At 39.7% G+C, this 55,524-nt stretch overlaps 3 protein-coding genes and 1 long non-coding RNA gene across 4 annotated transcripts; all 4 read left to right on the top strand.

The window, feature by feature from the left end:
- Nucleotides 1–18,890: 18,890 nt before the first annotated feature.
- On the top strand, nucleotides 18,891–22,247 carry LOC118803757 (C-type lectin domain family 4 member M-like). Its single transcript, XM_036564245.1, has 5 exons — nucleotides 18,891–19,047; nucleotides 19,133–19,231; nucleotides 19,325–19,716; nucleotides 19,813–19,919; nucleotides 22,091–22,247. The coding sequence occupies exons 1-5, from the start codon at nucleotides 18,891–18,893 to the stop codon at nucleotides 22,245–22,247; spliced, it is 912 nt and encodes a 303-aa protein (XP_036420138.1).
- A 16,871-nt stretch (nucleotides 22,248–39,118) lies between these two features.
- LOC118803775 lies at nucleotides 39,119–40,002 on the top strand. Its single transcript, XR_005006925.1, has 3 exons — nucleotides 39,119–39,153; nucleotides 39,228–39,334; nucleotides 39,484–40,002. It is a non-coding gene; the product is annotated as an uncharacterized LOC118803775 (long non-coding RNA).
- A 1,111-nt stretch (nucleotides 40,003–41,113) lies between these two features.
- LOC118803758 (C-type lectin domain family 6 member A-like) lies at nucleotides 41,114–48,311 on the top strand. The gene is made up of 5 exons (XM_036564246.1): nucleotides 41,114–41,342; nucleotides 47,203–47,301; nucleotides 47,402–47,572; nucleotides 47,662–47,804; nucleotides 48,294–48,311. Exons 1-5 carry the CDS (start codon nucleotides 41,165–41,167, stop codon nucleotides 48,309–48,311), a joined length of 609 nt encoding a protein of 202 aa, XP_036420139.1. The 5' UTR covers nucleotides 41,114–41,164.
- Nucleotides 48,312–50,028: 1,717 nt separating this feature from the next.
- On the top strand, nucleotides 50,029–55,518 carry LOC118803759 (CD209 antigen-like protein E; the record flags this gene model as incomplete). Its single annotated transcript, XM_036564247.1, has 6 exons — nucleotides 50,029–50,240; nucleotides 54,308–54,406; nucleotides 54,507–54,677; nucleotides 54,767–54,909; nucleotides 54,999–55,105; nucleotides 55,387–55,518. Coding segments are annotated over exons 1-6 (830 nt in total), but the record flags the coding sequence as incomplete, so codon positions are not given.
- Nucleotides 55,519–55,524: the final 6 nt, after the last annotated feature.

A 55,524-nucleotide genomic window follows, 5' to 3' on the forward strand; every position in this document is an offset into this window, starting at 1 on the left:
TTTGGAAATCTTTAGTGAGGGATTAAACAGAGGATAGACACCCTTTGAGTTTGTGTGGTCTACCGCTTCTTGGCCGAGTTGTTGTTGTTTATAAATGCTTCCATTTCACAATAGTAACACTTACAGTTGACAGGGGCAGATCTGGCATGACAGAAGTCTCACAAACTGACTCATAGAAGAGGTTTAAAGTAACTGAGCTCATCAGTACGACCCATTCCACTGCCAGTGTTTGTCTATCGAGACTGTGAGGCTATGTGCTTAACTTGATCCACCTGTTAGCAATGGGTGTGGCTGAAACACCACAATAATTAGGAGGGTTGTCCCAATACTTTTGTCCAAATAGTGTAGTTCCATTCAGCTATCAATAGCTTCTTACATGACTTTGTTTGACCAGTCAAAAAGCATCTTATCTTATGTGACTCTGTAGTACCATAGTCATTAACTGCAGCGATCTTGGTGGTAGAACCACAGTTTTCAAAGTGCTGCCGGACAGTTTACTTTCTCAGTTTACTTTCGTTTAAATCAGGGCTGTAACTAACCCACTTCTTTCTTTTACTTTCGTTGCTTGGGAAAGCACTAATACTAAACTTTGACTTGACGTGATTTAACGCTGCTAAAGCTTGTTAGGATGTACAGAAAGAGATGAGTTCACTGTAGGACAGTACAGTTACGCCACTTATCTCGTCACTCACACTTTGTCACAAGAGAACAGATCGCTGGTCACTCAAACAGGGAATGTATAACTCCACGTTTCAGACATTGCTAAAGTATATTTAGTGACCCTTTTTTTACTCATCGCCTCCTCCCTCTCTAATCATGTTGAAAAACTCAGAAGTGCGCCCTCTCCTGGCGACAGCAGAGTAGTGTCGCTTTCCTTGCAGTAGAAAACATCACCAGGGCTTTCGCCAGAACGTGGAAGTGTGAGAATGGTGAAAACCATTACATTGAAAATTTATCGAGGAAAAGTTATATCTTGATAATTATCATTTTATCGCCCAGCCCTACTTTAGCTGATACATTAATAATTTTATTAGTGACCACTGAGCATGAATTGGGTTCACATCTTGAGCTAAGTCTGTTTTCCAGTGCCTTCTCTACCTGAGTAGTTTTTTGTATTTGAATTTGAGTGACACTGTAGCCAATTTTTAAACTTTGTTCTTCAACAGAGGGTTCATTCTAACGAACTAATAACATGTAGTGTCTTCTATGAAGAACGCCAAGGTCACAAATGCATTTCTCCTCTCTCCCAAATGTAACACAGGAAATGGTATACAAGTTATTAGATAAGCCTAATAAGGCTGTGATTTTGCACTCTGCATGACCATGTACATTATTACAAAACTATTTCTACTCTTTTTTGCACTGCTGCACTAAGTAGTTTCTTTCTTTCTTTCTATTTTAAGCAAAGTGCCGCAAATTCTTAGAACTAGTAAAACTGACTGTAACACTGATTGTAAACTGACTGTAATACATTGCAATGCAGTCTCTTCTACATTAAACCATTGTTTACCTTCAATATCTTTCCTTTGCTTCATTCCCATTTACAGAGTTGTGTACATGTAGTGATTTGAAAAGGAAGTGATGTAACACTTGACTATAAGACGACACTGAAGACAAGACTAGCTGAATACATGATAAAGAGAGACGTGTTTGAAGATGTACAACAGGGCCAACTTACGTATTATGCCAAGTTTGACCAGTTTACTGGTGAGTCAGTAGGATCTGTCATTGTGTCAAACAGTATTTAAAAAAAAGGACTTTAATTCTGATAGATTGTAAAGAAAAAAATTACTGACACCTAAATGTAGAATGAACTTGCGTGATATAATAGTTAATAAGTCCCTTCTAGTATTCAATACCTGTATAAAATATTGTACTATAAGGAAAAATGTGTGCTCATTTATACTCCCTTTATGCATAAAAATGAATACAACCGTTTCATAAAAAGCCTAAAACATGCTATTGTTTTACACTGCATCTCAAAAAGTGTAAATGTTAAGAATAAATTTCACATTTACCAGATTCGACGTGTTTTTCATTGTCTTCATTGAGCTAAATGGTGGATTTGTCTGTGTCTGCATTAGCTTTACAACTGAAGAATTTCTCTTACCAAAGCTCTTCCATTGGTGAGTACAGAGAAGAAATGGGAGTTGTAGAACCTGTTGCAGGTATACAGCAATTTAACAAGTGATTTAGCATATATTTAGCACGTTATTTTGCGTTATCTATGCGTTTACAGCTTTGCCTCCACTCTAGTGCATCTCCACGCTGAACGACCAACGGGAAAGAGGAAGTAGAACCTTGCAGCACTGCATATACTATATCAGATAGGAGGAGCTTGAACGCGATTCGCTCACATTCTTCAAAATAAGAGATCAAGTGCTCTACAATGGAAAGGGTAAATTATTTATTTACTTATTCATGAATCTTAGCAGCTATTTTATAGTTATATTAGCAAACTTAAAGAGGGTACATTTTGGGGTTTTATCTAAAAGGGATATTTTTAAAGCTCAGTAAGTTCTAGAGATAAATATCCATAACTGGGTTACATCCTCCCCCTTCTAAATATATGCAAGCCCCTTTTGCATACAGACTACACCACTTCAGAATAGGTCAGTGGTAAGTTAGGAAGAGTCTCTACGTTTTCAGAGCTGTTCACAGAATCGATGATGGCAGTGTGAAGGCTTTGAAATAGGGAATGAACAACTGAAATGAGTGGATTCCCTAACTGACGATAGTGAATGGTTTGGGTTGTACCTTGATTCTGTGAGAACGTCTCACAGGGAGATCTGTGTCACTGACATTACATCTCTCCATGGATTCCACAGATTTCGTTACTGGAGCTTGCTACCACTTCTTTGGAACTGGGATCTTCATGTACCTTGGAAATGTCACTCATCGGATCAGGTAAGTTTTCTTTCTCTCCAGCAGGTGTCACAGCAGATAAGTCACATTCTTTTTCCCCTACAGGATCTCCGTTAGGTAAGTTTTCAAGGTTTTCCTCAACAGGTGGTACTTTGGGTACAACTGGAATATCAACATCAACTGGTATAGCAGAAGGCAAGTTTTGACCTGGAGGACTGATTACCTCTCTCGATTTAGCAGCATTTCTGACATTCATCATCTCTTCCTCAGTTTCAGCATGAAAGGGTCTCTTAAGGTCATAGGCATAAGATTTTTCAGTTGGGTGAGGAGCAGGAGTAAAGCTTAATTTGTCTTCCTCCAACTCTGACTCAATGTCGCCATTCGCTATCTCATTAACTGTCTTGATCTGGTTCTAGGTCTACAGGGCTTGGTAGAAGTAGGTATGCTTTCTACTTTTGATATTGGTAAGAAACTGCAGGGTAAGAGTAGGTCTCAGTGTAAAGTACAGTGTGGCCCTTCTTTATTTTCAGGCCAAACAGTGAACACAGGCAAGTCTCCTGCACGGCTCACAACTACATACACATCAAGCTCCCACTTGTCAGCAAGCTTGTGTTTTTCTCTAATTTGGACATTCCTAACCAAAACTCTGTCTCCAACTTCCAATTTTGATTCAGTCACAAGTTTATCGAATCTGGCTTTATTTCTTCCCATGGACTTGAAAGCATTCTCTGTTGCTACTCTGTAGCTCTCTTCAAGATGTGATTTGAAGTTTTTTACATATTGGGAGTGTGATTTCTGGGAGCTTTCTTTGACAGGAAGGCCAAAAGCTATATCCAATGGTAATCTTGGTTGTCTCCCAAAAATGAGTTCATAAGGGGTGAACCCCATGACTTTGTTCTTTGTACAATTATAAGCATGAACCAAGGGTTTTACAAAGTCATGCCAATGTGATTTATTCTGGTTTGTCAGACTACCAAGCGTGTTAAGCAACGTCCTGTTAGAGCGTTCAACAGGATTGCCTCTTGGGTGGTAGGGACTCGTTCTTGTTTTCTGAATACCTGCTAGGCTGCACAGTTCTTGAATGGTCTTTGACTCAAAGTCTGGTCCTTGATCACTGTGTAAACGTTCGGGAAACCCATAATGTACAATGATCTGGCTACTGCGCATGCTTTCTGGTTTGGTGTAGGCATGGCCACGGCATATTTGGTGAAGTGATCAGTGATCACTAAAATGTCTTTTGTACCACTTTTATCTGGTTCAATGCTCAGGAAGTCCATAAAAACTAATTCTAAAGGTCTGGAAACTGTGATGTTAACTAAAGGTGCTGCCTTTTCAGGTAAGGCTTTTCGTCTCACACATCTGTGGCATATTTTGACCTTCTTTTCAACATCAACAGTCATCCTAGGCCAGAAGAATCTGGAATGTATGAGGCCCAGTGTATGTTCTATGCTAACATGTCCCATGTTGTCGTGTATGTCTTCTAGCACTAGAGGATGCAATTTCTTTGGCAACACCAGCTGTTATCGTGTCTGATCCCTCTCTTGTCATCATCTGTACAGGATTCCTTCAAGTAGTTCAAGACAGTTCCACTCTCTTAACAACAATGGCAACTAAGCCAGCTTGGTTATTACCATTGGGCATGGCTTTTCTCCTGTTTCCAACTGAATAATCACTTCATGCATGCTGGGGTCAGAACTTTGCTCTTCTCTTACACCAGTCTCGGAAAAATTAGGAATAGTCCCACAACCTTGTGTGAAATTTTCATTTTCAAAAAAGTCAGGAATAGCATTTGCATGAATAGACAATGATTCCACTCCAGTCATAGGGGATTCACAGTCACCAAAATCTCTCATAATGAAATGCTTCTCACACATAGCTTTGACTACATCTTCACTTATTTCTGATGTTTCAGAGGTATGATGCTGAATGAACTTCCTGACCCGTTCCTGTTCCTTCTGGGAAAGAGAATCATTGGTTAATTCACCATGAGGATGCCTAGACAGGCCGTCTGCATCCTGGTTTTTGTTTCCTGCACAGTACAGTAGGTTGAATGTGAACGTGGAAAGAGCTGAAAGCCACCTGTAGCCTGTAGCATCTAATTTTGCAGATGTTAATATGTAAGTGAGGGGGTTACTGTCAGTCACTACTGTAAATGAATTTCCATAAAGATAGTCTGAAAATTTTTCTGCTACTGCCCATTTGAGGGCAAGAAATTCAAGTTTGTGTGCAGGATACCTGGACTCACTACACGACAAACCCCTGCTTGCAAAAGCAATCACTCTCTTCTGGCCATCTTGTTCCTGGTATAAAGCAGCCCCAAGGCAAGTCATGCTTGCGTCCGTATGAAGGATATAAGGCTTTGTGGGGTCAACAAACCCAAGGACTGGCGCAGAAGTAAGTTTCTCACTGATAGTTGTAAAAGCACCTTCGCAGGCAGATGTCCACCTGTCAGCAAACGGTTCTTTAGGGTCATGATACTTTCCTTTGGTATCCTGTGGCTTGGCTCCCTTTCGCAATGGAGGATATCCATCAGTGACATTTGTTAGAGAGCTCATAATTTTGGAATAATCTTTGATGAACCTCATGTAGTATCCAGAGAAACCAAGGAATGATTGTAGTTCTTTAAGGTTTCGAGGCTTTGGCCAGGTTTTAAGGGCTTTTATCTTTTCAGGGTCAGTTTCAACACTATTTTGGGAAATGATATGTCCAAAGTCGCGGACAGATGACTGAAAGAATTTACACTTCTCTGAAGATAATTTCAGACTATACTCTTTGAGACACTGTAAGATTTTCATGTGCTGTTCATGTTCTTCAGTGGTTTTAGAAAATACGATGATGTCAAAATCAAAAGAGATGCTTGGCTTGGATGCTGATTTCATCTCACAGGCCTCAAAGTCCTGAACATTGTGCTATTGTGAAACAATGTGCTTTATAGCATTTAACTCAGCAGTCACACGTTTTGGGGGAATGATGACATCATGATCTGTTTCCATTATGCAGAATTACTCTGAATCTATGTTTCTTCACAGATGGAAGGTGCACTTAACAACTCGCAACAAAGATACCACCTGGTAGCGACAGTGCTTTTGGTGGCTCTAACAATGCAGACCTCTTAGCACTCGAGGGGTAAATTCTTGCTACTGCATTAAGAGCGACTTATTGTTTTGCAGGAATAATTGCTGGTTCCTTGCCACAGACTCTCGCCAGGCCTAGGGGACCCTTTGTGCTCTGTCTGTGGCTTGCCTGAAGTGTTTTCAATGCTGCGTGATACCCACAGCGAGATGAGTAATGCTTAGGCAGTTCAGCTCCAAGAGTATCTACATACAGTAGATCTAATGTATTTGTCCCTGTGAGGACCTGTGGTGGGCTATCTGTGTAGAGATCGGGGACGATTAGAGCTAGAGTGAAAACTTCACAGTCAAATCCAACAAATTCTTTGGGGAAGGTGATGGCTCAATATAACCTTCATAAGGGACTGGTTGGCCATTAGCTCCTCTGACTTCAAGAAGATTACTTAATGGTTTAAGGGGCTGCTGACTTAAGTTGGCTTGATAGAATGATCTTGGGATAATTGTTACTTGGGATCCAGTGTCTAAGAGGCACTTGTATTCCTCTCAAGCAATTTTGACTTGTGTGGTACATTTTGCACAAATTAACCCCTTTGAAAGTGTGTGGGCATTACCAGTGGCATGAGAACGAATTGTTTTCATTCATGGTGGGACGCTTCGGGACTGGTTTCCTGTTTGTCCCTCAACAGAAACACCTACTTGTTTAAAGTTGCAGCTTGAGTCTCCCATCGGTGTTGTTTCTCTCTCAGCTCTTTTCTTCTTTTGCTCGACTAGTTTAGCGTTAGGAGTATTGCTGCACGTACTAGCAATATGCCCTATCTTCTCGACACCTAAAACAGTACCAGGATTTACTCTTCTGTGTATCATCCACACTCTCTACATGCTCTTTTCTTACAGGGGCAGAAGTACCTTTGGTATAGCTGGAAGCATTTTTAGTTTCTACTTTGCTTTTGAATGTTCTGACTTTTGCTCTTGCCTCTTTCTTTTGCTGCATAGAAGCCACCTGTGATTTTAGCTCGGCAATTTGTCGTTTCAGCTGCTCTGTTTTGGAAGGAGAATCATTTGTGAACAAGAAAGGATCATGTACTTGGCTCATATCTTGGGGTGAGTGTAACGCTTCGACATTGGCTGAACACTCTGCTTTGATAATCCAAGATGTTGTCTCATTCTTGTCTTTTTGACAGCATGTTTGTCTTCTTCAGTGCTGAGCAACAGTAAGAGCTCTGTAAAAGTGGGGTGGATTGTCACTCCTTAGCTTTAGTCAAAGATCAGAGATCAATGCATCAACCCAGCATCCTCTACAGAACTGCTTTAGCAGATATCTGCTGGATTCAGATGCAGATATGCCACCTCGTCTGACAGCAATGTTTAATGCTCCTTGCAACCTATGTAAATAAGTGAAAGGTTTCTCGTCTAGATTCTGGAAGGTGTTTATAAACTTTGCAAAAAGCTCATCCCCATCTTCAACAGTACCAAATGCAGAATCTAAAAGCTGAAGGTAGGCTCTTGGTGAAGCACGAGGACCTATTCTCGAGGACCACGATTTCCCACTTTGTTTAGCAACATCTTTCAGCACAGTCAGGTAATTCTCTGTTGCGTCTATGCTTTCTTGATTGCAGTACACACTAAGCAGTGCAGTCACATGGTAAATATTGGAAGAGTCATCTTTGTTCTGATGTATGAGGGGCAAAATAGGTTGGATGGATTCTATAGCTGAGCCATAACTATATTCAACTACGGCATGGTTGTGCAAGTCTGAATCTGGGTTTGATATTGGTATTACTCTGCTAATTGACCCATAGGATTTTAAAATTTCCATGAAATCTTAGTTTAGGTGTGATCTTGTGAGGTCTTTAACTTAGAGAGAATTAGGCACCCTAATGTTTTCTGACTGGAAAAATTTCCATGTTTACTGAAGAAAATGCTGTTAGGTATTTTTTTAATGTTTGTAACTTGTTCTCAGATGTGAGGATTTATTTACTATAGATTTTAAAACCAGCTCCTGGCTGGCTCGCCATTTTTATAAGTAACAAGTATGACCTTTGTTACTACTATTTTACTGGTCAAGGTCTAGGTTCGGTATAGAGCTGGCCGTATTTAATAAGGTATTCAACTGAGACCGAGGCTTAAAGGAGCAAAAATAATTAAACACATTTAATTAAGGTAGCACTTGAGATGCAAGTACAACAAAACACCAAATATTTCCATTGGTTTCCTTTGCATATAAGCTCAGCTTTCTTATTTTTTTATAAACACCACTATAACCATTCTAACATAATATATAGCTTTTAACCAGTTGAAACTGCAAAATGGGCAACAAGCGCCCTCCTGTGGACTTCAGGTGTAAGATTTTCAACCACTTTTAGAACTTTCACTTGGCACGGTGAGTAACAACGCAGTGCCGCCATTTTCATATGAAATGTGTTTAACAGAACAATTTATAATGAAACTATGTTATATATCTTCTAAAGTATGACATAAAAAGCCTAAAACATGCTATCGTTTTACATTGCATCTCAAAAAGTGTAAATGTTAAGAATAAATTTCACATTTAACAGATTCGACATGTTTTCCATTGTCTTCATTGAGCTAAATGGTGGATTTGTCTGTCTGCATTAGCTTTACAACTGAAGAATTTCTCTTACCAAAGCTCTTCCATTGATGAGTACAGAGAAGAAATGAGAGTTGTAGAACCTCTTGTCAGGTATACAGTGATTTAGCATATATTTAGCACGTTATTTTGCGTTATCTATACGTTTACAGCTTTGCCTCCACTCTAGTGCATCTCCACGCTGAACGACCAACGGGAAAGAGGAAGTAGAACCTGGCAGCACTGCGTATACTATATCAGATAGGAGGAGCTTGAACACGATTCGCTCACATTCTTCAAAATAAGAGATCAAGTGCTCTACAATGGAAAGGGTAAATTATTTATTTACTTATTCATGAATCTTAGCAGCTATTTTATAGTTATATTAGCAAACTTAAAGAGGGTACATTTTGGGGTTTTATCCAAAAGGGATATTTTTAAAGCTTAATATTGATCTCTCAGTAAGTTCTAGAGATAAATATCCATAACTGGGTTACACATGACTGCCAAAGTGTCTTTTTCTAAGTTTTAGTTCATTTCAGAAGAGTAACCGACTATAAACGATTGTATTCTAAACCTTTGTCTGCATGTATTTTGATATGTATAATAGTCCGTTGCCACAGGAAATGTTTGGTATAACTGAGAATCATGAGTGCTTACATATTAGAATGAGTGCAATGTAGCGGCTCTTCCTTTCACTTTCCTTAGCCGCATATGGAGCAGGTTACTTGTAACAAGCCAGACGCAAAAAACTTCCCAGAAACAAAAATCTTAAAGCAAAAAACTTTTACTAATTCAGTACTGATGTTTACAAGTCATAGTTGGCTCATTAGGATTTCAGTCAGAAAACTATGTTACTCCTAACCTGACCGTCTTAAATCTGTTGATTCAACACTCACATTCAGGGACGCTGTATGGAATGTTCCATTATTATTTTACACAGGGGGGATCTTCTTTAACTGCAACAACAATACAAGTAAATATCATGTCAAGCAATTATATTAAGGTTTAACACAATATCAGAATAAAAAAAGCAAATGTTTACTGAACACTATAGGACTCTTAAATGGCTCCTACACATTTTACAGCAAATGTTGCCCCCTTCTGGTAATAGTTTTATTTGCAACCGATTTAAAACAATCTTTGATGGCTATTGTTGCAGTTAGGAATGTGCTAGTGCTAGTAAAAATTTAAACCTGTTATGAGAAAAGACTCACAAGGATAAACTGTCCTGTACGTTTGGAAGATGACGCAACCTGTGAAATTTATACTCTAAACAACAGGGGGCAAGATATCAGCAAAAATGTTGTGGTGTCCACTTAAGAAATAAGAAACAAGAAAATGCACAGTCCCTCCCCCCTCTTCCAGACAGAAAGCTTTGATGATTGGGAGTTCTTTTTGCAGAACCATTTGAACCAACAGTCACCACGACTCTCTTGCTACAAAAATATATGGAATTGATGTTTTGCTTATGTCCAAAATCTTTTTTATCACAGACTGCAGAGCTGACATGGTTGCAGGCCTCGCGTGGCTTGCGTGCCTTCACCCATGCTGTAATGAATAGGGCAACAGAGGTTTCACTCTTTATCAGACATTAGAACAGAAAGCAGATGTTCCAGACTGGCTGTGGTGTGTGTGGGGCTGCTGTGTGTTCTCCTGCTGACCACCAACATAGTTCTGTACATGTACTGTGGGCGTTTCAACCTTAAACACAAATACTCTTTATATAGATATACAGAATATGTGTGCTATAATAAAAGACAGGTAATTCTTTAAGAATGTAGATATTAGGGACCAAACCATCACTGTAAACATCACTGCAGAGAGAGAGAGACCCTCTTTTCTAGTATCAGAAACCTGACTAAGGAAAGAGACCAGCTAAAGAGCAGCTACCAGAATCTGACTGAGGCGAAAGAGCAGATAAACAACACTTACAGAAACCTCATTGAGGAGAATATCATCTTACAGACCAAATATGATCATTTAGTAAAGCTGACTGGTGAGTGAAAGACTATTCTCACAGTTAACAGGCACAAATATTCCTTCATGCTTCTAAAATATGATTGTTCTCATTGTTCTGTTGTAGAGAAAAGCTGGGTTTAAAGAATTGACTTTTGAAAGCAGCTTTTGCTTTTCTTCACTGAGAAGAAGAGCTGGAGTGAGAGCAGACAGGACTGCAGCAGAGAGGAACAGGTGGGTTGGGGGGGTGGTTTTATTTATTGATTATTATTGATTATTATTTATTATTTATGTTTTCAGATGTTCCTCACTGACCAAAAGAAAGAGAAGAATTTCTAGATTGGTCTGACTGATAAAGAGACAGAAAAAACATGGAAGTTGGTGGACGGCCAATCGCTGACAGACATGTATACCAAGAAACAAAGAAGTAGTTAAAATCAATGTAACACATTATTTTTTCCATTTTCTATTAATTATCTTATTGTATTCCATTTAGTTTTAAAGTAAAACTTCAATTTTCTCTGAGAAGATGTGAAGAAGTTCTTGTACAGAACTGACACTGGGTTTCATTTGAGTTCTTGTTTTTTGTAAATGTGATGATTACAGATTAATGCTGTCTGATTGTCAGATTCTGGAACTCAAGAACCCAACAATGGTGGTGGTTTTTGGAACGATTTTTCCTGCTTTGAGAGAGAAAAATGGATGTGTGAATTCAATCTGACAAACCTCCACCTGAATATTTCAACTAAACACCTTAAACTGCTAATCTTGGGATAAAGTCCTAATCAGATACCTTAGAAGCTGTTGGAATTTAGAGAATCCAGGACTTGAGCATGTTACTTCGACACCAGTCGTAATGCTAAATGAGAACCAACAGATGTTATACAGATGTGTTTTTGACAGAAAATGTATACGATTAATCATTTAATATTTTTCATTGTTAGTTGTTTATCTTGCTTTTAAAAATCAAATGATATCGATTACATAGAGTAGACAGTAAAAATAATTCCATTATGGTTTAAGGAAAATAGAAGCCGAGACTTGTAGCATTTCTGCTGTTTTTATTGTATCTTACAAACAAACTAAGCGTTGATGGACTTCTGCTACCATAGAGACTGAAGGGATGGACTCTGTTTCACCATGATTGTCCACTGGCTGAATGTGCTTAGTTATCAGTGAATAATTTATTGTTATCAGTGACTAATTTATAAAACAACAGCATGCGCAGCATGTGAAATGACATTTTACCAAAGTAAAATACAGACAAGCAAAACAAATACCTCAGCTGCATGCTATGAAAAAGGGAATATTCTCTGAGTCTTCATAGGTCTCCTTATAAAATTTCAGATTAATTTGATGCCTGTTGTGACCGGCATAAACTTTGACTGGAGCATATAAGAAGTCATGCTTGCTGCTAGCTTGCCGGTATTGCTGAAGAGTCTTACTCATGCGACAGCGGGTCAGAGAGGCTTGCATGTAACTTTGAGCTGAGAATTTACAACATTAGTAATATTATAATACTGTACTACAGATACCATGTAAATCAAATCTATTCCAACGTTATCAGGCTGATATTAGCTCTTCTACCTTGTGATCCAAAATAAATTTGCCCATGTTTCACAGAATCTTTCTTCACTAACTGTACTTGTTCTGATGAATATATTTGAATGTATTTTGATTGATAAGCTCATCTGATTCCAACAACATAGTACTGTACTGAAGTAACTGTGCATGAATCAGTTTACCAGCCTTTTCATTGACTTATACAACTAGCTCCTCAGTCTGTTATGAATCTGTCTATGGTGTATGTTGTAACAGTCGCACTTGCACTGCTTCCCGCTGAATTGTTCACAAACAGTAGGTGCTCAAAACATTGTTTACATTTTAATTTGAAGTAAAGACGTGTACGCTGCTTGTACAATGAAGTTGCTCTTGATGTTTCCACTGCACAGTTAGAAAAAGCAAAGCTGCTCACTGCAAGACTCAGTGGCCCTGCGTTTGCATACTGGCAAAGTTTACCCCAGTGAGTGAAAACGGACTATGACGAAGCTAAAGGTCGCTTGAGTGCTGTTTTTGGACGAACCTCCTTTTTGGCTACTTTTCAAACACACTTAAATAAAGTTTATGCTGCTGATCTCACTAACTTAGTGGCTGAGGCTTTTCCCCAATATGGCCCAGAGGCACAGAGTTGTGAATTTTTTTGCCGTTTTGTGACCGGTTTAGACCCGTTCCTTCAGCTTAAAATTCATGAACATGGGGCAGTCACCTTAGAGGCTGCACTGAAAGTGGCAGCACAGTGTGAATGAGCACAGTTAGCCTTGACAGTGGCTGCACATATGCCTGTAAATGCCTGTGACTGTTACATCACAAACTAGCCACAGTTCGCAGTCCCCAACTGCTGATTTAACAGCCGCTATTGCTGACTTGAAAACAGAACTGCATGACTTGAGACAGACGCATCTGAAACACACTGACAGTAGACTGGACCGACTCGCGCAGCAGGTTGCTGACTTCCAGCGGGGGCTGCGAGACTGTACTCACCCTGTGCTCTTGCCATGTTCTGCAAATACCCATGGCTGCCCAGTTGGACGTCCAGAGCGAGAGAGCCTTCATCACTGCAGCTGCATCAACTGCTGCATCACCTCTTCACATGCTTCCACCAGAGGGCGTCGACCTCTTCGTGATGACTTCTCACCACCTCAGCATCGATCTCCATCGTCTGGGTGGACCGGCCATCCTGCCGATCAGCGTTACACCTTCAATGACAACAGTTCTGCCCAACTTCGAAGACCATGCCACCCTCTTCCTTGTCATTATGACACACATCGCCAGCATTCAGGGTACTGGGAGGACTTCTCTCCTCCCAGGCGTCGCCATGACAGGTACTCTACTCATTCCCCTTCCCAGGAACGTCACTCACACCCAGTTCATCACCCCTCTCACACAGCCCATACTTCTAAGCCCTATAGTGCCCGGTCCCCATCCCCTACTCCACGGTATGCACAAGGAAGACACTCGTCATCCCCTTCCCCACCCTCAACCTCACATGATCGGCCTCCCCGCCCTTTTCACTATTCCCCTTCACGCCCATGTCATGTCCATTTTTCCACACCACATGATACTGTAGCCCCTTCCTCCTCCCAGCGTCGGGGAAACTACTAGAAGCTGGCATTGCGGGATACATGTCAACTTCGCCAGCCCAGTCGGCCCCTCCTCAACCTGCTGACCCTAATGTTGACACATTCCCTGCTCCTGTCATAAGACTTACCCTCTCAGGCTCTGAACAGTATGCCTTGGTAGACACCGGTTCCGGTCTGTCCCTCGTCACTGAGGAGTGTTGTAAAGCTATCCCTGCTCTGGCCTCTCAACCCATCAGTAAGTCTTTTGTCCTGGCTTCTTCAGTGACGGGACATTTATTGGATATGATAGGATGTATTATGGCATTTTTTCAAGACGGTGCCCACCGTGGCAGACGTCTTTGTGTGTTCCTCCTGCAACCAACGCTATTTATTATTTATTTTAACTTTAGTATTTATTTTAAAGGTACAGTATACCTTCGGAACAGTTAGTTACAGTAGAGAGGCACTCCTGGAGATCGGTAAAGTTCGAAATGAACTTACCTTTAGCCTTTCGGACTTCAACTTTCTTTTACGCTCGTACTCCACCAGCACCAGCCAGCAAGGCCCAGCAGCACCGGCCTCGGGTGAGACGTGTTTGTGGACATATTCAATCTGTCCCTCGCGCAAGCTGTTGTGCCATCCTGCTTCAAGACCACCACCATCGTGCTCCTCCCAAAGAAAAGCGTTGTGACCTGCCTAAATGACTATCGACCGATTGCACTCACCCCAATCGTGATGACGTGCTTCAAGAGGATAGTCATGACTCATATCCAGGAGACCATTCGGAACACTGTAGATCCTCTCCAGTTTGCATACCGTCGGAACCAGTCCACACGCACCTGGACGCAGTACAACACAGCCCTCACACACCTGGAGGGCAAGGACACATATGTCAGAAGGTTCTTTATTGACTACAGCTCAGCATTTAACACGGTCATCCCACACAAACTCTCAGAAAAGCTCCTCACCCTCGGACTGACATCCGCCCTCTGCAACTGGGTGCTGAACTTTCTTACAGACAGACCACAGTCAGTCAGAGTCGGCAGCCGCACATCCAGCACAAGAACAGTGAGCACAGGGGATCCCCCAGGGCTGTGTGCTGAGTCCCCTTCTGTACACGCACTTCACGTATGACTGCGTGGCCTCCCAGAACAACACCAGCATCATCAAGTTTGCTGATGATACTATAGTCATTGGACTGATCACTGGTGGGGACGAGACAGCGTACAGGAAGGAGGTGGCTGAGCTGGTGGCCTGGTGTCATGACAACAATCTATCCTTGAATGCAGACAACACCAAGGAAATGATTGTTGATCCAAGGAGGAAGTGGGAGCTGCACACACCCCTGTAAATAGGTGAGACAGAGGTGGAGAAGGTGAAAACCTTCAAATTCCTTGGCATCCACATCAGTGAGGATCTCACCTTGTCTCACAACACACACCTCATCATCAGGAAGTCCCAGCAGCGACTGTACTTTCTGAGAAGGCTGAGGAAATTTGGCATGCCAGCCAAAATTCTCAGCACCTTCTACAGGAGTACGATCGAGAGTGTTCTTACCAGCTCCATCACGGTCTGGTATGGAAACTGCACTGCTCAGGACAGAAAGGCTCTCCAGCGTGTGATCAAAACTGCGCAGTCCATCTCAGGAGCAGCCTTCCCCTCACGACAGGACACTTATCACACCAGGGTCATCAGGAGGGCCCACAACATAATCAGGGACAGTACACACCCCTAGCACAGACTCTTCACACTCCTACCTTCAGGCAGACGCTACAAGAGTGTGAAGTCCAGGACTACAAGACTGATGAACAGTTTTTATTCACAGGCCATCAGGCTTGTGAACACCTCACTCACTACCTCTTCCCCCCCCACTCTGAACTGATTTAACTTTTTGGCCGACTTTGCACTCAATAACTGCACCTTACATACACTGTGCTGCTGCTGTCAGAATACTACTGTTTACATCTATTACTTGCACAGAACACTACTGTTTACATCTGTTACTTGCAACATGCAATTTATGGACCGCTGCTCTACATACTTGCACATACACACACGTCACTTTAATTTTTTCTTTCAACTTTGCACATATAACTGTACTTTTTTACTTGTTTACTATTGTTTTTAGTGTATTTCTACTTATTTTGTGTATTTAATATATATTTTTTTACATTCCTATTTTTTTTTCTAAGATTATATTTGGTGAATGGAGAAACAGCAAAGTAAGAATTTCATTGTACAGTGTATCTGCCTGTTTCTGCTGTGCATATGAAAATAAAACTCTTGAACTGAATCTTGTGCATATTGGTGATGTTACCTTATCCCATATTTTTCACATCGTGCACACCTCCAGTCACCCTGTGATTTTAGGATGGGACTTTCTTACACAACAGAGTGCCACCCTGTAGGTACCTCATGCACATTTACAGATACATGACACTGTTGTGCATTTCTCCTCCCCACAACACTTTCCATTACAATGTGAGGCTATTGCTGCCTCCCCTGTTACTGTTCCCCCTCTGTCTGAAATGGTGATAGCTGTATTTGTTTAATTTATCTCAATGACATTATTGTACATAGTGCTGATTTTTCCCAACATCTCCAGCACTTGAAAGAGGTTTTCCAACACTTTCGTTCTGCTGGCCTCAAATTAAAGCCGTCCAAGTGTCACCCGTCTCGTTCTTCAGTCACATTCTTGGGCCGTCAAGTCTCTAGTGGAGGTGTTCGGCCTGACCCCTCTAACACTGAAAAGGTTGCATCATGGCCTGTACTTCGCTCAGCTACAGAAGTGAGAGCCTTTTTGGGTCTCTGCTCCTATTATAGGAGATTTATTAAGCAATTCTCTCACACTGCTGAACCTATGCAGCGCCTCACTCATAAAGGAGTGCCCTTCGAATGGTCTCCAGCTGCTGATGATGCCTTTAAGACACTAAAACATGCTTTGACCTCGCCACCCATTTTGGCCTTCCCCAATCTTTCCTACTGTATATGGATGCCTCCCTTCATGCCATCAGGAGTGTACTGTCTCAAAAGGTGGCTGGTAAGGAACACGTCATTGCATATGCCAGTCATACACTCTCAGTTTCAGAAAGGAAGTAGTCAACATTTGATCGCGAGCTAAACCAAGTTAATGTTACCCAACTGTCAAACAGAAACAGAGCAACTGTTCCCTTTCAATCTCTTTTCATGCCTTCAACTCTTTCAACAGCTGAAGTCAGCTTCTTTTTTGAAAGCTTCTAATTTTCTAATTCCACCTCAAATGGTGCAACAGTTACACTCTAGTTCCTCACAATAGCATTACGATTGAAACAACCAGAGTCTACACAACCAGCACAGCTAACAGGACAAAACAGTCCTACCGCTTCATGGATGGGTTTTTAAATGTACTGAAAAGCCTAGAACGGCTGACATACAATGACTTTTAAAGTTTTGCATCTTATTATATTTTCAGATCCTGCCAAAGCCGCATGTCCCATGTGTCAAACACTACGCCCATGTGCCAGATCAATCAATTCTACACAATTCTGCGCAATTCCACACCAGTTATATTACCAACATGCAAATCGGCTACCAGTTCAACCAATATGAACACTTAACATTAGCTCAGCAGCTTGAAAATTGAGCCCAGGTCTTAATGAGCTTGTGGCAAACAGCTCAAGCAAATAGGCAAGTTTAAAAGACTGAGCACCTGGGGATATTTAAATTTTGAATATTTTAAGTGCCCATGTAATATTTCAAGGTCTACTACAAGTGTCTGTATTTTACTAAGTTTTTGCGTATGTTGAATAAACAATGCCCAGTTCGGGTTACAGCACAATATTAATTAAAAATGAAATAAAAACGTTTTTTCTTCTAGCCCTCAGATTTGATGAGATTTTTTAATGTTTACTGATTCCAAAGTTCAAATGTCAGATCAGAAGCTATTATTAGTATTAATAAGTTTCATCTTATTATTTTAGTTTGAAATATACAACAGTGGTTTTCAACCTGTGGGCTGTGGCCCCCCAGTGGCCTCTGCCAGTATTGCATTTTCAATGCAAAAATACACATTTAACCATTACATCTGTAATCTTAAACATGACCAATATTGGTGATTATTTGTAAAAATAAAGCATTACATTTATATTGCACTCATTGATTATTTTGACAAACTGCAAACTAGTTTGCTCATCCTTTCAAATGAAGCTTTGAAACCTAATAATTTACACAATCGCCCAGAGACTAAACACACTGAATATGTATCTACCTGTTGAATTGAGATAGAACTACTCAGCTTTCCTCTCCTCAGTCTGACATCCAGCATTCAGTAGCTGCCAAATCATGTTAGAAGACAGACAACCTGATTGGTTAAATCCATGGAAGCTTTTGTAGTCGTTTATGTAGGCCACGAGTTGCAAAAGTTTGAAAATCCACTGTTTTATTCTGTTTACCATGGTTTTGCTGATATTCAATAACAATTCAGCTTCCAGTTACCTCAGATGGAAGGCACTCCACTCAGCTGGTCTCAACAACAATTTCTGAGTCTACCTTACAGATGAAATTGCTTTAAATCTGGCTGAACTGATCGTGTGTAATATAATTTTTCCTCAGTTATCCCACTCACAGTGCAATCTGAAGAGGCACAAATGGCAAAATGTTAGGGTTTGTTTTGAGGGCGCACTAAGTATTTACGGCTGTCTTAGTTCCTTATCATTATTATCTTACCTCACTTATAAAACACTGCTTCTATGGTTGCCAATAGCTAACATAGTACGCTTCCAGGTAATTAACCATTAGGGAGCGAAGTTGATCTTAGGTCTGCGCTCCTGCTCAAATATCAATTTCTTATAGTAGGAAAGAAAAAGAAAAGGAGGGAGATGCAAGACACAGAAGCTGATAGACATACTGTGAGAATAGGTATATTACAGTCAGGGAGTGAGGGAAGAAGTGATGAAGCAGTGCACAGAAACACAATGTAAAGTCTTTCATTAAATAACGAGTGCCCACCCAAGTCTTCCATTTAATTCAAAGCCTGGTTTGCATTACAGTCATTATTCGTGTCTCCATTTCTTCTTTATTTTATCACACACATCCAGTCTTTAACATATAGTATAGGCCCATGTTTCTCACTTTCTGTTTCTCTCTCTATGACATACAGACACATAGTGCTTTTCACACTTGGGCTTAGCAGCTGCTCTTATATTATTTCCTGTTCAGTCATTTTTACATCAATGCCATTCACACCAGCACATGAACAATTAACCTTATAGACAGTTTAGCAGTGAAGTCAGAGAAAAACAGAGAGAGAAAATGGAAGATGGAGTCTATGATGATGTGGGCAGCTTTGAGCTGAGTGAGGTGGACAGAGGAGAGAGAGTGGAGATGATGGTGGATATTTATGTGAGCGCAGACGCTGTTAGAGCTCAGGAGACCAACACACAGAGGGAAACAAAGGCACAGCAGACCAGTAGGTGCACAAACTCAGAGCATTTTACAATGAAAATGTAAAGTTTTTAAAGTCACTTTTTATTATTCGGTCTACTCTTTATCAGGTGTTAGAACAGAAATCAGATGTTCCAGACTGGCTGTGGTGTGTGTGGGGCTGCTGTGTGTTCTCCTGCTGACCACCAACATAGTGCTGAACATGTACTGTGAGTGTTTCAAACTCAAACCTTTCCTCTGTCAAATACAGATATACAGAACACACGCTTTACTGTAAGCCTTGTAATTCTTTCTCAATGCAGATACTAAAGTGAAAGAAAGCATCTATTCCCTGAGAGTAAAGTTCACTGCAGAGAGAGAGACCCTCTTATCCAGTATCAGAAACCTGACTGAAGAAAGAGACCAGCTAAAGAGCAGCTACCAGAATCTGACTGAGGAGAAAGAGCAGATAAAAAATGAGTTTGAAAAGTTAACTGAAGAAATAATCATCTTACAAACCAAACACGAGCAAATACTTTTAAAATGTATTTGTGCTCATCACTCTGTGGAAGAGAAAAGCTGTTTTAAGGACTGGAAGAAGCACAAAAGCAGCTTTTACTTTTTCTCTACTGAGCAGAAGAGCTGGAGTGCAGCCAGGCAGGACTGCAGAGAGAGAGGAGCAGATCTGGTGATCATAAACAATAGAGAGGAACAGGTGAGGAGGGAGGGAGGGAGAGAGAGAGAGAGAGAGAGAGAGAGAGAGAGAGAGAGACTTTTATTTGATTCTTGGTTTGCTATTTGTTTTTCTCAGATGTTCCTCATTGACCAAAAGAAAGGGAGGAATTTCTGGATTGGTCTGACCGATGAAGACAAAGAAAACATGTGGAAGTGGGTGGACGGCCAACCGCTGACTGACAAGTAAGCCAACAAACAACAGTCACTGACTGACTGAGTAACTGACAGATGGAAGTGTCAGTGGCTCCATTTATATACGTCAACTTACCACTTGCATGTGCTTCACATCTACGGTCAGTCATATTTGGTCAAATGTCATGTTTTGTTGATTTTCGAAGTGAAGATAACTAACACATCATCGACTAAGAACAAACACAGTTTCTATTTTTCTATTAGCACACAGTTTCTGTTTTTTAACAGATTAGAAAAAATCATTAATTAAAATATAGCTCGGACCATAACTTTTGCACATTTTGTGTTAAATTCAGCAAATAAACAGTAACTGTGCATTAAAGTGTGCAGAAGTGTGTTCTCTGTAGAGGATATTTTCACATATTTTCATTTAGAAAACAACAGATAACAAATAACAAAACACGTCACAGGGCGCCCAAACTTTTTCATGCAACTGTACATGATGCAAATGGCCACTTTAAACACAGGTGGAGGACGAGGCAGCAAGGAGCAGATTATTTGACTGGAAACTCACTCCCCATGGCAAGGTTAGCTCCAGTGAGCTCATCAGCTAGCCATGCAGACTCAGCAAAATGCTAAACTTTTTTTTGTTGTTGATAAGTTTAAACATAACATGCATCAAATAAGTGAACAAACGCTTAGTCTGGTTCTAAACTTCGCTGTAGAACAGTGATGTAGTGCCCTTGTTTTTGCTGTTGTTGGCCACATAGCCTGTAGCGTGCTAACTAGCAAGCTAGCACATAAAAAGTGATGAAGTATAGCAGATGGAGTAGTTTGTAATCTAAAGCCCAGTAAATCAAATTATACGATTTTGACATGTAAAGCATTTTAGTTCACTGCTAGGGTTAATAAACAGCTTTATGCCTCATTATTTTTGGGTTTGAAGAAGGAAATGCGTCAGATCGCAATGACTTCTGGGAAAGCTCTACTGCTGAAGTCAGTTCGTGTTCACTGGCCCCTCCGGGGGCTCATTTAGCACACTTCACTGGAGCTAGCTTGAGTAATGGAAAGACCCTTAGGACGGTGTCAGAGAGTCTCCTGAAGGTAAATGGCAAGGTGCATTAACACAGCGGTGAGTGCTGAGTAGTTACTGAGCCCGGGTTGCGTCTAACCTTGCAGTATAAATGGTATTATTTACCAAATTATTTACCAAGCCACCGATCAGGCATAACATTATGACCACCTCCTTGTTTCTACGCTCTTTGTCCATTTTATCAGTTCCCCAGTGAGTGGACAGTGAGTGGACACAGTGTTTAAAAACTTCAGCAGCACTGCTGTGTCTGATCCACTCAGACCAGCACAACACACCTACACACCACCACATCAGTGTTACTGCAGTACTGAGAATGATCCACTACCCAAATAGTACCTGCTCTGTGAGGGTCCATGGGGGTCCTGACCACTAAAGAACAGGGTAAAAGGGGGCTAACAAAGTACGCAGAGAAACAGATGGACTACAGTCTGTAATTGTAGAACTACAAAGTGCACCTATATAGTAAGTGCATCTGATAAAATGGACAATGAGCATAGAAACAAGGTCATAATGTTATGCCTATCTGTGTTTATGACCACTATTTGTACTACAATGTAAACCTGAATAGTACTTTGATGTGTTGATCACTATTTTAGAATTATTTCTTTGTGAAGAGTTTAGCTCATAGCCTCTAATGCTAGCAATTAGAAAATAAGTGTATGTTTTTATATCTTTACAATCTTAAGACAAAATGTTAAACTCACTCTACGTGTGAAACTGGGTATCACAGGTGTTGCTGCTCTCCTTTGCTAACACAGGGTGCCAATTGCACTGAAACCTTCGCTCTTTCTCAGTCTAGAAAGCCACTGCTGTCACAATTAGAGCATAAATATGACTGTACTTTTACTGTTTAAATAAAGTTTACTTGAATTAAGTTTACTACAAGAATTTACTAAACATTCTACTATTTTATTTGTAATAATATTATTTAGTAATTACATTTCATTTAGTGTTTACAAATGTTTATCCAGTTCTAGCACTGTTTGCAGAAAGACCTAAGTAACTATTGTGAAAAGGTCTGCTTGAATGTCACTTTGTAAAACATGTGGTGCCTATTCTGTCTATCCTCTATAGATGAATGCTGTGTGTGACGGTCAGATTATAGATGAATGCTGTGTTTGTTTATCAGATTCTGGAAGAAACATGAACCCAACGATGCTAATGACGTGGAGGACTGCGCTGTGTTCACCACTACAGCTGAATACGGCTGGCGAACATGGAACGATATGTCCTGCTCTGTGAGCGAAAACTGGGTTTGTGAATTCAATACAACAAAATGTCACTGAATGTCAAATTCAACTAACACTGTTAAATTACACTAACTGATATTTTAGTGAATCTGTAAACAGGTACTGTGGAAGGTTAAAGCACTGAGGTTACAGGGCTTGTTTCATGTTCCCCTTAATGCAATTAATAATTCCAGTTCTGAATGAAAACAGCCTGTAGGGGGAAAAAACTTCTAAAAATAAATTCTCTACTGATGCAAATGCAGTCGACCAGCCAAGACTTGTTTGGTGTCCACGTTTTCTTCTTTAGTTTAGAACTGGAGCTGATTTGATAAAGGTGCTAACAAACACTGGAAGTTAATAATCACCCAAAGCATATCTACAAATACACCACAAACTTTTTATATATTTGCTTTGAGTTATGTTAAAAAGTTTTGCAAACTATAAAAAAATTAATACAACGGCATGGATAGATTTTGTCACATTTAAGGTAAAATTTTAGCTAAATTATTATCCTTTCTGTTACTTTCCTGCCTTCAAACTCTGGGTAGCTGAAAGTAGAAGCATAATGTAAAATGTCACTATAAAGGTATGTAATGCTAGCACAGTAATGCCCAAGGCTTGCTTACTGTAAAAAGTCAGATGCTGAATTAGGGGTGAACGATTTGGATAAAATATGTAATTAAGAATTTTCTGGCTAATATTGCATTATTTGTTTTCCGTAAATTAAGGTTCAAGCTTTGTTTGCCAAGAAGACTAGAATATCCACTTTTTTATAGCTTAAGCCTTGAACCCCTGAATGCAGTGTGCCAGACAGCAAGTTGTGGCCGTGATGTCACAACGCAGGGAGGTTTAGTTGTCTATGATTGATCTAACTTATCTGTAGGTAGTTCACAAGCTCTGCTTTATTAGATTAAATTTCCCCAATTAAAACTTAAAATAGCATTTTTGGGCAGTTAGGCTAACTGGACATGCTAAAATTGCCCCTAGGTGTGAGTGTGAATGTGTATGTCTGTCTGTCTGCCCTGTGATGGACTGGCGACCTGTCCAGGGTGTATCCTGCCTTTTGCCCAATGACAGCTAGGATAGGCTCCAGCGACCCAGAACGATAAGCGGTTTAGATGAAGTATGTATGTATATAACATTTTTTATTATGTAGGCTATAATGAAAAAAATATGCAGCTCTGGCGATTTGAAAATTGCACTCTCTCAAATTGTGATTTTGATTTAAAACCTTTAATCTTTCAGCCCTACATTGAATATCAAATAGCAATGAAGCTACCAAAACGAGGAGCAGAGGCACAGTACCTTAGACGGAATCATCTGGCACCTGAAGCAAGTACGCCAACAAGTTCCTGTCGTAAAATGTCTCACTTGTGGTACACATTTCTTCAGGTGCATGTTCAGGTTCAAACATGTCCAACTGAGACTCATTTGAGACACGTAGTTACGGAAACAGTTTGGGTGAATATTGACTTCCAGATTTTGTTAGCAACATTAGCGTAACAGCTCCTGTTCTAAACTAAAGAAGCAAAAAATTTACACTAAACAAGTCTTGGCTGATCAACTGCATTTGGCGTAAGTGGGAAATCATGTAAATCTGATTTTTGCTAAATTTTTCCTAAGTGAAAGTGTGAGTACGGTATAAAAATCTTACTCTGTTGAAAGTGGAAGTATGGAGCCAAAAATATTTGAGTGAAAGTGAAAATTTAAACATTCACAAGTATATAAAGGTAAAATGTAAATGTTTTAAGAAATAAATAAAATAAATAAAAGTTGCTGCGTGTGATGCCATGTCCAGTGGGCAGTACTGTTGCTTACTAAAGACATGCAACTTGAACCAAGCCTGATAGCACCTGAGAAAATATCGGGCTCAGGGTGATTTTTACATAAAACATCGGGCTCGGATTGAACACTGGATGATCTCCGAAATTGCATTGAAAGAGCCGTGAGTTCAGTGACACCCGACATGCTCAATCGAGTATGGGATGAATTTGACTATCGTGTTGATGTTGTCTGTACAGAACTTTATGCTCACTTAAACCATTTACAATTTACTGCATTGTTCTGTAGTGATTTACGAGTGAAATAAATCATTTTGAAATCGGATAAATCTTTTTGAATCACGCTGTAGTAACAAAGTGCAATTGCATTAGCCTGTATTAGGGCTGTACAATAAATCACATTTTTATTGTTATCGCTATAGGAGTTTCCGTGAATAAACTCATCATTAGAGCAGTGAAGACAGACAGTTCAAATTACTTCATACATGCAGCGTCAGAGAGACGTCACTACATTACCGGCACAAACCGCTAGAAGCCTTATGAGTGGTTCTCTGCTCTGGGATTGAATCCCACGCAGCCCTGCTGGTGACATCCCATATAAAAAAAATAGAGCGCGGCCATGCCATATTAATGCATGGGAACGAAATCCTAATGCATGGCCATGACTTAGTATGGTGTGGGAACAAGATAATTAAGTTGTGGCCATGACTTAGTGAGGCGCCCTCAAGAAACTCAGGAGAGTCAAGGGTCTGGTCCATGTTGCAGCTTTACTGAAAAACTCAAGGACAAACAGCAGCTCTGTGCTTCGCTTTTTCAGAGCTTTTCAGAACACAGTCTAGCTCGAACTGTTAGCGTAGGTCTACTTTACCACTCACTCTTTGAAGCTTGCTGCAGCAATGCCTAGTCCATACTCGCCCCAGCTCTGAGAATAAAAGTCCACAAGTGCCCACACATAAGGTTTCTAATAAACTAAATTAACCTAAACCTGGCATTAGACTCTTTTTAGAACTGCATATAAATGAATGAATTTAAAACTGAACTTATTATTTTTGTTGTAAGTCAACAAAAATAAAATGAAACAAAAATGTGTACTTGCTCTTGTGTGCCTCTATAAAAAACAGATACTTATCTATTTGATAGATATTTATTTGTTTTTGTAGCCTTTACACTAAAAGCTGTCAGGGTAAGGCTGACTGTTTCTCAGCCTTTCAGTGCACAACAAATCTGCTTGCACTGCGACACAGTTATCTTGCTCTGTATTGGTTCATTCATCTCATTCATTACACATCTCATTCAGCTCAGTTTAGCTCAGATATAAATAGACATATAAGTATATTTTAGTACTACTGTAATCCTTTTTCATAGGAGTTATGGCTTCTCTAAGTAATCTCTGTAAATAAGTAAGTGAAGCTGGTGTTGCGCTCTGTGTCTTTGTGTGAACAGGAAGCAATTTCTGAGTGTGAATGTAGTTTTAGTGTGAATGACATCCTTCAGTTTTTCTTTAAAAGTACCTTTTAGGTAAAAAAAATAAAAAGTTTTTAACATACTTAAAAATAAGAAACTTGATATTTAATAGCTATTTATGTATTTTGCTTAGAGAACTAGTGTTTTTTGCTATATCATGTTAAAGCGACATACACTGAAAAAAGCCCAGGGTGCTCCTTTGTACTTATTTCCTGTTTAAAGGGTATTAATAAACCGCATCACATAATGCTGCTGCAGAAGAGACAGCTTAATATGTAATCAGTCAGAAAGTCAGAGAACCTATGAAGATGTGGGCAGCTTTGAGCTTTGTAGTTCTACAATTACAGACTGTAGCCCATCTGTTTCTCTGCATATTTTGTTACTCTCCTTTCGCCCTGTTCTTCAATGGTCAGGACCCCCATGGACCCTCACAGAGCAGGTATTATTTGGGTGGTGGATCATGGAGTTTTTAAACACTGTGTCCACTCAGTGAGGGCCTGAAATAACAGCCAATAAGCACTGTTTTTTGGTCTTGTCCCTTGCATACAGAGATTTCTCCAGATTCTCTGAATCTTTTGATGATATTATGTACTGTAGATGATGGAAAGCAAAAGTTCTTTGCTATTTTATGTTGAGAAACGTTATTCTTGAATTGTTGCAAATGATTTGCTCACACAGGCTGTCACAGAGTGGTGAACCCCTCCTTATCTTTACTTCTGAAAGACTCAGCCTCTCTGGGATGCTTTTTAGTACCCAGTCATGTTGCTAACCTGTTGCCAATCAACCACCAGGTGTTTACCAGTCTTTTGTTGCCCCTGTCCCAACTTTTTTTGGAACATGTTATTTTTGCATCAAATTCAAAATGGACATATATTTTCAAAAAACAATACAATTTCTCAGTTACAACATTTGATAAGTCTGTACTATTTTCAATAAAATCTATGGTTTAAATGATTTGCACATCATTGCATTTTGCACAGCCTCCCAACTTTTTTGGAAATGGGGTTGTAGATGTAAAGTCAAGTATAGTAGCTCATCTGTTTGTGCACAGTTTGTGTTGGTCATCCTCTAGTCCTTAATTAATGGTCACAGGACACTGCCCACAGGACATTGTTGGCTGGATATGTTTGATTGGTGGACTATTCTCAGTCCAGCAGTGACACTGAAATGTTTAAAACCTCCAGCAGCACTGCTATGTCTGATCTACTCATACTAGGGCAGCACACATTCCATCACCACGCTGCCAGCACCACGTCAGTGTCACTGCAGTGCTGAGAATGACCCACAAACCATATAATATGTGCTCTGTGGGGTCCTGACCACTGAAGAACAGGGTAAAAGGGGCTAACAAATTATGCAGAGAAACAGATGGATTACAGTCTGTAACTATATAACTACAAAGTGCACGTATATGATAAGTGGAGATGATAAAATTGACAAATAGTGTTAAAACAAGGAAGTAGTGTTAATGTTATGGGTGATATATGTGTATCCCATAACAAAAGTCAGGTAAAGTACTACAGGACTGAGCCAGTCAGACCCAGCTCAAGACTGGCCCTATTCTCCTCAGCTCTGATATCACTGTTGAACACCCATTTCTATCCACTTTGCAGCTCTTTCACAGATATATTTTGGTCAAAAGATGTGCCTGTGTATTTTTAAAAGACATCCCATACCATGACAGAGGGCAGACTGTTGTTTTCTACCCATTTTCAAAGATAGCAATAATTTTTCAGCGTTGGATTCATCCATGTGATAAACAGGGGTGTGACTAGTCTCTACCAAGACTGTAAAAATGATTTGCCATATATATATATATATATATTGTACACATCATATATTACTTGCTGTTACCCCATATACACCAATCAGGCATAACATTATGACCACCTCCTTGTTTCTACGCTCATTGTCCATTTCATTAGCTCCGCTTACTATATAGGTGCACTTATAACATTACTTCTGGCTTTGAAGATGGGAAGACAATAACACTGTGCCTTCTGTCATGGTATGGGCTGTCTTTTAAAAACACACAGGCACATCTTTTGACCAAAATATGTCAGTGAAAGAGCTGAAAAGTGAATAGAAATGTTTGTTAAACAGTGATATGAGAGCTGAGGAGGATGAGGCCGGTCCAGAGCTGGGTCTGACCAGCTCAGTCCTGGATGTTGGCAGTCTAGTTGCGCCCTCACAGAGCAGGTACTATTTGAGTGGTGGATCATTCTCAGCACTGCAGTGACACTGATGTGGTGGTGGTGTGTTAGTGTGTATTGGGCTGGTCTGAGTGGATCAGACACAGCAGTGCTGCTGGAGTTTTTAATCACCTCCGTGTCACTGCTGGACTGAGCTCATTCTGTTTGTGAAGCTGTAGCCTGACAATATAAAGGTTCAAAACTGTTAAACATTTTCATTAACATGAAATAAAAATAAACCAAAGCTATACCAACAAAATAAATCACAAATCACTGAATCTAACAGAAATCATGCCAAAAATTAAGAAACATCTCATTTTTCTTGTGGCTTAAAACAGTGGTATGAGAAAGAATCATGAGGCCAAATTGTTCTGTATGTTCATATTGATTCTCTGCAAATCTCAATGGTCCTAATGGCTGTTAGATACAGAATGGAAACTACTTGCTGGTGTTTCAACAAGTATCACTAAGAGAAAATGGTTTCTTATAATTTGCTTCATTCAGTCAGGCACAAATCTAACTTTAAATCAAGCAAGCAAAGTTTATTTATATAGCGCTTTTTACAACAGGTGTTGTCACAAAGCAGCTTTACAAGGAAATCAGCATTACAGAAAGAAATCCAGGTCCAAGCCCCCATGAGCAAGCCAGTGGCGACAGTGGCAAGGAAAAACTCCCTTAGAGAAACAGGAAGAAACCTTGAGAGGAGCCAAGATTTAGAAGGGGAACCCATCCTCCTCTGGTCGACACCGGATAGTAAACATTGTTAGTATAAAATATTATAGTACAAAAACAGGGAAAACAGGTGGAGCAAATGATTAATTTGATTAGTTTAGTTCATGCAGCAGCATCAGTGGGGTCAGGTTGTGAGGGTGAGGTTTGCACGGCGAGCAGTGGCACCCGATCAAGGCAGAAGAGGCAGCAGCATCAGACGCACAGGATGGGCAGCTGTTCAACTCAGCAAAGGAAAGAAAGGAAAAACAAACAGAGAATCAGTTCTGTAATGGGTGACTGATCACAAATTACTAGGCAGGAATAAAATATCGGCTAGGCCTGTAAAAAAGTAAGAAGGTCAACTTGGTACATTCTATTTCTCAAAATGTCACGGCGGCAAGACTGTATTTCCTTTTAATAGTTCACAGTGAGTCATAATAAACACATTGTTAGAGCAGCGATGACAGAACAGTTTAAATTACTTCATACACGCAACGCAGCATCATAGAAACGTCATTACATTACCAGCACAAACTCCTAGAAACCTTATGAGTGCCTCTCTGTGCTGGTATTAAAGCCTACAGAGCCCTGCTGGTGACATCCAATATAAATAAAAATAATGTGTGGCCACGCCATACTAACGCATGAGAACAAGATCATAATGCATGGCTACAACTAAGTAAGGTGTGAGAACGAGATAATTAAGTCATGGCCATGACTTAATGGCGTAAAGCATGAGATCAGGCCTCATTAATCTGTGGTCAAAGCTTAATTATCTCATTTCCTTAGAATTGTTCTCACATATTGTGATGTGGGTGGGGTCACATATTGTGATGGGGGGTGGAGGAGTTTCCCAACAAACTCAGGTGAGTCAAGGATATAGTTCATAGTGCAGCTTTACTGAAAAACTCAACTTAAAGAAACAGTTTACAAAGACAGACAGCAGCTCTGTGCTTAGCTTACACCTCCTACTCAGAATATAGCCTAGCTCAAACTGTTAGTGCAGCTCTACCTTGTTTACGACTTACTCCTTGAAGTTTGCTACAACAAGGCCCAGTCAGTATTCACCCCCACTCTCAGAATAAGAGTCCTTACTCAGACACACACATAAGGGGGTTTATAATAGACTGAATTAACCTAAACCTGGCATTAGACTCTTTTTAGAACTGCATATGAATGAATGAATTTAAAACTAAACTAAACCCAGGCATGCACTGATGCCACAATATTTAAGAACTCAACACAAATAAAATGAAACAAATGCTGTACTTGTTCCTGTGTGCCTCTATAAAAAATAGATACTTATTAATTTGATAGATATTTATTGGTTTTTGTAGCTTTTATAGTAAAAGCTGTTGAGGTAATGCTGACTGTATCTCAGCCTTTCAGCGCACAACAAATCTGCTTGTAATTCTGTATTCTGCTATTTGGTTAAAGGAGATGTTAGCTAGCCTTCTGTTTACACATCAAAAAAAAAGTCTGTACTTGCATCACATCCAGTCAGAGGCTCACTATTCAACAATAATTTATCACTTCCTAATTCGTTCAGCTCAATTCAGCTCAGATTCTCCATCTGCTATATACTAGTACTACCATAGCTCTTTCTTCATAAGAGTTGAGGCTTCTCTAGGTAACCTCTGTATATAAGGTAGCGACGCTGGTGTTGCGCTTTGATGTCTTTGTGTGAACAGGAAGCAATTTCTGAGTGTGAATGTGGTTTTAGTGTGAATGGCATCCTTCACCTTTTCTTTAAAAGTAACTTTTAGGTCCCAAAAAAGTTTTTTCCTTACTTAAAAAAGGAAAATTAATATTTAATAGCTGTTTATGTATTTTGCTTAGAAAACTAGTGTTGCTTTTTACTATATCAAGTGAAAGTGACATACACTGAAAAAAGCCCAGTGTGCTCCTTTGTACTTATTTCCTGTTTAAAGGGTTTTAATAAACCGCAGTAGTTTCAGTGCATCACATGCCGCTGCTGCAGAAGAGACAGCTTAATGTGTAATTAGTCAGAAAGTGAGAGAATGACACAGGGAACCTATGAAGATGTGGGCAGCTTTGAGCTTTGTAGTTCTACAATTACAGACTGTAGTCCATCTGTTTCTCTGCATATTTTGTTACTCCCCTTTCGCCCTGTTCTTCAATGGTCAGGACCCCCACAGGACCACCACAGAGCAGGTATTATTTGGGTGGTGGATCATCAGACTCAGTAGTGCTGCTGGAGTTTAACAATGTCCACTCACTGTCCACTCTATTAGACACTCCTATCTTGTTAGTCCATCTTGTAGATGTAAAGTCAGAGACAGTAGCTCATCTGCTGCTGCACAGTTTGTATTGGTCATCCTCTAGTCCTTCATCAGTGGTCACAGGACACTGCCCACAGGACGCTGTTAGCTGGATAATTTTGGTTGGTGGGCTATTCTCAGTCCAGCACCGAGGTGTTTAAAAACTCCAGCAGCACTGCTGTGTCTGATCCACTTGTACCAGCACAACACACACTAACATACCACCACCATGTCAGTGTTACTACAGTACTGAGAATAATCCACCACCCAAATAATACCTGCTCTGTGGTGGTCCTGTGGGGGTCCTGACCAATGAAGAACAGGGTGAACAAAGTATGCAGAGAAACAGATGAACTACAGTCTGTAATTGTAGAACGACAAAGTGCACCTATGTAGTAAGTGGAGCTGATAAAATGGACAAAGGGTGTAAAAACAAGGAAGTGGTTTTAATGTTATGGCTGATATTTGTGTATCCTGTATACTGCATGCTACTCTTCACAGTAGTAAGCGGTATAGTATCCTGTATATGTCAAAAATCAGATGCACTACTACAAGGCAGGGGCGCAACTAGACTGCCAACATCCAGGACTGAGCCAGTCAGACCCAGCTCAAGACCGGCCTCATTCTCCTCAGCTCTCATATCACTGTTTAACAAACATTTCTATTCACTTTTCTGCTCTTTCACTGACATATTTTGGTCAAAGGATGTGCCTGTGTGTTTTTTAAAAGACATCCCATACCATGACAGGCACAGTGTTATTGTCTTCCCATCTTCAAAGCCAGAAGTAATGTTTCCGCTTTGGATTCATCCATGTGGTAAACAGAGGTGTGACTAGTCTCTACCAAGACTGTAAAAAATGATCTGCTAGTTCAAACTAAAAAAAAACTGTCAATACATTTATCTAAAAAGGCACAAACGGCATGTGTAATTCCTAGGTGATTACAAATAAATGTATCTGTGTCTGCTGGTACAACATATATTCAAACACTAATATATACACACAACATTATTTCAACTCCTTGTGTTGCTTTGTGCCAGCTCTCACCTCATCTGCTGTTTGTGTTGCTTGTATGGTCAGTTCTTGTCCTCTCTCCGCTGCTTTTGTGTTAAGCTGCTCTCCAACATCTTCTACCCTCTGTTGATGTAACATTTACTTCATTACTTTAAAATAAAAGCACCATTAACCAAAAATGAAGTGCATGTAACTTATAGTTATAGCATGGCCACACAAACATATATCTGTATGAACTGCTCCCTGGAATGTCAACAGAACCCTCTCTCTCTCTCTCTCTCTCTCTCTCTCTCCTCTCTCTCTACAAATATATATATCGCTGTCGGAACAAAACCTTGTATCTCCAAAATGGTAACTTTATGGGAGAAGGAAAAAACATACTTTACTCTTAATGGAAGTCAATGGAAGTCATTTTGGGCTGTTTTTTTTCATTCATTCATGAAATTTTTATACAATGTATAGGCCAACAGACATTTTCAAATTATGTCAAAAACTGAAAAAGGACAAAAATGGATACAAGGTTTTGTTCAGACAGCAGCGATATACATATATGTATGTATATGTATGTATGTGTGTGTATGTATATATATTCCAATAAGAGGTTCTTCCCTACCTTTTCGTGCTGCTGTTTCACCTGCTGTTCTTTCTTCCTGGCACTCCTTGCACCTTGAGAACCTTAAAAAATGTCACAATAAAATGAACTGCTCCACCTTAAATGGTGTAACGTTAGCCCGAACAAATGAAGCTCATTCATCCCAAACAAAAAAGTCAACTAACAGAACTGGCGCTATGGACAATAATTAATGAGCTCATGTTACAACGGTTCACTAACATTAGTGTGTTGCGACGTTACGGCTGAAATAAATAACAATTAACGTTCACGGTGTTTGGTTAACAACCAGGTGAACAAAATAGCCTGTCTGCCGTTAGTTGGTGCTGCTTCATAGCTTATAAAGCGAGCTAACAAGCTAACGTTAGCTGAGGTTACAGCTCAGTTTGAAATAGATTAAAATTCAAATAATGCTCGTCTGTATCATTAACTTGTCTGAAATCATTAACTTGTCTTATACCTGCTGAACTGTAAAACACCACAAAAGTACTACACACAAGGACAGCATTTATCTTACGTTTCTCACTTCTTTTCAAACTTTAATCGTAGCTGTGCACTCAGCAAGAACCGTTTGGGAGGCGAAAGAGCCGGGTCTTCTATGTGAACCGAATCGATTTATCTGACTCACTGAAAAGAGCCGCAATGTTCATCACTGTTGGAGAGTCGATTCCAAAAGAATCGTTGGACTCTAATACGTCTAGTACCAGGGGTTCCTTCACTCACTTCACCTGCTGCTTTGACGCCCATCCATCCATCCATACTGTCTTTAAACATACCTTTATTTTAGTATGACTACCAAAGTGCTTTTTATTCCATTTTAGAAGAGTAACAAGGTATAACTCTAAGCTTTCTCTGCACGCATGCTACAATACTCCACTACAATAGGAAATGGTTTGTGTGGTTGAACGTCATGACTGCTTACAGATTAGAACGATCACAATAAGCAGCGTTTCACAGCAATGCTGCCCCCTTCTGGTAAACATGTTATCTGCAGCCGATTTTATACCATCTCTGACGTCATTGTAGACCGTAGTGTGGTCATCTTAGTGGCAATCATTTATTTTTTTTATAATCCACAAAAGCTCATTCTGTTTCTAAAACTCTGACAATATAAAGGTTCCAAAACTGTTAAACATTTTCATTAACGTGATATAAATAAAAACAAACCAAAGTTATACCAATAAAATAATCACAATCACTGATTCTAACAGAAATAATGTTAGAAAATCAGAAATATCTCATAGTTTTGTGGCTGTAGAAACTTAAAACAGTGGTATGAGAAACAATCATCAGGCCAAAATGTTCTGTATGTTCATATAGATCCTCTTCAAGTCTTCATGGTCCTAATGGCTGTTAGATGAATGGAGAATGGAAAATACTTGCTGATGTTTCATCAAGTGTCATTTAGAGAAACTGTTTTTTTCTTTTGTTTGCTTCCTACAACTAAGTAAAAGAAGACTGTGCAACAACAACAAAGCATTTTCTTCATTCAGTTAGGCACAAATATAACATCAAATGGGAAACCGAGCAGCTTTTTTTAGCTGGAATTCCCATATCACCATATAATTATATTTCCGAATATGTGCATTTGTTTTACAAAATTACAGGCATTTATATTATTATATATGATTATATATTTGAGCAAATATTTAGGAAATACTCATCATGTTACATCAGCAATGACTAGCAGTTTTTCTGTTTTACTCTTCAGGAACCAGGTGAAAAAACACACTGAGGATTTTGTTCAAATCTTAATCATAAGATCATGAATTAGAGTAGAATTAAGCAGAATTTCTTTACTGTCTGTTGCAGACCAGTGTTGTAGGCAGAGATAAAATACCAGCCAGGTCTGTGAAAAGTGAGTAGGTCAACTTGGTACATTCCATTTACCAAAATGACATTGTGGCTTATTAGCATAATATCAGGCTGTAACCTATTTCTGGCAGTTTTGCAGTCATTACCCTATGTATCCCAACATTTTCACCCCTGTGATGATTCAAAACAACAGCAATCAATCAGAAAGTTGATTCACATAAACACAAACAGCACTGCAACACCCTTTATTTTAAAGACTATACAGCATTTGTCTGCTCACCACAGGCACGTTTACCCAATGAGGACATAATTAAGTTAAAATTAAACAGCTGACATGTACAAAGAACTCCAAAGAAAACCGGAGCTTCAAATTTAACAACTGGCATGTTAATGACATACCGAAGGCTTGAGGCAAAGGCAGATAGCAGTGGCTGCTAAGCAGTGATTAGAGGGCTAAGAAGTAGGCAAAGCTTTTATGGAAAATTCATGATTTGACTGACCATAATACAATGACAGCCCACCCAGAAAACAAATAAAATGTCATTATGTTAAAAAAAACCTTAATAAATATTATTTCCTTATGTGTTTGAGTAGCCTGTGGTCAATTTTACCCTACTTAAATAAAAAAAAACAAAACATGAAATGTTACTGCTGTTAAATGTACTGTTGGTTCCTTTTTGTAATGTTTTTGTTTTGTTTTTTGATGGGTTGATATCACAGTGTAAAGGTTCCTAATAGTTTAATCTGTGATCAATTTCAGATGCATATGATGTTTTTCTAATAGGATCTGAAGGTGTTCTTTGGAGTTTTTGGAGATACAGATATCAAGTCTTCATTTAAACAGTCTGGATTATGATCGACTGTAAAACAGTGACAAATGTTTAGATTTTCTCATAATTGCTTGCGCCGGCCACCTAGTGGCCCATGTCCATAAAAAACACTGGATGATCTGGGCCTGTATACATATAGCATTAATTAATTTTCATTTTTCCATACAGAATAATACAACAGGGCTTCCAAGTAGGATTTCACTTAGAACCCCCAATGTTTAGAAATGCCTCTGTATACGGTGCGATGTAAAAGTCATAGACCATCCTTCATATATTTAATTTACAGTCAAATTAAACACAACTTATTCATTCGTTCATATTTTTGCTTCAATGCCATAATCCATTTATACTTAGGCAAAAGAAAAAGTGAAAAAACAGGAGTTTCCAACATTTTGCATTGTTAAATGATGCAGAGAAAACGAGACTCCTAACAATCACCAAATATGCCCTCATCAGATAAACAGCACTTAAAGCTCTCATCTTTGAGAGAGAGGAGAAAATCAAGCTGCTTCAGATCTGAAAAAATCCACAGGTGTTTCTGTCCATCCTTCCACTGTGAGAAGACAACTCTGTGCTATGTGTCTGAAAGGATGCGTAGCTATTAAGAAGCAGTTACTGAGAAAAAAGAGCACCACGTCCTAATCAAATAAAGCTGCTGGTGCTCTCAGAACAAAGGACTGACCACTCCAGCGTCCAGACCTCAGCATCACAGACTGTGTGACTTTGGAGGTGTTTAAAATATCCCTGCAGATTTCTTTGAGAAACTGAAAGCAAGTCTCATGAAAAGAATAGTAGCTGGCAGAGTGCACACACTAAACACTGACAATATATATTCAGTTGTTGAGGCTTCTGAGAAATTTCCTGTGTAATGTTTCTGCTGTTTTTCTCACAACTGAAAAACAAATGACTTGTACTTAATGAAGGTTTTGACTTGAAATTAAACAACAGACATATAGGATCTGACTTTTCCTCAGCACTGCATATCTATAGGCCTCTGTCTCTCACGGTCTCTCTGTCTCACACATACCATAGTTTCCACATGTATCTCTGAGCTGATGTGCGCAGCAAAGATATAGCACATATATGTTTGGGGCCTATTATCACACCTCTGTGGTCAAAAGCTCATCTGATATCATTTCCTGTCTAGCCACTTCTTCACTGGTGAACTCCAGTGAACACTGCAGTTTCTGTACTGAAGGTTTAGTGGAGTACTAGAGAAACACACAGAGAGAGAGAGAGAGACAGAGAGAGAAAGAGAGAGAGAATGGAAGAGGGAATCTATAATAATGTGAGCAGCGCTGAGCTGAGTGAAGCAGACAGAGGAGAGAGAGTGGAGGAGACGGTGGAGATTTATATGAGTGCAGACGCTGTTAGAGCTCAGGAGCCCAACATACAGAGGGAGACAACAACTCAGCAGACAGGTAGAGTAACTCTCAGTGCAGAAGCTCTCAGTGTGTTCACAATGAGAACTTCTTCTATGTCAGTTCACTCTTTATCAGGAATCAGATATTCCAGACTGGCTGTGGTGTGTGTGGGGCTGCTGGGTGTTCTCCTGCTGACCACCAACACAGCGCTGCACATCTATTGTGAGTATTTCAACCCCAAACGCAAATATTCCCTCTTTCAAATACGGATATGTGGAATAGATGTGCTATATTGTAAGAAATATAATTCTTTCTGAATGTACAACCCCATTTCCGAAAAGGTTGGGACGCTGTGCAAAATGTAAATGAAAACAAAATGCAATGATGTGCAAATCATTTAAACACGTTTTATTGAAAATAGTACAAAGACAACATGTCAAATGTTGAAACTGAGAAATTTTATTGTTTTTTGAAAACATATATGCTCATTTTGAATTTGATGCCTACAACACGTTTCAAAAAAGATGGGACGGGGGCATGTTTACCACTGTGTTTCATCACGTCTTCTTTTAAGAACACTCCATAAGTGTTTGGAGAGACACTGCTGTAGCTTTGAAACTGAGATGTTTTCCCATTCTTGCTTGATACAGGATTTTAGCTTCCTCTATACTATCATGAATACTGGCTTTTGAAATGTGTACTGCTAACAAGCTGAGTGGTCCTTAGCCCAGAGGACACAGCGTCCATGATTTCCAAAAAGAGTTTCAAATGTTGATTTGTTGGACCACAGGACACTTTACATGAGCTCGGGCCCAGAGAAGATGGCAGCATTTCTGGATCCTGTTTACCTGTGGTTTCTCCTTTGCGTTTTAGCGTTTTAATTAGCATTTGTGGATGCAGCGACAAACTGTTTTCATAGACATTAATTTTCAGAAGTTTTTCTGAGCCCATGAAGTGATTTCCACTGCAGAATCAAATCTGTTTTTAATGCAATGCTGCCTGAGGGCCCAAAGATCATGGCCAGCAAATACTGTTTTTTGGCCTTATCCTTTGCCTACAGAGATTTCTCCAGATTCTCTGAATATTTAAATGTTATTATATAGATGATGAAAAACAAAGGTTCTTTGCTATTTTATGTTGAGAAACCCTATTCTTGAATTGTTGCACTATTTGCCCATGCAGTCTTTCAAAGAGTGGTGAATACGGAGCACCAGATTTGCCAAAATGAAAAACAACTGAAATTAAAAAATAAATGGCTCAGTAAATTAATCAATAAATAAAAATAACTAAATAAAGTATATATTGCTTATTTTGATTGTAATTATACACATGTGGCATGCGCCCGCCCCCCGATGATGACAGCCGCGAGAGCCGGCAGGAAGGCGGGGCCCGAACACACAGCGGCGACGAACCTTGGCCCCCAGCTTGCAGCGCGGCAGAGCTCGGGACTCGCTCCTCGCCTTAGTGCCTCTCGTGGCCGGCACCATCGTCCTCGTCCTCCTCCTCACGACATCACTCGCGTTCGTCGGCGGAGCTCGGGCTTAGCGCTTGCCACAACACATATTTCCTTTTTCTGCAGTTTTATATTTCTCGATTTATTTATTTCTGTATCATTTATTTTATTTTATTAATGCATTTTTATATATATATAAATATATATATATTTTATTTTGTCTATATTTTTTAACAATTGTTCGCTTTATTTTTTGATTCATGTGTTCATTTATTTATTTTTTTTCATTAATTCATTAATTTATTTATATTTTCATTAAATAATTTATTTAATTCTGTATTTCTTTGTTCGTGCTTCAGGGGCATGTTTTTCACATTCAGGTTTGTCAGTCAAGACCAGGAGGAGAAGAGTTAATTGAACTGTTCTTTCACCAACTCCATAAAGAACTGCAATGTCACAGACAGACAAACCTGCTGATAAATAAATTCCGATGGCTTCCACAGGCAGTATGTGAGAAGGGCGTTCAAATGTCTGGGTGTGATATTTTGTAGAAAAAACGATGAACCACCTCCTCCAAAGTTCTGAATATTATGGGGTCGACCTCTGTATCAGCAGATGTAGCAAAATAGAACAAACCATCCCCACAGCCTCCACATGGAAGAGAAATCATATACTAATTTAAAAAGTCATTTATTTTTATTTATTTTTCATTTTGGCAAATTTGGTCCCCCATAAGTGAACTCCTCCTCATCTTGACGTCTGAAAGACTCTGCCTCTCTGGGATGCTCTTTTTATGCCCAATCATGTTACTGACCTATTGACAATTAACCACCAGATGCTTTTTTTTTAGCATTACACAACTTTATCAGCCCTTTTGTTGCCCCTGTCCCAACTTTTTTAGAACGTGTTGTTGGCATCAAATACAAAATGGGCATATGTTTTTCAAAAAACAATAAAACCTTTTCAATATTTTCAATGAAATATAGGGTTTAAATGATTTGCACATCAGTGCATTTTGTGTTTATTTACATTTTGTGCATCGTCTCAACTTTTTTGGAAATGGGATTGTCGATATTAGGGACAAAACCATCACTGTAAACCTCACTGCAGGGAGAGAGACTCTCTTATCCAGTATCAGAAACCTGACTGAAGAAAGAGACCAGCTAAAGAGCAGCTACCAGAATCTGACTGAGAAAAACATCATCTTACAAACCAAATATGATTGTTTAATAAAGCTGACTGGTGAGTTAAACACCATCATCACAGTTAATAGGCACAAACATTCCTTCATGCTTCTAAAATATGTTTGTTCTCATTACTGTGTTGTAGAGACTTTTGGAAGCAGCTTTTACTTTTTCTCCACTGAGAAGAAGAGCTGGAGTGAGAGCAGACAGGACTGCAGAGAGAGAGGAGCAGATCTGGTGATCATAAACAGCAGAGAGGAACAGGTGGGGGTAGATTTGTAATTTTATTCATTGATTATTATTGATTATTATTTATACTTTATGTTATTGTTTCTCAGATGTTCCTCACTGACCAAAAGAAAGAGAGGAATTTCTGGATTGGTCTGACTGATGAAGAGACAGAAAACACATGGAAGTGGGTGGATGGCCAACTGCTGACCGACAAGTACGTCAAGATACAAAAAAAGTAGCTGCAGTCAATTTTATACATAATTTTTAATACTTTCTGAGTGAACATTTATGAACTGGTTTGATTTGAGTTCTAGTTTTGTAAATATGTGATGATAACAGATTAATGCTGTGTCTGATTGTTAGATTCTGGAGGAGCGGTGAACCCAACAATGGTCATGGTGGTGGTGAGGAGGACTGTGCTATTTTCACCACTACAGTCAAAGACAGTCAGCGAACATGGAACGATCTTTCCTGCTCAGGGAGAGAAAACTGGATGTGTGAATTCAATCTGACCAACTTCCACCTAAATACTTCAACACTTTTAGATTTTCACTGCTAATCTTGGGATAAAGGCATAATCAGAGGCTTTAGAAGCTGTTGAACTGAAATTTAGAGATTACAGGGCTTGAGCATGTTACTTTAACACAATTTATACATTTAGTTCTGAATAAGAACCAACAGATGTTATACAGAATATACAAATGTATGTGATTCATTATTTCATATTTTTATTGTTAGTTGTTTATATTGCTTTTGAAAATCAAATGATATTTATTACACAGTATAGACGATGTACTTAAATGTATCCGTTACAGTTGAAAGACATTACAATGTGCAAAGACAATTTTATTATCAGTTGTAGAGTTTCTGCTGTTTTTATCATACCTTACAAACACGCTGTGCATTCATGGACCTCTGTTACCATGGAGACTGAAGAGGCAGAGTCTGTAATACTATGATTTTCCACTGGCCTAATGTGCTGCAGGTTGGATGTGGGGTGGGTTCAACACAAAAAATACAGTTAGTTTCAAAAACACACTGTAGAAACTTTTTAAAATATTCATGGATGGTTTTCACTTACATAGAAAGTTTTCTCTGAGTTTGAATCTGAGTCAGAAGGCCGCTTCATCCCAATATTTACTCCCAGATCAGCTAAACTATGTAGCATGACCTAAAATGATATGATGGGTTAAACTCTCTTTTAACATTCAAAGCTTACAGCATGTAAAAATATTGCCCTTTTATGTTATAATGTGTGTGTTAGACATAAGGCAAACATTAAAACAGAAAAAATAAAACAGAAAGCTGGCAATACTGCATGTCTCCTTCTTTGATCAGTTTTTTAATACTAAACAAGAGGGTCTCCCATGGCAGATGCCACATATCCCCTGTTCAAAAGTGAGCCACTCTGGCAACCCATGGAGTTGAAATAAAGTCCTTAAGCCTCACGGAGACTTGTCCAGCACTCTGCAGCGCTCCATTTTTTATGCTGCCCACTGGGCTGCCAAAGCTGGCATAGGTGTCTGCTCTGTCATGCTGCACCGTTAGCCACCACAACCAGCTTCCAGATACCCACCAGCCTAGGCTTGGATCATTGAGGGGTGAGGTATCCCCTCTTCCTGCAGCACTGGCACACCTGACGCTTGGCCACCGGCACCCACTGCTGCGCAAGGCTTCGCTGTTTGTTGCAATTTTACAGTCAAAACTGAAAATCTGTTTCAAGTTACCTGCTCATGTGCACTACAATGCTGCTTTTATTGAACAGGCAGCAAAGGGGAACCCGACGCCTCCCAAGAGCCTCATACAATTTCTGCATAGCTTTTCAGTTCAAACTGAACATTTGTTTCAAGTGATCCTTGAGCTGTTGTACTCGGCAGAATTAGCATGTAGGCCTTTGTTGGCCTTGCTTTGGTTTTCACACCTAAAAAGGTAATTCTGGGTTCTTCTGTAAGCATTTCCTGTCCTGACACGTCTGCATTAGTGCACCCCAGACACTGCAGTCTGTGTAGTGAAGAAGGTTGTAGTTTAGATACAGTACGTCACAATGAGAATGGTGGAGGGAATGTATGCTGGTGTGGGCAGCTTTAAACTGAGTAAGATGGACACAGAGGAGATGACAGTGGTCATTTATTTCAGTGAAGATGCTGTTGGAGCTCAGGATACCAGCACAGAAACACAGGACACCGAGACACAGACGGAGACGAGGACACAGCAAACTACAGGTAGAGTAACTCAAACAGAGACGTCTGCATCATTTCTAAGTGTGCTCACAATGAGAACTGAATGAATACGTAAGTGAACGTTTCCTTTATCAGTTGTTAGAAGAGGAAGCAGATGTTCCAGACTGGCTGTGGTGTGTGTGGGGCTGCTGTGTGTTCTCCTGCTGACCACCAACATAGTGCTGAACATGTACTGTGAGTGTTTCAAACTCAAACATTTCCTCTGTCAAATACAGATATACAGAACACACGCTTTACTGTAAGCCTTGTAATTCTTTCTCAATGCAGATATTAAAGTGAAAGAAAGCATCTATTCCCTGAGAGTAAAGTTCACTGCAGAGAGAGAGACCCTCTTATCCAGTATCAGAAACCTGACTGAAGAAAGAGACCAGCTAAAGAGCAGCTACCAGAATCTGACTGAGGACGATCACATCTTACAGACCAAATATGATCATTTAGTAAAGCTGATTGGTGAGTGAAACATCATCCTCACAATTTCTTATCCTAAGTAACAAAGTACATTTCTAAGGTACTTGTCCCCTCCAAACTACAACCATTCGTTAGAACTCTTTTTAACTGAACTAGACATACCAAAACGGAATTTGTACGACTTTGGATGACAAAATTACAACTTTCTAAATTCCCTAGGGATCTCAAGCATGGACCCACAGCACCCCCAAGGGGTGAAAACGAGAATTACTACGCCACCACCTAAGGATAGTTACTCACAAAGGACTCCAGCAAAACTTATTGATATGCATGTTTGATTATCAACCTTATCTAATTTACAAGTGATGATGCTTGTATTTATATACTCAGTTTCTTAGTGTGTATTCATCCTTTCTTTTACCAGATGTTAGGAATGTGTGGGATAACCGTCTGAAAGTTACCTAAATAACCATTTAAAGTAGTGATTTTAGAACACTATGTATTTAGAACACTAAGTATGCACCTAGGTTTCCTTTTTCACTTGTTTTATTTAGCCTTCTATTTTTTACTCTTTTCGTTTGCTTGATTTAGTCATTTGAAGTAATGATTTTACTGTGTTGAAAGTTCCTGCAATGAAAAGACACCCAAGGATTATCTATAAAATTGTTTCTGCCTTTGCCATAGTTGTTCTCAGATAATGTGGGTAGAAACTGCACGTAGATACCTAAATGTTAGGTTTGTAGGTTATGGATTTTAGTAACCTAACTGATCTGAAAACTGTTTTGTTTAGTCGAATTAAACTTTTAAACCTAGAAGGAACAAAGGAGGGAGTTCCCTGGTAGGGCGCACAGAGAAACCCCCACCAATCAGGACCAAGAATTAGGAATAGCTAATTACTCCGTTAGGTGAGAGAACCTATCAACACCTGGGTTCCACCCCTGAAGGGAAGGGCCTCCAGCTGAACAAAACCAGAGTGCACCGCAAATTTGGAGAGTTCCTGCGTTCGCAACAAGTTTCTAAGTTTGTGCCGGCCTTGGTCAGAAAGACAGGTCAGAAGTATTAGGACGCTAAATTATCAGATCTGAAACCTTTGTTTGTTTGCCTGTTCACCTACACACCTTAAGTTTGAACCACCCTCAGAGAAGGAAGGTGGATATTTCTTGTCTGGCCAGGGAGGATATATCCATAACTTTCGATTCTGCTAAAGAGAGGTAGTTAGTTAAATTGGTACCACCAGCCTCAGAACCCTGATTGCAACCTGAACCTCGCCAGCGGAGTGGGAGCGGTTCTGACGCCACGGAGACCCAGCATCGCACCCAGAGCCACGCACTGATCTGTGAACAGATCGACCATCGAAAGGCCGCCCAAGCTCCACCGTCAGACGGCCACGAGACGCCTCCGCCCAATCACTGACGGGTAGGCGCGTGCCCGCACGGAGATGCAGCATCCACGGCCAGCGAGGAGAGGAACCACCGCGTGAGCTCCAGCCTTCGATCGAGTCTGACCTGAGATGACCCCTCCTGAAATCAGCCCCGACTCCAACGTAAGCTGGAACCATCAATTTGCAGTCAGGGCCCTGACGCCAATTTATTTAATAAGAGAACTTTTTATAGGTACATCCAGCCATATAGTTCTTCCCGTCCAGGCTTAGGTTAATTCTCTAGAGGCTCTCCCAAGCGACTCCCCAAACCCACACTGCCTCATACCATTTAGCCGTGAATCACTCTAACTTACTCGAGCTAATTTGTCTTTCATTACTATCACTTTGTTTTGTTTTGTTTTCTGGTTTTATTTTCTATTGTTTATCATTGAATGTAGTCCAAAAGTAGTTTGATATTTAGCCAATCAATTCTCTTTTCTGAAGCATCCTTGGTGCGAGCGTTTCTCTCTCTTGCCCTGGTCTGTAGACTTCAAATAAATCCGGGTTACCTCACACCCTCACATAAGGTTCTAGCAATAATAATATTAAAAATTGCAAAACCCGTTACATCTGATTGTCAGATGCTGGAGGAACGGTGAACCCAACAATTTTCGTTCTGCTGTTTTCAATTTCAGACAATGATGGTCTGCAAACATGGAATGATCTTCCCTGCTCAGGGGGAGAAAACTGGATTTGTGAATTCAATCTGACAAACTTCCACCTAAATACTTCAACTAAACACCTTTAGATTTTCACTGCTAATCTTGAGATAAAATCATAATCAGATAGTTTAGAAGCTTTAAAGCTGAAATATAGAAAATAGAACTTATGCTAATTTTTTGTTTTCTTTTTGTTTTACAGAAAATGTATTGTGATTGATCTTTTTTTTGTTGTTAGTTGTGATATTGCTTTTAAAAATCAAAAAAAATCAAATGATATTGATTACATGGCTTAAATAAATTACAAAGTGAACAGACACTTTTATTATCAGTTGTAGTGTTTCTGCTGTTTTTTACTGTATCTTACAAACATGCTGTGCACTGATGAACCTCTGTTACCATGGAGACTGAAGGGGCGGAGCCTGTACCACCATGATTTTCTATTTGCCTAATGTACTGTAGGCCGGATGTGTGGTGTGTTCAACATAAGATATAGTTAGTTTCAGAAACACACTGTAGAAACTTTTTAAAACAGTCATAGATGGTATTGACCTGTCCAAGCAATTCTCTACAAGCTTGAGTCAGAAGGCTGCTCCATCCCAACATTTACTCCCTGATCAGTGAACCTATGTAGCACAAGCTAACATGATATGATGGCTTAAACTCTTTTTTAAGAGAACAGTGCAGTTTTAAGTTTTAACGTGTGTGTGTGTGTGTGTGTGTGTGTTAAAGATGAGGAAAATATTAAAAGAAAAAAATAAAACAGAAAGCTGGTAATGCAGCGTGTCTCTTTCTTTGACCTTTTTTTTTTACCTTACAAGAGGTAGTTTACACCTGGAGATAAGGGGAACTCCGTTAAGATGGATCCCAACTCGGTTATTGAAGTAACTTCAGCTCAGTTACAAACCTAAGATCACTATGTGCAGTGCAATGGACAGGTGTAAAACATGCCGCCACTAGACTTTACACTATATGGACAAATATTGATATGAAAGTACTAAGACATCCCTACTAATTATTGAGTTTAGGTGTTTTAGCCACACCCATTGCTAACAGGTGGATAAAATTAAGCTTTACAGTTTCAATGGACAAACAATGGCAGTAGAATGAGTCATACTGAAGAGCTTAGTGACTTTAAACATGGCATTGTCATAAGATGCCACCTCTGCCACAAGTCAGTTTGTGAAATTTCTGTCTTGCTAGATCTGCCCGTCAAAAGTGCTATTACTGTGAAATGGAAGCCTCTACAAACAACAGCTTAACCATGAAACGGTAGACCACGCAAACTCACAGAGCAGGGCCAGTGAGTGCTGAAGCGCACAGGGCCTATCCTCTGTTAAATCCCTCACTGAAGAGTTCCAAATTGCCTCTGGAAGCAACATCAGCGACAGAACTGTGCATTAGGAGCTTCACGAAAAGCCAAGCAGCTACACACAAGCCAGTCAAGTCAAAAATTTTTTATATATAGCACTTTTTACAACAGATGTAGTGGCAGCACCAACACTCTTACCATAATCCTCTATGTCCATGAACCTCCTAGATCTGCACCCTTTAGCTAACAGGAAAAACTTATTACGAAAGACTTGACTAAACAAGTAGGTTTTTAGCCTAGACCTAAAGACTAAGGCTGTGTCGGAGTCCCGAACACTGACTGGAAGATTATTGCAAAGCTTAGAGGCTTTGTATGAAAAGGATCTCCCCCCTGATGTAACTTTATTAATTCTAGGTACTAATAGCAAGTCAGCACCTTGTGATCTAAGAGTGATGGTTCATAATAAGAGAAAAGTTCACTGAGGTACTGAGGCGCCATTTAGGACTTTATATGTCAGTAAAAGAATTTTGTACTCAATGCATAATTTAACTGGCAACCAGTGTAGGGTTGATCAAACTGGGCTGATTTGGTCAAACTTTCTGGTTCTTGTAAAGTTCTGACTGCAGAATCCAAAACGGCCAGACAGCAGGGTAGTAATGCAGCGTTAAGGTAATAAATGCATGAAATAGCTTTTCTGCATCCTGTAGAGAGAGTGCCTTTCTTGATTTAGCAATATTGCAAAGATGGAGAAAAGCTTTTCTAGTAATACTGGACATATGTGAATCGAAGGACAGATCAGGATCTATCGTGACACAAAGGCAAGGTTTTTTATAGATGTATCTGATGCAACTGACAGATTAGTAGGTTTAAGCATTAAATTAGTTTGTTTCTAGCAGCCTAAGATAAAAAAACACAGTGACAAATGGTGCATGTTTCTGGAGCAGTGGAAACACATTCTGTGGAGAAACGAATCACACTTCTCTATCTGGCAGTCTGATGGACGAGTCAGGGTTTGAGTGCCAGGAGAACGTTACCTGCCTGACTGCACTGTGCCAACTGTAAAGTTTGGTGGAGGAGGGATAATGCTATGGGGTTGTTTTTCAGGGGTTGGCCTAGAACCCTTAGTTCCAGTGAAGGAAAGTCTAAATACTTCAGCATACCAAGATATTTTGGACAACTGTACGCTTCCAACTTTGTGCAAAACGAAGAAGCTGCTGGTATTCTCAAAACAATGGACTGACCACCCCAGAGCCCAGACCTCAACATCACTGAATGTGTTTGGGATTATGTGGATGGTGAGAAGCAGAAAATGCAAGCAACAAAAATGTCCCTGCAGATTTCTCTGCAAAACTGAAAGCAACTCTCCTGAAAGGAATCGTAGATGTAATAAAGGCAAAGAGTGAACACAGTAAATACTGAAAAAAATGTTTTCTGCCTTTATTAGTCTGAAATCTAAATAACTTGTACATAAAGCCTGTTTTGATTGGAAACTAAACAAATGACCTTTGACTTTTCTAAAGTATTAAATATACTAATGGGACAACCTCTCACTCTCTGTCTCACACAGACAATGATTCAATGGGTCTAATGTGTCCTTTCATAGCCTGTGCATCTTTGAGCTCATATGTGCAGCAGAGAGAGCACAAATATATTTTAGGCCTGTTTTCACACCTCTTTTTTTGGAAGCTTCTCTGACGTTATTTCCTGTCTAGCCACTTCTTCATTAGTGATCTCTGCAGTCTCTGTACTGAAGTTTAGTAAAGTATTAGAGAGAGAGAGAGAGAGAGAGAGAGAGAGAGAGAGAGAGAATGGCAGAGGGAATCTATAATAATGTGAGCAGTGTTGAGCTGAGTGAAGCAGACAGAGGAGAGAGAGTGGAGAAGACGGTGGCGATTTATATGAGTGCAGACGCTGTTAGAGCTCAGGAGACCAACACACAGAGGGAGACAACAACTCAGCAGACAGGTAGAGTAACTCTCAGTGCACAAACTCTCAGTGTGTTCACAATGAGAACTTCTTCTAAGTCAGTTCACTCTTTATCAGACGTTAGAACAGGAATCAGATGTTCCAGACTGGCTGTGGTGTGTGTGGGGCTGCTGTGTGTTCTCCTGCTGACCACCAACATAGTGCTGTACATGTACTGTGAGTGTTTCAGTCTAAACACAAATTCTTCATCTTCAAAATACAGATATACAGAATGCATCTGCTGTAATATAAAAACTGTAATTCTTTCTTAATGTAGATATTAGAGACCAAACCATCATTGTAAACATCACTGCAGGGAGAGAGACCCTCTTATCCAGTATCAGAAACCTGACTGAAGAAAGAGACCAGCTAAAGAGCAGCTACCAGAATCTGACTGAGGACGATCACATCTTACAGACCAAATATGATCATTTAGTGAAGCTGATTGGTGAGTGAAACACCATCCTCACAATTAATCAGCACAAATATTCCTTCATGCTTCTAAAATATATGTTTGTTCTCATTGCTCTGTTGTAGAGAAAAGCTGGTTTAAAGAACTGAAGACTTTTGGAAGCAGCTTTTACTTTTTCTCCCCTGAGAAGAAGAGCTGGAGTGAGAGCAGACAGGACTGCAGAAAGGGAGGAGCAGATCTGGTGATCATAAACAGCAGAGAGGAGCAGGTGAGAATATATCTATATTTTAGATAGATAGATAGATAGATAGATAGATAGATAGAGGGGAGAGAGAGAGACTTTTTTTATACTTGTTTTTCTTTTTCCAGATGTTCTTCATTGACCAAAAGAAAGAGAGGAATTTCTGGATTGGTCTGACTGATGAAGACACAGAAAACACATGGAAGTGGGTGGATGGCCAACCGCTGACTGATGAGTATGTCATGATACAGAAAGTAGTTGATGTGAATATTATACATCATTTTTAATACTTCTATTCATTATCTTGTTGTGTTCCATTTATATTTAAAGTAAAGCTACGATTTTCTCTGACAGTTTATGAAGGTGTTCTTGTGCAGAACATGAAGGTGTTCTTGTGCAAACAGGCACTGTTTGTATAGAGTAAAGACCCTCAGTAGCTGCTGTGAACTGGTTTAATTTGAGTTCTTGTTTGTAAACATGTGATGATTACAGATTAATGCTGTGTCTGATTGTCAGATTCTGGAGGCCAAATGAACCTAACGATGCTGGTGGTGAGGAGGACTGTGCTATTTTCACCACTGCAGACAAAGACAGTCAGCGAACATGGAACGATCTTCCCTGCTCAGGGAGAGAAAACTGGATGTGTGAATTCAATCTGACAAACTTCCACCTGAATACTTCAACTAAACACCTTTAGATTTTCACTGCTAATCTTGGTATAAAGGCATAATCAGATAGTTTAGAAGCTGTTGAGCTGAATTTTATAGAATGCAGGGCTGGAGCCATTACACTTTAACTTAATTCATAATTTTAGTTCTAAATAAGAGCCAACAGATGTTATACAGAACATACAAAAGTATACAAATAATTATTTCATATTTTTTTGTTAATTGTTTATATTGCTTTTGAAAATCAAATGATATTGACTACATGAAGTAGACAGGATATTTAAATGTATCATTAGGTTTAAAGACATTACAAAGTGAACAGAACCTTTTATTATCAGTCGTAGAGTTTCTGCTGTTTTTACAAACATGCTGTGCATTGATGAACCTCTGTTACCATGGAGACTGAAGGGGCAGAGCCTATACTACCATAATTTTTCACTGGCTGAATGTGCTGTAGGCTGGATGTGGGGTGTGTTCAACACAAGATATAGTTAGCTTCATAAACACACTGTAGAAACTTTTTTAAAACAGTCATAGATGGTTTTCACTTATATAAACAGTTTTCTCTGAGTTTGATATCTGAGTCAAAGGCTGCATCATCCCAACATTTACTCCCTGATCAGTGAATCTATGCAGCATGAGCTAACATGATATGATGGTTTAAACTCTCTTTTCACATTCAAGGCCTACTGTATGTAAAAATACTGCAGTTTTAAGTTATAATGTATGTGTGTGTGTGTGTGTGTGTGTGTGTGTGTGCAAATAGTAAAACAACCCCTGCAAAAAAAAATAAAACAGAAAGCTGGTAATGCAGAATGTCTCTTTCTTTGATCAACTTTTTAATACTGGACAGGAGGGTCTACCTCTGTGCTGTGAAGTGGGACACAGAAGACACAAGAAGCAAGGGGAACCCACCACCCAACGCTGCTGAATGAGAGGGACTTCAGTTCATGCTGAACACTAATAGACTCTATAACCCACACAGAGCACAATAAAGCACAGACAACATCACACCTTTTAAACTAGAAGAACAACAGCAGTGGCAACAGTACCTGATTTATGATGAGGGTGTGGCACCTCTTGAGAGCCTCTTCGAATGGCCACGCCTCTTGTGCTCCCATGGCAGATGCCACATATCCCCTATTCAAAGGTCAGCCGTCCTGGCAACACATGGAGTTGAAATAAAGTCCCTAGGCCTCACAGAGACTTGGCCAGAAAGTACCATGCAACTTAGGGCGACTGCAGCAGTGATCTCACCCCACTATCGCTGCTGCCCACTCTTCTGCTGATGTTGGCGAGGTTGTTGCTCATGTGCACTACAATGCTGCTTTTATTGAACAGGCAGCGAAGGGGAACCTGATGCCTCCCAGGAACCTCACACAATTTCTGCATAATTTTTCAGTTCAAACTGAACATTTGTTTCAAGTGATCTTTGAGCTGTTGTACTCGGCAGAATTAGCATGTAGGCCTTTGTTGGCCTTGCTTTGGTTTTCACACCTAAAAAGGTAATTCCGGGTTCTGTAAGCATTTCCTGTCCTGACACGTCTGCATTAGTGCACCCCAGACACTGCAGTCTGTGTAGTGAGGAAGGTTGTAGCTTAGATACAGTACGTCACAATGAGAACGGTGGAGGGAATGTATGCTGGTGTGGGCAGCTTTAAGCTGAGTAATATGGACACAGAGGAGATGACAGTGGTCATTTATTTTACTGAAGACACTGTTGGAGCTCAGGATACCAGCATAGAAACACAGGACACTGAGACACAGACGGAGACAAGGACACAGCAGAGTACAGGTAGAGTAACTCAAACAGAGACATTTACTTCTAAGTGAGCTGAATAAATAAGTAAGTGAATGTTTTCTTTATCAGTTGTTAGAACAGGAAGCAGAAGGTCCAGACTGGCTGTGGCGTGTGTGGGGCTGCTGTGTGTTTTCCTGCTGACCACCAATATAGTGCTCTACAGTACTTTAACCTCAAAAAACATCAAACACAGATATTTCCTCTTTCAAACACAGATATGCAGAACGCATCTGCTGTAATATAAAAACTGTACGCACTATGCGCCTCAGCATCCGCTGACCCCGCTCTGTCATTTTACGTTGCTGTCGTCCCCAACTGCTTCCACTTTGTTATAATACCACTGACAGTTGACTGTGGAATATTTAGGAGTGAGGAAATTTCACGACTGGACTTGTTGCACAGGTGGCATCCTATCACGGTACCACACTGGAATTCACTGAGCTCCTGAGAGCGACCCATTCTTTCACTAATGTTTGTAGAAGCAGTCTGCAGGCCTGGGTGCTTGGTTTTATACACCTGTGGCCATGGAAGTGATTGGAACACCTGAATTCAATGATTTGCATGGGTGAGTGAAAACTTTTGGCAATGTAGTGTATGTTTTCTGCCTTTTTCCTGAGTCTGAAATCTAAAAAGCATGTACTTAATGGCTGTTTTGACTGGAGATTAAACAAATGACAAATGACCTTTGACTTTTCCAAAGTACTATATATAGTGATGGCACTCACTCTCTCACCCTCTCACTCTCTGTCTCACACATACAATAATAAAATGGGACTAATGTGCCCTTTCATAGCCCGTGCATCTCTGAGCTCATATGTGCAGCAGAGAGAGCACAAATATACTTGAGGCCTGTTTTCACACCTCTGTCGTTGGAAGCTCCTCTGATGTTGTTTCCTGTCCAGCTACTTCTTCACTGGTGAACTCCAGCGCACACTGCAGTTTCTGTACTGAAGGTTTAGTAGAGTATTAGAGGAAAACAGAGAGAGAGAGAATGGCAGAGGGAATCAATAATGATGTGAGCAGTGTTGTGCTATTTAGTGACCTCAGTATTCTGAAGACACAGTGACATTTGTAGAAAATATGATGAAATGGCCAAATGTATTGCCTTTAAAATATTTAGTTTACCACAGGGTGTGATAACAGAGGTTTTAAAAAAAAACGCCATTCATTTTGCCTCTATAGAAAAACTACTTGGGCCCAAAGTTCCTAATATGGAAATGCCACCAACTACAGAATGATGGCAAAATTTCAGAGGTCTGTGGGTGGAAACGTAGATTAACTATTAATCAGTAAATAACCCATGGCAAACCGTATGAACTCTGTGTGCACATTTAGACCTATTTGTTTTGTTGTCTAAATTATTAAAAAGAAAACTTCTTCTTTGGAGGTGGGTAGTAACGTGTTACATTTACTTTTTTTGAACAAACTGTTCTTGTTAAAGTTGTTTTAAAAGAGAGAACATTATACTCTTACTTGAGTATATTTGTAATGTTAAAAATGTACTTTTACTCTGTTACACTCATCTACGTTCCTCCCGTTAGATTTTTAAACATTTTTTCAATTCAACACATTTTTGACCAATCAAAATTTTAAACTTTGTTCTTCAACAGAGGGTTCATCCCAACAAACTGAAGACATATACTCACTTAACAGAGTCTAGAAGGCAAAAATCATCAGCTATAGAGCCTTCTGTGAAGAGCGCCAAGGTCACAAGTGCTTTTTTCCTCTCTCCCAAACATAACACAGGCAATGGTACATAGGTTATTAGATAAGCCTGTATATAGGCTGTATATAAGGCTGTGATTTTCTATTTTTATTTTGATTATTAATGGAGATCTCACTGCTTGCATAGTCTTTTTACTAGATACTTTCTTAATTTTATTGAAGTGTTCATTTTAATGACTACTTTTGCTTCTACTTGAGTAATTATTATTTTAAATTAACAATACTTTTACTTGAATTCAGTTTTTGGCTACTTTATGCACCTCTGTTTTTCTTAAAGCTCTACAGAATCTGAACCTCCACTGTGATGTACAGAATGTTTCTCGCTCACTCTGCAATCATCATGTACATTATTACAAAACTATTTCTACTCATTTTTGCACCAAGTAGTTTATTTCTGCTATTTCTTTCTTTTGATTCTTTCCTCCTTTCTATTTCTACAGTGCTGCAAATGCTTGCCACTAGTAAAGCTAACTGGTATGCATTGCAGTACATTTGGTAGTACATTGTAATACAATCTCTTTTATATTAAACCATTGTTAACCATCAATATCTTTCCTCTGCATCATTTTCATTTATACATGATTTAAAGAGTAAGTGATGTAACACCTTAGATTAGATAGATTGTCGAGAAAAAAATGACTGATACCTAAATGTAGAATGAGCTTAAGTGATATGATGGCTAAGTCCCTTTTAGTACTCCATACATGTGTAAAACATTATACTTTTAATGAAAAATGTGTACCTGTTAAGCCTCATTTATACTCCCTTTATGTATAAAAAAGAATATGTCCATTTCAAACGACGTAACCCTCACTGCCCACATATGCCCACATGCATCCTTTACGTTGACATGGATGTTAAGCAAAGCGGCCACTAGAGGGCAGCCCAAAGTCAAAACAACAAACATGGCAACAGTGGATGAGGTCATAACAATGTACCTACTATGAAAGAGATGAAAGAGGCAGTATTGTAGATGGCAGTAGTCTGTGAGTCCAATAAATACTTCTTCATTTATTCCTTTTTTCCAATGTCATCTAAAATAACAGCTTCAGAATCATTTTGATGGTACACTGACTAAAAAATAGGGAGAATTGCATCTCTGTCTTTACCATTGCAGGCCTGGAACACCTACTATAGCACTATGTAACCGTGGAGGAGCGGGCACAAAACCTGTGGCTCCTCTTCATTATCACATGCACATGTTGCTTGTTGTGTTAGTTTGCCTCTTGTCTCTTCACATAATTCTTAGTCATGTTTCCAAGCGCGACTTATTAGTTCTGCTTTTGGACTGTGTCCTGCTTTGGTTTGGTGATGGCTGCTTGATGGACTTGCTGCAGTTTGTCCTTCTGCCTATCTGGTGAGCCCTGGCTCTTGAAATTCATCCATACTTCTCTGACTAACTATTTTGTTTTCAATAAACAAATGAAAGAAAAATGATACACAACAGTGCTAAGTAACTGTAGGAATAAAAAAGACAGTGATGCTGTTGCGGTTGCCAGCTGAGATGTTGTGAGATTAATGTGTTGATGTGTTACAGTTTTTAATGTGGAGTTGGTGCTCTTCATTGGCAAAAACACTTCTCTCTGTGTACAGCTCCCCACAATACCAACAACATTTGTATTTCCTTCCCCAACCAGCCAGCCTGACCACATGACCACAGCATATTACCCATTCAGCATAGCTCACTGGTTTGAGCAGCACGGGTCACTATTACTTAAAACAATGACAGACCCAAGATTATAATTGCAACATATGATTACAATATGATTGCACAACAACATCTATCATAATAAACAAACTATTTGTCTGGTTAAGCGCTTCAAAACATTAGGAAAGCAGCACGATTTCCTGCAACAGCTACACCATGCATCTCTGAGCTGATGTGTGCAGCAAAAAGACCACATATATACTTGAGGCCTGTTTTCACACCATTGTGGTTAAAAGCTCCTCTGACGTTATTTCCTGTCCAGCCTCGTTTTCATTAGTGAACTCCAGCTAACAATGCAGATTCTGTACTGAAGGTTTAGTAGAGTATTAGAAAAACAGAGAGAGAGAGAGAGAGAGAGAGAAGAGAGAGAGAGAGAGAATGGCAGAGGGAATCTATAATAATGTGAGCAGTGCTGAGCTGAGTGAAGCAGACAGAGGAGAGAGAGTGGAGAAGACGGTGGAGATTTATATGAGTGCAGACGCTGTTAGAGCTCAGGAGACCAACACACAGAGGGAGACAACAACTCAGCAGACAGGTAGAGTAACTCTCAGTGCAGAAGCTCTCAGCGTGTTCACAATGAAAACTGTGTTCACAATGAAAACTTCTAAGTCAGTTCACTCTTTATCAGACGTTAGAACAGGAATCAGATGTTCCAGACTGGCTGTGGTGTGTGTGGGGCTGCTGTGTGTTCTCCTACTGACCACCAACATAGTGCTGTACATGTACTGTGAGTGTTTCAGTCTCAACACAAATTCTTCATCTTCAAAATACAGACATACAGAATGAATCTGCTGTAATATAAAAACTGTAATTCTTTCTTAATGTAGATATTAGAGACCAAACCATCATAGTAAACATCACTGCAGGGAGAGAGACCTTCTTATCCAGTATCAGAAACCTGACTGAAGAAAGAGACCAGCTAAAGAGCAGCTACCAGAATCTGACTGAGGACGATCACATCTTACAGACCAAATATGATCATTTAGTGAAGCTGACTGGTGAGTGAAACACCATCCTCACAATTAATCAGCACAAATATTCCTTCATGCTTCTAGAATATATGTTTGTTCTCATTGCTCTGTTGTAGAGAAAAGCTGGATTAAAGAACTGAAGACTTTTGGAAGCAGCTTTTACTTTTTCTCCCCTGAGAATAAGAGCTGGAGTGAGAGCAGACAGGACTGCAGAAAGGGAGGAGCAGATCTGGTGATCATAAACAGCAGAGAGGAGCAGGTGAGAATATATCTATATTTTAGATAGATAGATAGATAGATAGATAGAGGGGAGAGAGAGACTTTTTTATACTTGTTTTTTTTTTTCAGATGTTCTTCATTGACCAAAAGAAAGACAGCAGTTTCTGGATTGGTCTGACCGATGAAGATGCAGAAAACACATGGAAGTGGGTGGACGGCCAACCGCTGACTGATAAGTATGTCATGATACAGAAAGTAGTTGATGTGAATATTATACATCATTTTTAATACTTCTATTCATTATCTTGTTGTGTTCCATTTATATTTAAAGTAAAGCTACGATTTTCTCTGACAGTTTATGAAGGTGTTCTTGTGCAGAACATGAAGGTGTTCTTGTGCAAACAGGCACTGTTTGTATAGAGTAAAGACCCTCAGTAGCTGCTGTGAACTGGTTTAATTTGAGTTCTTGTTTGTAAACATCTGATGATTACAGATTAATGCTGTTTCTGATTGTCAGATTCTGGAGGTCAAATGAACCTAATGATGCTGGTGAGGAGGACTGTGCTATTTTCACCACTGCAGACAAAGACACTGAGCGAACATGGAACGATCTTTCCTGCTCAAGGAGAGAAAACTGGATGTGTGAATTCAATCT

Source organism: Colossoma macropomum, unplaced genomic scaffold (assembly GCF_904425465.1).
Source record: "Colossoma macropomum unplaced genomic scaffold, Colossoma_macropomum, whole genome shotgun sequence".
Classification (NCBI taxonomy): Eukaryota; Metazoa; Chordata; class Actinopteri; order Characiformes; family Serrasalmidae; genus Colossoma; species Colossoma macropomum.

Bases quoted from the DNA above. Each gene is read 5' to 3' on its own strand.
- LOC118803758 (XM_036564246.1), top strand. From the start codon at position 41,165: ATGAGAATGGTGGAGGGAATGTATGCTGGTGTGGGCAGCTTTAAACTG. The intron at 41,343-47,202 runs GTAGAGTAACTC...ACTCTTTATCAG, and splicing joins GAGGACACAGCAAACTACAG to ACGTTAGAACAGGAATCAGA. The intron at 47,302-47,401 runs GTGAGTGTTTCA...TTCTTAATGTAG, and splicing joins CATAGTGCTGTACATGTACT to ATATTAGAGACCAAACCATC.
- LOC118803757 (XM_036564245.1), top strand. From the start codon at position 18,891: ATGGAAGATGGAGTCTATGATGATGTGGGCAGCTTTGAGCTGAGTGAG. The intron at 19,232-19,324 runs GTGAGTGTTTCA...TTCTCAATGCAG, and splicing joins CATAGTGCTGAACATGTACT to ATACTAAAGTGAAAGAAAGC. The intron at 19,717-19,812 runs GTGAGGAGGGAG...TGTTTTTCTCAG, and splicing joins TAAACAATAGAGAGGAACAG to ATGTTCCTCATTGACCAAAA.